This window comes from Cicer arietinum, chromosome 4 (assembly GCF_000331145.2).
Source record: "Cicer arietinum cultivar CDC Frontier isolate Library 1 chromosome 4, Cicar.CDCFrontier_v2.0, whole genome shotgun sequence".
NCBI lineage: Eukaryota > Viridiplantae > Streptophyta > Magnoliopsida > Fabales > Fabaceae > Cicer > Cicer arietinum.
Genome location: NC_021163.2, coordinates 43,880,746 through 43,952,834, shown reverse-complemented (window position 1 = coordinate 43,952,834; position 72,089 = coordinate 43,880,746). Strand labels below are relative to the sequence as shown.

At 29.9% G+C, this 72,089-nt stretch overlaps 5 protein-coding genes across 12 annotated transcripts; 2 read left to right on the top strand and 3 right to left on the bottom strand.

The window, feature by feature from the left end:
- The first annotated feature begins 860 nt into the window (after positions 1–860).
- Positions 861–1,458, top strand: LOC113786252 (uncharacterized). Its single transcript, XM_027333594.1, has 2 exons — positions 861–974; positions 1,162–1,458. Exons 1-2 carry the CDS (start codon positions 861–863, stop codon positions 1,456–1,458), a joined length of 411 nt encoding a protein of 136 aa, XP_027189395.1.
- Positions 1,459–13,322: 11,864 nt separating this feature from the next.
- Positions 13,323–19,803, top strand: LOC101500334 (DNA mismatch repair protein MSH1, mitochondrial-like). Of its 8 annotated transcripts, none has more exons than XM_073366991.1 (6): positions 13,323–13,492; positions 14,440–14,487; positions 14,702–14,765; positions 15,529–15,614; positions 17,335–17,634; positions 18,560–19,803. In XM_073366991.1, the coding sequence occupies exons 5-6, from the start codon at positions 17,365–17,367 to the stop codon at positions 18,923–18,925; spliced, it is 636 nt and encodes a 211-aa protein (XP_073223092.1). In that variant the 5' UTR covers positions 13,323–13,492; positions 14,440–14,487; positions 14,702–14,765; positions 15,529–15,614; positions 17,335–17,364; the 3' UTR covers positions 18,926–19,803. The 8 variants fall into 8 exon arrangements, with proteins under 8 accessions (XP_073223092.1, XP_027189177.1, XP_073223091.1 ...); XM_027333376.2 differs by lacking the exon at positions 13,323–13,492 and adding an exon at positions 13,515–14,139; XM_073366990.1 differs by lacking the exon at positions 13,323–13,492 and adding an exon at positions 13,515–14,144.
- A 23,581-nt stretch (positions 19,804–43,384) lies between these two features.
- On the bottom strand, positions 43,385–46,718 carry LOC101508230 (protein SMAX1-LIKE 3-like). Its single transcript, XM_012715065.3, has 3 exons — positions 45,049–46,718; positions 44,778–44,919; positions 43,385–44,489 (listed from the first exon to the last, which is right to left on the bottom strand). The coding sequence occupies exons 1-3, from the start codon at positions 46,143–46,145 to the stop codon at positions 43,863–43,865; spliced, it is 1,866 nt and encodes a 621-aa protein (XP_012570519.1). The 5' UTR covers positions 46,146–46,718; the 3' UTR covers positions 43,385–43,862.
- A 1,647-nt stretch (positions 46,719–48,365) lies between these two features.
- Positions 48,366–51,571, bottom strand: LOC101508552 (probable L-type lectin-domain containing receptor kinase S.5). Its single transcript, XM_004498021.4, has 3 exons — positions 51,121–51,571; positions 49,915–50,628; positions 48,366–49,407 (listed from the first exon to the last, which is right to left on the bottom strand). The coding sequence occupies exons 1-3, from the start codon at positions 51,569–51,571 to the stop codon at positions 48,563–48,565; spliced, it is 2,010 nt and encodes a 669-aa protein (XP_004498078.2). The 3' UTR covers positions 48,366–48,562.
- A 1,970-nt stretch (positions 51,572–53,541) lies between these two features.
- LOC101500535 (uricase-2 isozyme 1-like) lies at positions 53,542–58,781 on the bottom strand. Its single transcript, NM_001279099.1, is given in 8 exon segments — positions 53,542–53,722; positions 54,333–54,423; positions 54,811–54,984; positions 55,300–55,391; positions 56,490–56,599; positions 57,041–57,116; positions 57,330–57,422; positions 58,570–58,781. Coding segments are annotated over 8 exon segments (927 nt in total). The 5' UTR covers positions 58,777–58,781; the 3' UTR covers positions 53,542–53,638.
- Positions 58,782–72,089: the final 13,308 nt, after the last annotated feature.

The window sequence follows — 72,089 nt, the reverse complement described above, 5'->3', positions numbered from 1 at the left end:
TATGGGAAGTATTTAGAGACCTACACTTGGACGTAGAGTTTGCACCGAGGATTTTGATATTCGGAATGATTAAGATTTTGAGTGGTCTACTTGAAGACATTGAGAATTTTCAAGATGACACATTAATCCAAGAGAAGAGGAACCTAATAGTGCAAGGGAAAACGACTGAGTTTAAGATTGGACTGGATAATTGTTTGAGATGTAATGGGAGGATTTGTGTAGCAGCAGATTCAGATATGAGGAAAACAATTTTAGAAGAGGTTTATAAGAGCAAATTGAGTATCCACCCCAGAGCAACAAAGATGTATCAAGACTTGAGGCATAATTATTGGTGGCCAAGAATGGAGAGAGATGTAGCGGAGTATGTATCAACTTGTTTAACTTGTCAGAAAGCGAAAGTGGAACATCAGCGGCCTGCTGGAATGTTACAACCTTTAGATATACCTGAATGGATGTGGGGCAATATTTCCATGGACTTTATAATTGGGTTGCCAAAAACAAGGAGAAATAATGATTCTATTTGGGTAATAGTGGATCGATTAACTAAATCTGCACACTTTTTACTAGTAAAGACCATTTATAAGGTAAATAAGCTAACAAAGATCTACATTGCTGAGATTGTGAAATTACACGGAGTATCGTTGAGTATTGTATCAGACCGTGACCCGAAATTCACGTCGCACTTTTGGGGAGCGTTGCATGAAGTGTTGGGAACGAAACTAAGATCGAGTTTAACATACCATCTGCAAATGGAAGGACAGAATGAGAGAACAAATTAGTCCTTGGAAGATTTATTGAGAGCATGTGTACTGCCATTGATTGAGTTTACCTACAACAGTAATTTCCATGCAAGTATTGCAATGGAACCATATGAGGCTCTGTATGGACGCAAGTGTCAAACGCCTTTGTGCTTGTATAAGGACGTTGAAAGTATGATTGTAGGACATGAGATGGTGCAACAGGCTACATATAAGGTCAAGAAGATAAAAAGAGAAAATGAAGATCTCACAAGACCGTCATAGGAGTTATGCGGACAAGCGCTGTAGATCTTTAGAATTCAATCAGGGTGACTATGTGTTTCTGAGAGTCACACATACGATTGGAGTTGGCAGAGCCATAAAATCAAGGAAATTAACCTCGAAATTTATTGGATTATACCAGATTACTTCACGAATTGGACCTGTGGCTTATCGAATTGCATTGCCTCCGATATTGTCCTATATTCACAACGTATTTCACATGTCGCAATTAAGGAAATACATTTTAGATCCATCACATGTGATCGAACCAGGCACAGTTCAACTAAAGGATAACTTGTCAGTTGAATTAGTACCTATAAGAATTGAGGACATGAAGATAAAGCGGTTAAGGAACAAAGAAGTTTTGTTGGTCAAAGTGATTTGGAACCTAACTACTGGAGATCCGACTTGGGAACTAGAGGGTAAGATGAGGGAATAACACCCTAATTTTTTTATCGACGTATAGTTTCGAGGACGAACCTAATTTTAGGGGGGTAGTAATGTAAGACTCTGAATTTTCTAAAATCTAATTTATGCAATTTTAGTGTATTTTGGGTTGAATTGCTTAAGCTATTAGCCCAATTTTTATTTTATGAATTAAGTACCAAAAATATATTTTGTTAGAGTTAGTAATATGTTAAAAAATTTAAGATGCCACGTGTTACTGATAAATTCATCTGTCTATTAAGTGGCGACAAAAATATATGGTGTTGTGTTGTTATTGGTGTTTTGAAAGAAACAAAATAATCCTTGTTGTTAATGTTGTTAGTAATGGTTAAAAAAGAAAATGATTTTTGATGTGTTTGAGTTATGTAATGAGTTATTTTCAAATAAATGAGTTTAAACTGAAGTTGAAATTTTACAAGAAAATTTAGAGTTATTAAAGTTGTGAAAAAGTTCAAATTTTAACTAAGTAATGAGTTTGAGCAAATAGTTAGACTGTGAAATTAATATGTTTAGAGTTAAAAATGTTACTCTTTTAATTACTCATGGACTGAGTTTAAAGGAAAAATTTAGAGTACTTTATTAACTCGAAACTTTGTGCTCTAATGGTTGAGTGATATAACTTGAGAGATTAAAGGATTTAATTTTGGAATTATTATGTGGTTTGATAAATTTCGGTGGTGAACAATTTTTTTATAAATATGAATGTTTATGTAGTTAGCTCTTGGAGTCTCGAAAATGAATCGAAACAGTTGGCACCGAGTTAGCAGTAGGGTGAACTCTGAAATATTAATGTTGTTGTGGTGAATAAAGAAAAATGATTTTCTTAGTTTATGGGTTACCAAACAATAGTGGTTATGGTTGATGATCAAGAATGTATACATATGATTAACAAATTTTTGAACTTGTGATTAAAGGAAAATTAGTGAATTGTGGTTTCAAGTCTGTATATGTATACTTTAAGTTTTTAGAAAAGTTTGCATGATTTTAATTAAAGTTTCAAGTTTATTAAGTAAAGGTTAAAGTCTTGAGGTAGAAATTGTTTTTTTTTTAAGATTCCAAATTTCATGAACTAAAATACAAATTTTGTTGAAAAATATATATTTTGAAAAAGTTGAAAATATTTCAAAGAGTTAGAATTTTGAAACTAGAAAAAATATTCCTTGATATTTGTTTTGTGTGATTATGTTTTTATGAGGTAAATACATTGATTGAACTTTAAGTCTTTAAGAAATTTAGTGGATCCAACTTTTAGTTATTTGAGAAAAAAAAAAGAATTATGGCAAATTTGGAAAAATTTGTGGTTGTTTGAAAAATTTTGAGAAAAATAATTTAAGACGTTTCGAATAATTGTTACTGAATTCTCTGAAAAATTAAAGGATGTTGATTTCTAAAAATATTTTTTTATACGCTGAAAGTGGGTATTGTGAATAATAATACTATTAGTCCTTACTCGTTGTAAACTCTTTTAGTGAAATATACTCTAAGGGGGTTAGGAGTAAGAAAGGATTTGTAAGGTAGTTAAAGTTTCAAGGATTAATTCAACTGAGTCAAACATCATTTGATTGAAGGTGTCAGCACGAGCGAGATTTTTCGTTGTGTTTGATTGTGGTGGTGATAGTTGTTGAAAAAGCTATTATTGAGGTAAGGGCTCCTTCCAAATTTTTAGTTTGCACATATGGACCTTATATGTGTAATTGATGGGTGAATATGTGATGGTTAATATTGACATGATTATGCATTCATGATTGATAATATGGGATTGCTACATGTTATGAATTTTATTGATGATAATATGTCTGGAGTATGCTCTGTGAAAAGTATGATAAATTATTATTATGTAATGAGTATTAAAAGGAGTGTATTTTAATAGCTACATTTACATAATAATTGTTGTTAAAGAGTTAGAGTATGCTCATGGATTTCATTATTAGTGATGACTGTGATGGGCCACAGTGTTAGTGCTGACCACGATGGGCCACATGATGGTTTCATTAGTTGATTGGTTCATCTTATCCTTACGAGGATTTTTAGTCGTGTAGTATGCGGATCTGTGATAAGTGGCACCTCAGTAATTAGTATTGGTCTGTTGGTAGGCGGTACATTTATGATTTACACCCCTCGAGGAGGGTGTGGAAATTTTGGAATCATGTGTACTGACATATAAACATTGCATTAGGGTACTTGACACGTGAGTCATGTTTGTTATGATATGTTATATGAATAAACATGCTCTATTGTTGTTTGTTATCATGCCATAACTACTAAGTGTTTATTGTCTGTTTTTATGACATAAATGTTAAATGTTAATTGTTAATTTTTGTTGGCGACCCTTTACATTATTGTGGAAATTGGGCATTGGCCTCAAATGATACCCGAGTTCGTCCTACAGACTGTTACTCTGACGACGGAAACGTCGTTAAACTTGTCTGACCGACATTTTTCGACTTCTTGGGTATACGACCCCATCTCAAGCAAGGCTACATATACGCGGAGAACGGTGAGGACAAGTAGGAAAGCTGAGGTAGTGAACTGTTTTGAGATTCCAGCACCGCCGAAGCAACCTATCTCGTGGGTGGACCTGACTTCTGAGGAGACTGATCCCTCAATGGCAATAACAAAGCAAAAATCGCATGAACAATACATGAAATTGCACCTTAAAAAACATGAGCAGGAAGAACAATAACACACCTTCAGAAATGTGAGGGCGAAGAAGAAAAACATGAGAATTAAAAAGAAAATGCAGCTTCTGAAACAAAATGACAGAGACGGCATAAGTCATACCTTCAAAATCAAAGACCACTATGGAGTCAAAAGGATTTCTATCTTAGACTCGTGATTTATCTTGATGAAATAACACTAGGGTTTATTTTTCCCTAAATTGATCGAAGAACTAAATTGTCCCGATTTATTTTTCTTAAGGACTAAAATGTATTTTTAATTATTTTAGGGACTTAATTGGGTCTTTTAAAATTTCTCAGAGACTAATTTGGTCCGATTTATTTTTCTTAGGGACTAAAAAGTGTTTTTATTTTTCTCAAGAATTAAATTGGGCCTCTCAACATTTCTCAGGGACCAAAATGGGCCTTTACTTTTATTATTTATATTTTTTTTTTAAATACAAGGGATGTCGTGACCCCTATCTGCTCTTGAGAAGGCAGCCACTTATGTATAACATGAAATATGCTCATGTATTACATGAAGACATATGTCTTATGGCCAATAATCAAAGACTATTTCTTTATGTGTTTCATGAAAATGTAGGGCCAAAGAAAAAAAGAAAAATAAAACCTACATACTCTTGTGTTACATGAAACATTCTCTTGTTTACATGAATGATATGAAGGAGAGAAAAAAAAAGAAAAAAAAAACCACAACAAGAGGCATCAGACGTCATAATATTCAATCTTGGAGGAAAATAAAGACGTAAATGAAAAATAAATCACATTAATAAGGTACAAAGAAAATGAAGATGCGGTCTTATTCTAGAAAAATATTTAGTCAAAAAGGAGTATTGAGAATAATAGTTATATTTTTTGATAATATTTTATTTAAACATAGATTTTAAATATATATTCAACATTCTAAATAAGATATTGTTAGAATATATAACGTATATATCTATTTAGAATATGTTTAGATTTGTTTTTTATTATGATATGAGATTTCATACAAAAGAAAATATTTCTCCATACAAAATATATCACATATAATTCTGCTTTCGTAATACAAACAACAAAAACTGCATCATTATCAATGTCAATAAGAGAAAAATTAGGAAAACAAATATGTCCCTCAAAACTTAACTCATCAAACCGATGTCAATTAAGTCATTGTCTAAATTATAAAGACGCAGAGAACCGTTAACTTATACTTCTGAAGAGTGTTATCATTTTTATTTTGAGTGAATTTTAAATTCTGGTCCATAGTGGACTGACTATGAAAATTGTCAACCTTAATATTTGCCATGCTTGTAACATCAAAACACCATCATATGTCCCGAAAATGTAACTCGATTGGTGAGCCAAGGGATGCAAGAGAATTATAAGAATGAGGTTTCAAATTCAAATCCAGAGACAAACCTAACTACTAAAATAGAAGAGAAGAAATGAGAGTTCGATTGCTGAGCCAAGGAATACAAAAGAATTATAAGAATGAGGTTTCAAATTCAACCCAGAGACAAACCTAACTACTATAATAGAAGAGAAGAAAAAAGAGTTTTTAGACTTGGAGAAATATTAAGGCATCTACACAACTAGGGAGATGACAGTTTCAAAAGAAGAATGAATCCAAATATATTGTATTAAAGATTTAGATTAAAATCAATTGATTGAATTCAAGTGATTAATAAGTGTTAAGAACGAATCATTCAGAAAACTCAAATTTAAAATTAACTGAAACAATTTTTTCACCATACTTCACTTATTAAAGTCCAATTCCTTTGAAATTGGAGAATTAAAAAAATTGAGAGAAATTTTCCACACCGCAACATGAATTTAGACTAGATATACATTTAAAATAACCTATCTCAAACTTACTCTTAGAGATCATCACACTATTCTTAATATATATATATATATATATATATATATATATATAAAATGGCTATAAATAATAACCTCAATACTACAAAGAGAACGTGAAATATAATACTTAATTTGAAACATGTATATCTTATTAATTAGATGAATACAATTAAAAGATAATAATTAATTAAAACTGAAAACGAGTCTTGAACTACTTATTTAAATTTAAAAGGCAGGCATTCTTAAAAGCCTTGTGGGTCATGGCTGAAAAGTCTTCAATATAAATACACTCAACTTGAAGCAATTTACTCAAAATTAGAGAGTATTCATACCCAATCCTCTTCTTCATAGAGACTATTTGAAACACATGCAATTTAATTAGGAATGTTTCAATATATTATTACATTATTTGTAGCTATTATCTTCATCATATGCTACTATATTTTGAGACACAATAGAAATGTGCTTATACCAAATTGGACAATTATTGGCATGCTACCAGCAGTTTTACATAATCAATCCAATATTCCTGATTTTGCTACATCAATTATGAAACATCATGGAGGCACTTTTCATTTTAAAAGACCTTGGTTTACAAATACCAACTTTATCCTCACCAGTGATGCCATGAATGTGCACCAGTTCACAAGCAAGAATTTCATCAACTATGGGAAAGAATCTGATTTCCATGAGATTTTTGAGTGGATTTTAAATTCTGGTCCATATGGAGTGACTATGAAAGTTTTCAACTTTATCAAACACATTTCAACCCCTCGTCTCATGTTTGCACTTTCATCACGAGCTAAGGTTTATACTTGAAACTATGAAAAATATGAAGATGTAAAAAAAGAAAAAGGAGAAATTAACCAAAGAGAAACATAATTCAATTTGGTTGATCACCAAAAACCATAACTAATCTTCATGTGTTACATGAGAATAGATAATCTTAACCAATAATTGATTTTCATGTGTTACATGAGGATAGATAACCATACAATATTATGTACAACGGCGGATCTTACACAAAATATTGGGGGAGCGACAAATATTAACTAAAATATTATAATTGAAATTCATAAAAGTCATATAGTTTTATCAAAGATTCAACACAACATCAATACAAAATAAAAATATAATATGTGAAAAGAGACATTTACATCAAATTAAAGTTGTGTCATTTGTTCTCTTAAAGCCTTGAAGTCATCAATAATTGAATCAGAACAACATTTTTAGCTATTTCTTTTTCAATATAAAGCATCATATTGTCAACAAGAAATTCATCCTCCATCTTGTTACATAGTATTTTCCTAATAATCTTCATTGTTGAAAATTATCTTTCTATAGTAGTTGTAGGAATCATAAGAGATAAGATAAGACGAATTAGTCAATCAACCAAATAATATGTATATGTTTTCCCTGTATTTTTTAGAGCATCGCATAATTGAGACGCTATCATAAACCAATACCTTTATATTGATACTACACATTCTTTATATCCATCTCTTACAAAGAATTTTTCAACTTCAAACTTAATTGACTATTCAAGGTCTATGTGCCAAAATTAACCATAAGTCTGTTAGTTTTTTTATGAGTGAAGAAGATACTAATAATGGTGGCACCTATCTTTGACTCTGTGAATAATACACAAGATGAGAAAACAAACAACATTGGACCAAGAATATGAATAACACAGTGTCACATTTAGACGAGATCATAGACAAAACATGAAGAAAAAACGAAATCTAAATATGTGTGGAAACCAATTATTTAAATAAAAAGAGTGAACAAAATGACTTCAAGAGGTGATTCCAAATCAAAAAAGATTGCCCCTCTAATGGGTGAAAAATAAGTGAGTGGACTAATTACTCCATCTTATAAATAAGTGAGTGAACACAATGTCACTTTTTTTTTCTTCTTCTTTTGTCTTTCTTCCAATAGGCAATTACTCCATCTTTGTCCTTTTTTATAAGCATCTAGTGGTTGTTTCACATATATTAAGAAAATTGGTTTTATAATTAATGTGTATATTTTGTGTGTTGCTATTACTAAATTAACTATTATGTATAAATGTATTTAATGCTAATTTTTCACTTTTCAAAATAAATTAGTAGTATTAATATAGGTAGATTTAAAAATAGAATAATAAAAGTATCTAGTAATTTGCATAGAACTTATATTTAGAGACAAATAAAATTTTCAATAAGTGCTTAGGGACAGAGGGACTATGATATAATTCAATCACCTTTATTTTGTTTTATTTATGTGCTTATTAATTTGTTTATAAATAGTTGATATTATTTATTTTACTCCTTCTCCAAGCAATTCGTAAATATTTCTCACTCATTTTGTTTGTCATTATCTATTATTTTTACTTTCTTCAATGCAATTGAAGGTGTAACATAATTGTTCGGAAGAAACTTTTTGCACATCTAATTGACTTCTTTTGGATTTGTTTTTTAAAATAGTCGATATTTGTAATTAGTTGTTAATTTTATAAGAGGGGTATTTGAGCACTTCCTTATCACTCAAACTCTTTCAAACCATCAAACTACTTTATGACTCATATCTTTTGGAATTTCGTCTTTTTGTAATATTTTGCTATTCCTTTTTTAGGTCAAGATATATTCCAAATTATTTTGTTTCTTTCTATTTTTTTCTTTAATAATATTGCATATAATTTTTCAATTTTGATTAATGGTATCAATCTAGTTGAGATGACTAATCTTTTTAAATCCATAAATATCATTTTATAAACAAACAAAATTATCAAAATAAACTCATTTTATTTTTTTAATGTAACATTAAAGTTTAAATTTACCTATGAATTAATATTGTGTCAATCTCTTCTAAATAATTATACCTGAATGTATTTTTTCCAATTCTTAATATCCAAAAAAATTATAAGAACAATTTTGTAAAACAAAAAATTACAAACATTCATTTACTTAGTGCTTTTCTTAATCTACGTAAAATAACCTTAAAAAACTAATTTTGAAACAATCGGGCAACTAGGAGATCTGGTATGGTCATGGACAATACCTACTTTTGCAAAATTATGATAATTATTTTGGTGGCTCACCTTAAAACAATTGAGATATGCATGTTCTATGGAAAAGTTGCTTGAAAGGGAATGGTTTTCAAACTTCACTTTACCTTAAAATTTCGACTTAAAAAAATTTATCTTCTTTCTATTATTAATGTTTTAAAAGGAAAATTTTGAACTACCTTTTTCTATTTTATGAAAATCACTAAGATTATCATCTAACTTCTATTTTTATGTATTATAACAAATAAAAAAAAATTGAATTTTAATTGGACTCAAAGCAAGTAGATAATATTGATGTTTAATATATTATATTTTGAAAATTAGTTATATTATTCAAGTGTGAAACTTACTTATATCATTGAAATTTTGTAACTCTATGACTTTTCTTGTGAAATAAGATTGTAATATTGTGAAAATATGAGGAGTTACATGTATCACAAAAAATATATTCACAAAATTCATGAATCCTTAAGTGCACATTTTCTTTGTTGGGAAACAACAATTTTTATATTTGACGGCAAAAACCGGTGAAATGGACACAAACAAATTTTTATTGCGGTGAATTTACTTTTTCATGACAAAGAGCATTTTCCATAAATAATACAATAAAAATGCAAACTCTCCTTCAAAACAAAAGTCATAGAAAAATAAAATAACATCTCATCCAACTGTACCCACCCAACAAGCATATTTAAGTATGATATGAAAAATGAATGAGGAAAATAAGGTACATAACAACAATTAAGAATATGCTGCATGGAACATCTTAGAAATATCATAACCACTTAAAAATCTCAAAACTCCAAAGTAGCATAATGAAGTTTTTTCCGGTCTCAATTTTCCTCAAACAAAGTTTGGATGATCCTATTGTATAGCAAAATAGAAAACCATCTAAGATAAAATATTGATGACAAAATTTTCAAGCATTACTTGTAGCATCTAAGTAAGATGACAACAAAGCACTTCAGCAAATTGATTCACAAAGTATGTTTGGTTATGCAATAATAAAATTGATTTTTTAAAATTGATTATAATTAATTAAAAGTAATTTAAATAAAAAATATCTATGTTAAAATATATTCACGTAAAAGTAAATTGTGTAATAAATTTGAAGCAAAAAATAAATTATATACGTGATAGTATCAAATTCATGTTAGAATAATTCTAATATAAAATCAATTCTACTCAAACATATCTAAATTTTTTTAAATCAATATAAACCTTTAGAATCAATTTTGGTTAATCCAAAAGTGAAATCTAGCGTACAATAATTTTGCAATAGTAGTATCATAATTATATCAATGCATGTAATTATTGTATTAGGATATGAATGATTAGAATATCAATTTAATAATAATAATAATAATAATAATAATAATAATAATAATAATAATAATAATAATAATAATAATAATACAATAAATTTAGATATATGTTAATAATTTGCACGACTAGCTTATAAAATATGATCATACCTTCAATTGGAAGTTGGGAGAAACACCCTTATTAGTCCTCTTTTGATAACCTTTTTTCTACATGTAAGACATGTACCCCGTGCAGATATAGCACTTTCAATGCATTTCTTGCAAAAATGTGACCACACCTTGTCGACATTTCCTCAACAAAAGGAGCCATACATATTGGACAACTAAAATCAGACTCTTTTGGAGGTTCAATTACTTGACTTTGAGGCATAAAGAAATATTTAAGTTAGCCATTTAAACTCCAACATGTTATTCCATTTGCGTCTTTTTTATTTTAATTATATTATTAATGTGAAGTGTATATAATGGAAAAAATATATTAAAATATGCTTTATTGATTTTGATTTTGCAAAATGACAATTAAATGAGACAATATTTTCCTACAACAACCATCCAAACAGGACAAAAGGAGTATATAGTAACTTCTTTGTATTCACATGTGAACATTTGTAATCAACTTCATATATTGTAACAAAGATAAAATAACCCCTAGAAATAAAACAATGATATAAAAACTAATGATTTAATTTATTACCTCCACAATGGTATTGGCTTCCAAATCTATTATCTATTATATATATTTAAAACAGATTTTCGAATGCCACCTCACTCACGAATGCCACCTCATTCTATTTCATCCACCTATACAAATATTTCTCACGTCAGACAAAAAGGTGATGTGGACCTCTTCTCCTTTCTCCCCTCTCAATCATGTTCTCAATGCCTAATCTCCTTCAATCCTCACTACGCCAAAAATGACATTTAACAGCGCCCATTTTTTAAAAAAGCGTTGTAATAGGCTTTTAAAAGTAAAATAAGGAGGTCTTTTACAGCGCTTTTTAAAAAAAGCGCTGTAATAGGCTTTTAAAAAATAAAATATAACAGTAAATCGCTTCAGTTTCCTCTTTATTACATAAACTTCACTACACTTCAGTGTCCTTCTCCTCTTCATTATCCTTCTCATTGCGAACCCTAATGTCCTACGAACCATATTGTTAACCATCTCCATTGCAAATCATCTCCATATTTGTTACTATCCCTACGAACATTATTACGTACTCTTCTCAATGAGAACCCTACTCTGTCCTACGAACCGTTCGTATTTCTGCGCATTCTCGCTGTTTCTTCTTAAACGAAAACGTAACCCTATGAACTCTACGTATTTCTTCGCACTCTTCAGGTATTGTATTCATTTATTCATTTATTTCTTATATATATATATATAATGTGTCTGTTAATGCTAATAATCACATTTATTTGGTAGTGTTTTACAAGTTTTCCGAGCTCAAATGGGTGCTACAGTGTCGAAGCAAAAATCAAATAAATCACATGGATTCTAATAAAGGTTTGAAATGTATGGCTTTAAAATTTCATTAACAATCAATCCACAAATATTTATTGACTTATATGTTTTATTTTATAGTGCTCTCGTCAAACTAACAACATAGACTGCGGATATTGTATATTACGATTTATGAAGGAGATTGTTGTTATAATCCCAGAAAGAGATCTAATTGAAATAAAGGAATGCATATTACAGCGCTTTTTTTAAAAAGCGCCGTAAAACTAATACAACAAGCAGCGCATTTTTAGAAGAGATTTACAGCGCTTTTTTTATTTTAAAGAGCGCTGTTGTATCTTTTTACAGCGCTGGATACTACAACGCTTAATTTTTTGAAAAAGCGCTGTAAATGGCTTAAAAAAAGCGCTGTAAAATACCATTTTTGGCGTAGTGAGGACAATTAAATGAGACAATATTTTCCTACAACAACCATCCAAACAGGACAAAAGGAGTATACAGTAACTTCATATATTGTAACAAAGATAAAATAACCCCTAGAAATAAAACAATGATATATAAACTAATGATTTAATTTATTACCTCCACAATGGTATTGGCTTCCAAATTTATATAAATATCAACAATTGGTTCCATTGTGTGACGAATCGTGTTGTGCATAAAATAAATTGACATCCTCTGATTTTCTGCAATAACCATGGATGACAAGTCAACCATGTCAAATCACAATAATATTAAAGACCATAACAAAAATAGTCACAAAGAGAAAAAGAATGATAAATGTATTAGTACAATCTATACATAACAAAAATAGTCACAAAGAGAAAAAGAATGATAAATGTATTAGTACAATCTATACTCCATAAGCACGATCTTTGTTTCTATACTTTTGATAAGTTGCATTCAAACAATATAGATATGTACGTAATAGAAGAGTAAAAAACATTGAGTGGAAGTTTCAATCCACTTTTTTTATTTATTTATTTATAAGTGTATAGTTTTATATAGCTGCTTATCAATATAAATTTGTTTCCTTATTTTATTAACCTCAATTCTTCGTATCTTCTCTTAAATATCACATTTCACTTATAATAAAACCTTTTAAAAATTTCTTATACAAGTTGCAATTTGGTATGGAAGAATGAAATTAAACCCCCACACCTACAATTCTAAATGATTCTTTTATACATTTTTTAATGAACACCCTTAGTTAAGGGTCATGAATCTGGCTTCCTTTTTCTTTACACCCACTTGGTTATTCTATGTCCACATTAGATATATATATTTTTTAAAGCAATATGTTTCGACAATTAGGATAACAAGGGGTTATTAGACATATAATTAGAAGGAAAATTCCACTAATAAACAATATTGTCAATCATTCAATACATCATGGTTTTAACTGGTATGCAATTATGACCGCAATATTACAATTTTTGAAGTCTCCACAATGACATTGTAACTGCAATTTAAACCACATAAGTCGTTTTTTCTCGTAGTGTAAAGATTTGCAGTGTAACCGTAATTGTGATTGCAACTACAATTTAGAACTATGTTCAAAGGTTTAGGGCGTGCAAAGAAATACTTTGGGAGAATTTTGTACTAGTGTTTGGTGTATTTTTCCTAGCGTGGGATGAGTGGAACTCTCTTTACTATATGAGATTATTAGAAAGGTACATTCTTGTATTTGAATGGTATATGAGATCAAATTTCACTAGTTGGATAAGTTGTATTTTGAAAGAAAAAAAAAAAGATGAAGGTAACGAAAAGGGGTATCTCCATAAGTGGTAAAAGGAAATCTCAAAGAATATGGATATAAAAATTTAGTTTCATGTGTAGGACATAAAATCAAATGAATTTTAAAGAGAAGACTTTGGTCTATCACTTGAATAAAGAGGGTTTAAAGTTTCGTTGGACAACAAGATCTCTAATTCATTGAGCATTGGATATCAATAGATTGAAGAGGTTTCTTCAGTTTATAGAAAGTTAATAAGATACATTGTAGCTCAATGGGTAGCGAAGTTAAAGAATCTTTGTGCTTAACCTAGATAAAGGTTTGAGGCAAGGTGAGAACGAAATGATTGAATCTTCACCTAGATCTGCTCAGGTTCATGCCCTTTTCTTCATTAAATATTTGTTTGATTTAGAGAATCATCTTCTTAAGAAGATTCAATCATTTGGTCCTCACTTTCCTCAATATGAATGATGGGAAGTTGTTGAAGTTCAAAAGGGCCATCATCCCCTTGTGATGGCATTGTATTTCTTTATCTTAGTCTATAACCAATACGGCAACTCGCAGAAACAGTGGAGTTGAATTGAGGTTAGGTACCATTTAATTTCTTGATTTATCTTCTTAAATTGTTCCATGAGTGGTTATTGATGCTGAACTTTTGTTAATGGTTTGTGACACCTTGATCGATATTCAGAGTGTTCATTATTTTGCTGATGTGAGCTTAATTTTTTCACCTAAACTAAATTTTAAAGGCGTTTTAGTGTTATTTTTTATGTTGCGTGCACCAATAATGATAAATTTGTATGTATTTCAATACAACTCTGGTTCAATTTAGTTGCCGGTTTGTTATACATTTAAGGGTGTCTTTGGTTTATTCTTTGGTCACAGAATCTTCGACAAACTTTGGATGATCTTACACATAATGGTTATTCTGTGGTGAGTGCTGTAATTAAATGGTCGTCCACTTTCCCCTATTTTAATTTCATCATTACATGATTGAGTTTATCCTATCTTCTGTTGCCTTTCAGTATATATCGTCCTTCAAATGAAACCCAAAATTACTACCCCTATTTATGCTGTTTATATGTTGTTGTTAGGATGTTTTCCGTGTTAACGAATACACATTGCTTACAATTTTTTGGCTTGACAGTGCATTGTGGAGGAAATTCGGGCCCAGCTCAAGCTCGATCCAGGAAACGCCGTTTTGTATCTGGGTAAGTACACCATTCTCTATATGCCAGCGGTCTCTGTCCTCCCTCCTTCTCTCTTATGTCAATTGGTGGAGCTTGCTTTGGTGTGATTGAGGAAAAAAACTTGTCTTTTTCACTAATATTTGTTTTATTTGTGATTAGAAAGTTGATGATCCGTGGGTATGTTTCTATGTGCCTTTTCTTTTTGGATAGAAGATAAGTTTCAATAGAAAGAAAGAAAAAAGAGATTGGTTATTTTTGTAGAAAAAGAATAGAAGGGTATGTGGACAGAGGTTAAGGTATCCTCCTTAACAAACAGAGTCCAACTCAAAATTGGAAATAAGCAAGATGTTTGCGGTATATGGTTTATGTTGTCAATTACATTAATATTATAGTAGTAATATTTGTATCTATTTTAAGCTACCTTACACGATGCTACTATTTGTCAATTTTTTCAACTATATAGAAAATTGTCTCTTTTTTCTTACTTGACATTGTCACTTCTTGCAATCTTTATGACTTTAAACTTTTGTCACTGTCTCCTTTTTCTGTTGGTCCTAACCAGCTAAGACAACCTCTATTGGAATGCTGTATGCTTGTGCATGATAGTGTCTGCGAGCTTTTTATAACCATAGATTCATAATTTAAATCACCTTTTGAAGATTTGTTTATTGTAGAGCTCATTGAAATGAATTGTTTTCTTTTCCAGATAACTTATAATATTTTATAAAACAATTTTGGATTTTCTGAGTGTGTTGTGTGACTGACTTAATGTTCAAACTTTCAGGCATGCTCATCCAGGAAATCCCTATGTATATGGACTTGTTGGGGTTGATCACGATCTTGACTTTCCCGAACCTATGCCTGTTGTAGGTATGGGAGTTTTTTTTGCCTAATTATACTACTAATTAGATTATTAGAATTTTAATATTCCAATAGCAACTTATATTAATATAATTTATAACTGGTCACTTCATTTCTCGTTAGCCAATTGCATAGCATTAGTTTTGTCTTACTTTTGCTGCATTTTGATGAGCTTTTTATATTAAATTGGAAAAACCATTAAATGCCAATGTTGCAATTTGAAAGGGTTTCTCATTTGGATAAAGTGGTCCATTGATTATTTATTTTGTTTCTGATCTATTGTTCTGCTTACAGAACTTATTTTTCCTTGCTGGTATTGTTCTGTTATTCATGTCATTTTCCTAAACACTATGTTTTATCATAAAAATATAAACTTATGAATATATGTAAGATGTTCCTAATTTGTGAGAAAATATGTGTCTTTTGTTGGTTATATCATAATTGGAGGGGGACAATTAATTGTTTTAGTGTTTGCTTATGATTATTCACAATTCTCCATTAATAGTAGTACATCTTTGAACTACATTGGAATGATCAATTTCGACGACGCCTCTTTTATGATAAGCATTTCTCATTCGGCAAGGGGCTATTGCATTAATATGGTCCTAGAGACCATGAAATCCTAATAAATCATTAGATTTTTCTAGATCCCTTTATTTTTTTTGACTTGTTTGAAATGGATGCATTGGTGAAATCATGATTCAGGATTGAAACATGTTCATTATACAACATTAGTGTCTGATTTCAGAGAGAAAATAATAGGAAGTGATAGAATATGAGAAAAAGTACTGAGAAATGATAATGGCCTCGCAAAAATTGATATTATAGCTGACTGTGATTCTTGTTTCACATTTAAAGTTGTTAGAGCTAGTTAGAAGTGCGGTCCTTGTTGGCTTAACAAGCTTTAACCAAATGGTAACTGACAAGTACTTAGTAACTCTAACAGAATTGTAATAGTTACAACACGTGCAATCAATGTGTGAAGCACTTGTCTACCATTATGTATTCCACCTTTGAGGAAGCATCGTTTTATATTACTAGTTATCATTTTAAGCATTCTCAAAAGTTCCCTTATATTTGGTTTTGGCAAAAACAAAAACAGCAAATCACAAATTTATCATATTTAACTAGATCAAAAAGTCAGAATTTTTTGTAAGATTAGTTAGCATTCTATTCCTGCGATTTGTGTGAGCTATCCCCTTAGAACCATGCTGCTTACCTGCATCTTCATATGCCTCTAACATGTAAGTAATGATCACAGTCAAAGTGAAGTTATTACTGTATATGTCAATAGTGCTGAATTTGGCTTTGGATGTAGATTGTGATCCCATCAGATTGAGTTCTATATACCAGACAAAGGATGGATAATTTGCACAGTGAAATGAAGTGCAATAACTTTACCATCTGATGAAATAGGGAGATACTAATGTTCTTCATACTTCATAGCAATGGAGCTGAATTAATTAGTTGATATTTGTTAGTGACAAATATGAACTCAAGTACATATAACTCTTTTTGTAAAGAGTTGTAGCCAAGTATTTTCTTCCAAGAGGGCTGACTGACATTATGTGAGGTGGTTGTTTTTAAACTATGTCTTCCAGGGAACATTTATGTTGATGAGTAATATTTAGTGTGTTCTAGCCTATCATCCATTTGCTATCTGTTGTTTATTACTAACTTGTTTGGATTCATAATGCGATGAATGAGATTTGTTGATCTGTTGTTGCAGGATGGGAAGCCGCCGGACAAAAACTGTGAGATGAAGATAGTTGGTTTATTACCATATTGGATCAACATGGCAGAAGGAGGTGCTGTGCATAATACTATTGATATGCAATCATTGTTTCTATTGACAGGAGCAAATGGTGGTGGTAAATCAAGTTTGCTTCGGTCAATTTGTGCTGCTGCACTACTTGGGATATGTGGACTTACGGTTCGTGCTGAATCAGCTCTGATTCCATATTTTGACTCCATCATGCTTCATACGAAGTCATATGATAGTCCAGCTGATCACAAAAGTTCATTTCAGGTTTGCTATTGTTTCATTCTTTTCCCTTAAATCATATCATATAATGTTGCTTGCTTCATTGTGTATAAAATTTTGCATTCGACCAGTCAGGCTGTACCGACGATGCAAAACCAAGTATCCAAAAATGTTCTTTTTGGTAGGGTACTCTCTTTATCATAAAGTGTTCCTGTAGGCACTGACCTTGGAGTACTCTAAACTTAATTTTAGATAATTTGAAGGACACTATATGTTAATTATTCATTAAAATTATCTAAAAGTTTATATATCCAAGGTCCATATATGGACCCAATAAAGCCAAACACCATAAATAAATAATAACAAATCAAACATAATGATAACAAATCCTATTATGAGTTTATGATAATCTAAAAATAGGATAAATTTCCAAAATAACAAGAAAATAATCCCAAACTGAAAATCCTAATTATGACCTCTCCTCGAAAGCGTCAAAAGACAACGAGCAATTTGATGAAGCAAAATCCAGCAAATGAAAAACATCCCCGGGGTCTGACAGCAGTTGAAGTCACATGATTCTTCCATTTCGAAAAGTGGGGGCAGAAAGGAGTTGGAGGAAATTTATGATTATGGTTCTTGTAACATGAATCCTACTCTAGTCTCCGTTGAAACTTGATAAATTTTCAATAACCGCCATCCAGTATCAATCTAACAGAATCTGCAGGGACATCCTTTTCATTCCGCCGTACAGCCTACTGTAAAATTATGTACGTAGAGAAGTGATACGTGTGATATCCAAAACTAGAATCAATAATTATGAAACCTCGGGAGTCAACATAATTTTCGTGAAAGTTAAATAGTTGTCCCATGCCTTATGTATTTTCCTTAAAACTATATTGTTTTCTGTTGCTTTATGGAATTGAAATTTCATAAGTACCTTACTTCCTATTGTTCTTAATATCTGTTACAGGTGGAGATGTCTGAACTTCGATCCATCATTACTAGAACCACCCAAAGGAGCCTTGTGCTTGTTGATGAAATATGTCGAGGAACAGAAGCTGCAAAAGGGACTTGTATTGCAGGCAGCATCATTGAAACTCTTGATAGTATTGGCTGTCTAGGTATTGTATTTACTTACTTGCACGAAATATTTACCTTGCCGCTTAACATCAAGAACACTGTGCACAAAGCAATGGGCACCACTTGCATTGATGGACAAACAAAACCTACTTGGAAGCTGACAGATAGTATTTGTACAGAAAGTATTGCTTTTGAAACTTCCAAGAGGGAAGGAATTGCCGAAGAAATCTACCCAAACTATATTAAACTCTTATAGTTTGAGTTTTACAATAATAATAAGATTGCTCTGTTAGAATCTGAGAAGGTTCAACACTTGTTTGAGTTCTTATTCTTTGACAGAAAAATACACGAGAATGATTCTAGGAATCAAATGGAAAAAATCAGAATTGATTCAATGTATGTGTGTGAGAGAAATTCAAGTATGATTGAAATGAGTAATGAATTTTCTTAGTACTTGAAGCTCTAATTTTTCCTTGAGCTTGACCTTCCTTTTATAGGTTTTTTAGACCATTTAATATTGGTCAAAAGAGCTGTTGGTGGTGCTCTGTCAGATTTGACCAAAACCAATATTTTTGAATAAAAATATTCCAGCCTTTGAACATAATTTGAACTTTGCTGACTGGGTTGGTTTCTTTGTTCTTGATCAGATTTATCTTGTGTTTAATGATCCTTGAAGCTTTATATGTAATTATTGATGTTACAGCTTCGATCTGGAGCCTTGATTCTGCCCAAAACAATTTGGTGAATAATTATGAACTTTTGCAGAAGTAAGGAGATCAATGCTGAAATTTTGCAGAATCGGAGATTGATAATCAATCTGGAGACTGGTTTGATCATTCTGGAGAAAGATGTTTGCTGCTGAAGATCAAGTGTAACAAGCTGGAAAATATTTATCAATCTGGAGACTGATATTACACTACTGTCCAGATTGATCAGAATGTTGTCAAGAATGTTCATATATGTCTGGTTTTGCTAATTTGCTATATGTTTGGTTTTGCTAATGTTGTCAAGAATGTTCATATTTATCAATCTGGTTTTGCTACTTGTTCCTTCCCAAGTAATGATAACATTAGCATGAAATTCAGAGGCAGAATCTTATTTGAACTAATGGAGATTGATTGCTTTTGGACCTGTGATGATCATTCTGAAACTGGAGAACATTCTTCGTTTTCCATATTTTGTTAAGAATGTTCTCAATTCTTGTCTGTTCAGTTTCTTGCCTTTTATGTTTATTTCTTTGTTTTGTTTAAATCCTATCTTTGAATTAATACACTCAAAAGCACAAGTTAAATTAACATAACATTTAGAATCATAATTAACATTCTTAATTAATTTTTTGTTTGTTTTCATCAAAACATTAAATTGAGATTTTGTCTCAACACCTAGTACATATCATTCATACAATAACAATCAACATAAGATTTCATAAAATCAGACAACGTGCAATCTTGATAGGGAATTTCGGTATTTCCGTTTATCCCACGTTATTTTGTACTCATAAAATCGAACATTCTATCACTCCTTACCTTGGTTGAAGATTTTTACCAACGAAGTCGATCTACTGATTTATTGTGTCGTGTCAATGCAACAACCAATTATAAATTAATAACTTGCTCCAATAGATAAATTATTTGGTCTTGTAATATAATTCAAAAATATATTTAATATTATTAAACACACATATTACTATAATCAAATTTTGTTTAAACTAAGCATGATAGAAGAACTAAGTATTATATATATATATATATCACAGTGAATATATCTTCGATTTTTAAATAGACTTTTATATATATCACAGTGAATTTTATTATTAGTTACAACTTATTATTGACTACACTGAATTTTATAAAATAAACTAAACCCTTTAGAACTAACTGCATCTCAATACTGCTAATAACTTATCTGCTAACTTATCTTCTAGAAATTTGTATGACAACAACTCTTATATAGCATAGTCCTTCTTTTATGTATTTGTCCGTATTTATAGTAAACCAGCAAGGTCCTTTAAGTATGCAATTATCTCCAAGAAAATCATTATTTCTTAGCTAAACTACTCATTTATCTAGCCCAATGTCCTTAGTCGACATTATGTCATATGTCAAGGTTATTCTATCCCAATCTGAATCATTTTGGTTAATATTTTCTTATCACGCATTATCTAACTATCATAAAAAAAAATAAAAACAAAACATTCAGTATCATATCATAATAAGCATTTATCTCCCCTACATTCTATTATTGATATTGTTCTAAATGGTTGGCTTAAATATTCATGAATCACTAAAATATTTCCTACAAATCTAACATAAGTATGTATATATAAATTTTTTTCAATTACCAGCCCTCTTGATAGTACATATTAATCTACATTTACTACCTCAGGAGAATGTTGTTAATCAATTTTCAAATTCAATGCCTACGATGAGTTCTGTATTCGTGTTCTAGCAACAACCACAAATTCACTATCCTAGAATTCACCAAATGGTGAGTTAATTACAGATTGCTTGTATAATAATAGTGAAAATATTAAACGTCTAAAATAATTCTCATTTTTCCACCAGAAATCCTGAAAAGGATAACTCAAATTGATAATCATGATAATCAAGTTCAATGGTAAGTTCCTGATTGCGATTCTTTGTGTGCGAATTTCAATTGTATGATTGATCTTTCTATTTTTCTATCAAAATCTGTGTATTTGTCAAAATCTAATTGATGAAATTAACGCATACCTAATTGCAATTGGATATTAAGAAGCGGCTATCGGCAAAAGCGCTAATCCCTTATTTTTTCTCTTCTGGTCTTTTATCAGTACAAAGCCATCACGAATATATATATATATATATATATATATATATTTCAATTGTTGTTGTTTTTGTTGTTGCAGTTGTTGTTCTTGTTGTTCTTACTATTATTACTATTATTATTATTATTATTATTATTATTATTATTATTATTATTATTATTATTATTATTATTATTATTATTATTATTATTATTATTATTATTATTATTATTATTTGTGATGTAAGACCATGATAAACATAAATATACAACAATGAAATAAAGTAAAATATAATAAGTAGACTTTTACATGAAAATAATAATAAATCGTCTAATTTAGTTGTTAATAAGAAACCAGTTTGAAAAACTAATTGAAAGTAACAAGAATTCATAAAGTTGTTCATGATTAAAACTTACAATTCTTTCAGAGAATGAGGGAATTGCAAGAGAACGATTGACAAACTTTTTTATTTTTGTTTTTCGAATGCCTTACATAATGAAGGACCACTTCCTTTTATAATGGAAGGATAGGTCTTAGATTACAATAATGTCCTTGCACTAATTTACATTGATGCCCTTACATAATTCAAATAGCATTAATAATTCAACTAACTTTATTAAAGAGAATAGTAAAAAGCTTAATAATACATTGCAAAAGTCAAAAGTAAACATAATGTTGTCTGCCTTCGTAATGACATCAAGATAATGGGTTATCTTTTGTCAAAAGTAGCCACCATGCTTTGTCTGAGAATCTTTAATGACTTGGGTCTCGTGTATGGTCACATTTTTCCTTCAATAATTCTATTAATCTTTAATAATTTAGATGTCACTTTTTGCCTTCAATAATTTCGAAATTCTTTAATAATTTAGATTTCTTCTATTCCATAGCAATCATCTTCATTTTGTCGAGTAAAGCTTTGAGATGATCCTTCCGAGTCTTCATTATTGTTATTTTCAGACTCAGATATTGCTGCCTGTAATTTCTTCAAAAATTCTTTTTTATTAGAAGATGATGATAATTCTGCCATGATCTTTGATTTTTCAGCCAAGAACTGTCCTTCTTTAATGTTTTCTTTTGGCTTAATAAGAAATTTAGGATATCTTTTAAATCATTCTAACAGTGTGGATTCTTTTAATAATTATGGATTAAATTTGTTCCACCATTTAATTTTAATAACTCTGAATACCCAATTAATATTAGAATCAGGAATTGATAATTCTTTTCTATACGTCCACGAAGTAATCCATGAAATACCAAAGCTTGCGTGAAACATTAATATCTTCATGTGATCCGGAAAATTGGTTTCTTTAATAAATTCTTGGAATGCTGATTCAGCAAATTCTGGGTAAATTTCGGGCTCAGGTCCCCATTCATTGAACCATTTAATAAACCATAATGGGAATTGTAACGAGATGTCTTTTTTAAACCAAATGAACCAAGAATGTTCAAAGGGTTCTTGTAATAGCATGTTTGTCCATGCTTCCATATAATCATAATAAGAATATTCCTGAGGACTAAATTTTCTGGAAAATTTCTTTAATGCTGAAGGGTGATCTTTCCAATCTGTTGGTGATAATACCTTTAATATTTTAAATTTTGAAAAAATAATTTTCTGTTTATCGACCTTGTCGTATGTATGAGTTATTTCAATTGAATCAGTATCAACTAAAACAAACTCATAGAATAATCTTGTTTTTTCTGGGGTGGCTGGTAGATAATGAAATCCATGAGGGTAATAATGAGAAACAATCTGAAGTAATGATTTATTTAATGAATATTCGGGTTCTACAAGAAAAAATATTTTCTTGTAATCTTTTTCTATAAATGGACAATTTAGGTTACTAGGGGGCGTGTAATAGGGTAATTTTTCTGGTTTTTGTGTTGTAGTATTTAATTGGGACGACATGTTTAAGGCAAATTGTAAGGGTGAGATTAATTGGGATTGGATTGCGGGTCTTATGGTTTTTGGTTGTATGGAGGTTGTTGGGTAAAAAGATGGTAATGCTAATGGGGTTAATGGGGTAAACATGTTTTGGTTTGGTAATTGGGAGGAAGAAGAGGGAGTTTGTAATACCTGTTTCATTGTGGGTGTTTTTGTAATTTTTTCTTCGGTAATTGGGGGTCCATACTTATCTTTATGACTCATTGTGCTTTCCCTGTAAAAATTCTCTTGTAAGAAAATCTGGTAATGAGTTTTTCTCTCCTTTAATATGTTCTATTTCGAAATCAAAACAAGAAAGTAAAGATTGCCATCTGGCAAAAATATGTTTAGAAACCAGGTTTTTAACATCCTTTTGTAAAACATCTTTTGCTGCTTTGCAATCAGTTTTTAATAAAAATTTCTTTGAAAATAAGTCATCTTGGAATTTTGTAATGCATAAAACAATTGCCAAAATTTCTTTTTTAACAGTACTATATTTTAGTTGGGCTGTGTTCCAGATTCTAGAGTAATATCTCACTACTTGCTCTTTTGGGTTTCCTGGTAATTTTTGTTTTAACACTCCTCCATATCCTAACTCTGATGAGTCAGTCTCTACTATTAGTAGTGCTTGAGGGTCAGGAATTCCTAAGCAAGGTAATTTTTTAATTATTTGTTTTAAGGTTTTGACACTAACGGTCATAGTCTCATCCCATTTGGGTGGATTTTTTCTTAGTCTTTTAAATAAAGGTGAACATATAATCCTAAGGTTGGGAATAAAATCTGCTACATAATTTACACATCCTAAGAATCTTTGTAATTGAGTTTTGTCTTTTAATTCATTAGGAAATTTTTCTCCAAATTCTATTGACCTACTAATTGGTGTTATTGTTCCTTGATAAATATTGAATCCTAAAAATCTAATATTATCCTGAAATAATTTCATTTTCTTGGTTGACACCACTAATCCATTTTCTTTAATAATATTAAAGAGTTTTTCTAGATGTTCAAAATATTGATTAATACCTTTTGAAAATACTAATACGTCGTCTAAGTATACAATAGTAAAATGTTGGTAATTATTAAAAATATTATTCATAATATTTTGGAATTCACTAGGTGCATTCTTTAATCCGAACGGCATAACATTCCATTCGTAATGTCCAAAGGGTACTACAAAGGCTGTTTTATATTTATCTTCTTCTTTTATTTGTATTTGGTAATATCCTGATTTCATATCAAATTTAGAGAATACCGATGAACTATGTAATCTACTTACTAAATCTTTTTTATTGGGTATTGGATATCTAATCCATTGTAATACTTTATTTAATGGTTTATAATTTATAACTAATCTGGGTGCTCCTCTTTCTAATTCTATTGAGTTCATTACATAGAATCCTGCACAACTCCAGAGAGACTTATTAGGTCTTATTAATCCTTTATCTAAGTATTCTTGTATTTCTTTTTTACAATATTCTAGGTATTGTTGATTCATTTGTATTGGTCTTGCCTTAGTGGGAATGTTTCTTTCATTAAAACCGGGTTCATACGGAAGTGAGACCACGTGCTTTTTTCTAGTCCAGAAAGCATTGGGATGATCTGCACAAATTTCTTTTTCAAATTTATCTTGTAATTCTTTTATTTTATTTTGTATAATTTTATTTTGTAATTGTTCTTCTATTCTTTTATAATGAGTCTCTTTGCTTATCATTCCTATTTGTTTCTTCTTTTGAGAGATTAAATTAAGGCTTGATGTTGATGCTTCTTGTAACATATTTAATTCTTTAATTTTGGATTTTTGAACAAATTCAAATTTTATTGTTTTTCCTAATGCGTTTGTAGTAAGACCTTCATGTGATACTGTTAATGGGTATATTAATGCTAAAAAAGGGTTTCCTATAATTACACTTTCTCTAATATCTTTTACTAATAAAAATGAAGTATGATAGCAAATTCCATTTTTACATACCTTTGCATCAGGTAATTTATAAGTAACACCTAATCTAGAACCATTGGCTCCACTTAATCTTTCTAGGGTTTTTTTCGTAATATTTAGTGGGTATTAACCCTTCTTGGATACAATTAGAGTCTGCGCCCGAATTGAATAATGCAATAAACTCAAAATTTTGATTTTTAATAATTATAGTTATTGGATAGTACCATTTGTGTACAATTAATTTATTTAACAAAAATAAATAAGGCTCTTTTTCTTTTATATCATTATTATTACTTTCTAACTTTTGTTGTTCTAATATACTTTTTCCTTTTAATTCTAAATACTTAACATCTAATTCTAAATCCTTTTGCTTTAATAATTGAATTTCTTGATTTATAGAAGTAATTTCATTCTGCAAGTCTTTGATAGTAATTGGTTGGGTAATAGTTGGTTTAAACCTATTCATTATTTCTTTAAATTCTACTTTATGAACTATTTCCTTTTCTATTTGTTCTTTTACAATTTTTTGCATAATGACCTAGTCTTCCACATTTAAAACATTTAATTTCTTGTTTATTAAAGACTTTTTTATTAGTTCTTTTAATTTTTTGTGTTTTCTTTATTGGTTCTTTTGGGGTGTAATTATTATTATAATTTTTCTTTTTTCTTATAATGTCTAAATGTTTGTTTTGGATATATTTTCTACATGTTTTTACTGGGAGCTCTAATTGTCTCTATTCCGAATTGTTCACAAAATGATCCTAATTCTTTTCTACTTTGCACTGCTTCTGATCTAATCTTATTATGTATTTTGAAATCTGTGCATATTCCTATTCCGGTTTCTACTACGTAATTTGATATTTGTCCTAAGGGTAATGTTCCATAAGGAATTACTCCATTAAATTTTGATTTAATATTCATTTTAACTTTCTCACTAAATAATTTAGGTAATCCCGCTAAAAATCTCTCTTTCCAATAATCCGCGTTTCCATCTGGTCTCATATATAATTTCGACATAAACATGTCTTTGTACCATCTATAATCAGACATGGATGGGCAATGAAGATTAATTAATTGTTCAGCAGCCCTTTCTTGTAATTGTAATAGGTCTCCTACAAAGGCTTTTGTGATAGCATATAAAAGGGTATTTACTGAATCTTCTTCTATTGGTATTCCATTATTATCTACTTTAACTACTGTTAATATCATAGTTTTTTCTTCTTCAGTAACTATATTATCCCACCATCCTTTTAGTTGACCAGTGAATCCAGTGATTAATAATAAGGCTGCCTTTTTATCAGTATTTTTCCCTGATGTTTTAAAGGCAGTGGCTGCCATAGTCATGGCCTGAATAATGTTTAATATGTTTTGTTCACTATGTCCGTCTATGTTCCACTCAATATTAGAATCTCCACTATATGCTGCGGAGGTCATATAGTGACTTTCTTCAAATTGTAGATCTGGATAGCTAGGTCTAGGATAATAATTTCTATATTATTATTATTATTATTATTATTATTATTATTATTATTATTATTATTATTATTATTATTATTATTATTATTATTATTGTTATTATTATTACTATTATTATTATTATTATTATCATTATTCTTATTATTCTTATTATTATTCTTATTATTGTTATTGAGCAAGAATAAATCAGCATGAAAAGCAAAATCTAAATAGATAAGAGAACATTCTGGACAAAATCTGTAAAAACAAAAATTGTTCTTTAGGACCAAGACTGATCATCACAACCCCAAGATCAATCAATCTCCACTAGTTAAAAGAAGTTTTAACCTCTGGATTTTACATCTAGATCATTGGTACTTGGCAAGGAACAAATTGAGATGATAAGATTTAAAGAAACCATATGAATCACAAAGAGAAAAGATCACGAATCAAACAATTTCAAACAATATTATGCTTCTAGGACTTTAGGTTCTGCATAGGCTAATTATACTACCATTTAAAAGGAACTTTTAGCTATTTTTTTTTGCACTTGATAAGTTTAGATCATATTTTCTAGGTTTGAAGGTAGTTGTTTTTATTGACCATCTTTGAAGTTCTTGCTGAAGAAAACATAAGCAAAACCAAGATTGATCCGGTGGATGTTGTTACTCCTAGAATTTGATTTAGAGATTAAAGACAAGAGTGAAGCTGAAAATTTGGTGGCAGATCATTTGAACATAATAGAAATGGATGAGGACACCATCCCTATTCAAGTTGACTTCCCTAATGAGAAACTGCTACAATTGCATGAGGTAACTCCTTGGTTTGTCGATTTAGTTAATTATCTAGTTGCTGGAGTCCTTCCTGCAAATGCATCCAGAACACAAATACACAAACTTAAAAGTGATGTTAAATACTATGTGTGGGATGATCCATATATGTGGAAATTCTGTAGTGACCATGTGATTAGGCGATGTGTTTCCCACCATGAGGATCAATCTATTCTTCATTCTTGTCATGCCTCTCAAGCTGGGGGACATTTTGGTCTTCAAGGGACATAAAAAAAAAAGTCTTATACTCGTTTTCTTTTGGCCCACTTTGTATAAAGATGCTTTTGAGACTTATAAAACTTGTGAACAATGCCAAATAGTAGGAACAACAATCACTTGTAGGAGTGAGAAGCCTCAACAACTTATGCTTTTCTGTGAAACATTTGATGTGTGAGGCATTGACTTTATGGGCCCTTTTCCTGTATCTTTTTGTTTTGTCTATATTTTACTAGTTGTTGATTATGTTTCGAAGTGGGTGGAAGCAATACCCACTAGGACTAATGACTCTAAAATTGTTTCAGGTTTTATCAGATCAAATTTTTTTTGCAGGTTTGGAATACCTCAAGCCATCATAAGTGATCAAGGCACTCATTTTTGCAACTGCACCGTGGACGCTTTGCTTCGGAAGTATGGAGTTGTGCACAGAGTTTGTACACCTTATCATCCCTAGACTAATGGGCAAGCTGAAATCTTAAATAGGGAAATCAAATAGATCTTAGAAAAGATGGTGCCGCCAAACAGGAAAGACTGGAGCCACCGACATGAAGAAGCTCTTTGGACTCATAGAATAACCTACAAAATACCAATAGGGATGTCCCCTTATCAACTTGTGTTTGGTAAGGCATGCCACCTCCTTGTGAAAATATAGCACCATACTTATTGAACGATCAAGAGTTGTAACCTTGAGATGGAGAAAACAGGTCTGGAGAGAAAGCTTAAATTGCAACAACTTGAAGAGCTTAGACTTGAAGCTTATGAGAACTCTCATATCTGTAAGGAGAAAACTAAGTACTTTTATAATAAGATGATTTCTAGGAAGGAATTTCCCATTGGCCAAAAAGTTTTATTGTTCAACTCTCGTCTGAAAATTATGGTTGGGAAACTTCGATCCAAGTGGATTGGCCCTTTTGTTGTTACTAACATTTTTTCTCATGTTGCAGTGGAAATAAAAAGTGAAAACACCGATAAAATGTTCAAAGTAAACGGACAATGCTTCAAGCTATTCCATGAGAACTTTGTGTTTGAAGATGCTACCATAGAAGAACTCTCTTTGGAAAAATAGAACTGTCCTTGGAAAAGCCCACCTACACTGAAGTTTGAATAGGGAGCTCATCTTCCTTACTCTTATTTTATACTTGTTACTTTAATTGAGGATAATCTGTAATTTAAGTGTAGGTATATTATTTAGGATTTTATTTGTTATATTAAAAAAAATAATAAAATAATAAAAAAAAAAATGGACATTGCACTACATGCTTTTGAATTAGATTTTGTGGCTGTAAATGTTGTGAGTTTGTTTGGACTATCATGATTGAATAGTATCTTTGCATTCTTGTTAAATAAATTGGATTAAAATGTTAAATTGTGTATCATTTGTGATAGGTCATTAACCTTTCTAAAATTTTGGAGCCTTATTATGAATGGAATACATTTTTCCATCTTTTTTCTTGTATGTTATCTCACTCAAGATTGCTAGTTACGCTAGAACTTGACTTGACTCTTAGTTCGCATGCATATATTGAAATGATCTAGGCATTTGTTTCTTGTAAAGCTACTAGCCAAATAAGCTTACCCTATAATTATCCATTTGTTTAAGCCGATTTGAGCCTAATTATCCCATTCTTTGTTATATAGCTCATTACAAGCCTAAAAGTGCAAAACAATGAATTGACCCAATCTTGGGGGATAAAGGAGTCTTTCCTTAAATAAGTGTGGGAGTGCTCAACTTTTTGTTTAAATTTGTGGGTTATCAAAAAAAATATATGAGAAATAAAATGAGGAAAATGGTTGTGTTTTGAGCAAAGAGTGTGAGAATAAAAGTTAATGATATTTTGTTGAGTTACTTCTTAATGTTGTTTTTCTCTCTTAATCCTTACTCCTTTATCCTCTTTGATTTTTAGCCCTAGTCTCCTTAGGATTATCTCACCCTTACCTTGGCCACGTTACAACCTAAATAAAGATCTTTTTATCATTATGTGCATGTGTTTCAAATATAGATGTTAGAGGCTTGTCAAGCCTATGGTAGTACTAGCTTTCATGATGTGTTTTTAGTGTAAACAGTAGTCCAAACACTTTGAGTGGTTGAGAGAATTTTATATCTTGGGAGGACTCTATCATTTATGATGCATTCTTTAGTTAACTTGTCCTCTTATTTGCCTTGGTAGTGATAAAAAAAACTATTCATGATTGTCTTAAGCTAGAAATATTTTTTTTTTCTCTCACCACTTTGCATTAATCAGAATGTTTGGAATCGCATGCATTGTTTTGCTCAAAGTGCAAAAGCTTAAGTGTGGGGGAACTTGATCATAGCATTTGAGCACATGTTTTTAACTTTTTAGTTTGGTACTTTTAAAGCTCTTTATAGCTTAGAATAGTTTTTTAGCTTGTTTCTAAACTTTGGATCGAATTTGAATTATAATTTTATTATTTGCCTTTTGACCCCTTGCTCTTTATGTAGGCCATAACTTGAGCTCTAGATATCGGATTGACGCATACGAGAAGGCGTTGTAAAGCTAAAAATCAGAGCTAAAACTTTTGTGTTGGAATAAAAGCCTAATGTCAAACTTTACTTGGCCTAAATTGCAGATTTTGTAATCTAGACTTTTGTAATAATTATAAATAGCAGACCACTTGTTTTTAAATCCTAAACCCTAAAGCCTAAAACCGAGTACTATATATTGGGAGTTTTCTTTCTTTTCTAGACATGAAATTTTAGGATTTAAATTGATACAAGAAATAAATACTTTTTATTTTAATTTCATGGAAAGCTAATTCTATATGATTAATCCATGAGTTCAGAATTTCATCAACACCTTGAGATTTAGGTTACAGTGTCAATTTTGCTTCATGATTCTATTTATGCTTATTTCATTATATTGATATTGTGATTGCTTAAATTGAGTTTTAATAGGATCAATTAAATTCATTTTACAGAATTTGGTTTCGGTTTCTAATTTAGTTGAATTATAATTTTGCGACGCTTGATCGTTAATTGTAATAGTTTGATGATTGTGATGTTTAATCCAATCAAAGAAACTGAATTCACAAAGGATTGATTACCCTTGTTTGAACAATTATATAGTCAAATAAGAACATAATCACAAATTAGAAATTAAACTCATTGATAGAATCTGTGACAGGTCTGAAACTCGAATTAGTGAATTAATCGTTTTGCTCATCTGTTAAAACAAAAATATAAATAAAAAAAACCTTTCTAATTTCAACCTTCAATTTGGTTGATATTATTATATTAGAATTCATTGCGAAACGACTCGAGTTATTACCTTTATTTATATTTTATCAATTGTATTTGACCCGTGTGTGACAACGGATCATCATGCTTGGTTTAATCGATGTGCATGTACATCTTGATGAACCTGGAAGAACTAATTGTGAGGAGGCATCAATAATAATTGGTGGTCATTTAGAAGAAGCACATATTCACATTGTCCTCTTGTTAAATTCAAGTGCATCTTTGAATCTTATATCAAAGTATATCCCGATCATAATTACTTTTTAATTCTTTCGTGGAACTCAAATCCTTATCATTAATTCTTATCATAATTTCAAAATATCATGTTAAAAGAATTAACATCGTTTTCTACAAATTCTCCTCTTTATATCCTTAAAATCATTTTTTACTTGAACAAATCTCTTTGATTACTTTTTGATAAATACAAACTTTTTTAGCATAATAGTGTTTTGTAAAGAAAGAAATTATATTTGACATGTTGTCACATTTATCTTATTTTGCTTCCATGTACGCGCTTTTTCTCTCTTGTTTTAAAAATAAAAAAATGAATCTATTTACACTAGTAAACATGATTTTGTTCATTTTAAAAAGAAACTATTCGAATCACAAAGAGAAAAGGTCATGAATCAAGCAATTTCAAACAAGTCTGAAACTTCTCCAGCTTGACTGCCAAATAATGTTGAACGATCTTGAGATATACAAAACATCCAGATTGATCAGGAAAAAATCCAGAATGATAAAAAACTAAACCTCCATATTGATTATCAATCTTCAAGATGTTCAAGACTAAGTCTCTAGATTGATCATCAATCTCTTAAATTTTCAATAAACATTATGCAGTAGTTCATCATCATTCTCCAAGTTGTTTTGACAGAATCAGTACTCCAGATCAAATCAATGGCATCAACAAATATATCTTAAGTATAAAGGATCATTAAACACAAGAGAAATTTGATCAAGAACGAAGAACTCAGTCCAGTCACTTACACGTTAATCAGATGTCACTTAACCTTAGTAATAGTTGCAACACATAAATAATAATATATACTAAGTTAAACTAAATTGTACATATATTTAATCACGCTTTATATATCTTTTTAATACATACTATACAAGACACGTTAAAATATATATACATGATGCTTCATAGTAAAACTTGATGGAAAAACTGTAACATAAAATTCATAGTATGTTCTTAATAGATAAGTCTAGCTTGTAATATAATTTATTATAAAATGTAAAACATATAAAAGAATTTGAAACTTAAATATGCCAAAATATATCATTGTTATAAGAAATAGTTTCTATTAATTCATCTAAGCTCTAAAAAATCTATTTCTTCTAGTTTGTAACCAAAATAAATAATTCAAAATATAGTTTATAAAATTAAGAATGTTAAAATCGTAAACAAGGTTAGACCTATTAAGGTACAAAAATCAAAAATGGAATAACAAAATCTTAGTTTAGATGATATCTATCAAGTTATGAAAATTGGAGTGTTACATTTACTAGCTACTTACTGAAATCATAATTTTGATTGTCATTTTGGCGGAACCTAAATTAAAGTACAAATGAAGAACTATGACATTTTTTATTTTTGGGTTTTGAATGATAAAACCATCGAATGGATTTTAATTTGGGATTTTTGCGTTTACAGTTTAGGGATTTTTAGATTTTAGTGATCATGATATCGATTATTGGAAATGAGATTAGTAGATTGAATTTTTTGAGTTGAAGATGAAGAGAGAAAAGGAAGATAATGAAGATATTCATATGAATACTAGGTTTCTTTATTTTTAATAAAAAAATATATTAAAAATAGTTATTAATAATAATACTAATGTAACTTGCCATTTAAACATTTTTTTAAATAAAAAATGTAAAGAAGATAAAAAGACCTCTATAAAAAGAAAAAGATAAAAAATTTAAATGTTAAAACTATAAATAAAATAAAAGACTAAAATTGTAATTTTACCTTGAAAGCTAATTTGGTAATTAGTTTTATGTATTTGATGTGTTGTCTTGTTAAGAATCCTATGAAAATAAATTAAAGTAATTAGAAAAAAAATTAGCTTTATTATATGCTTATACCGTTTTATGTAAAAACACTTGCACTACTTCATTATGTATCACTATCTATTATCTATTATATATATTTAAAACAGACTCTTATGTCAACTCTAATGCCACCTCATAGTATTTCTTCCACATGTGCAAACATATCCCACCTCAACAAAAAAGTTTATGTGTACGCCTTAGAGAGTTCTCTTGTGTTTTTATGTTTCACCTCATTTTTTCTAATTAGTTTCTAAATAGTTTTTTTTTCTCTTTTAATCCCTCTAATCCCTAATTTTTTTAATGACTTCCTCCAACAATAGGTATAGGTTGGTTCGTTGCAACAACAAAAATTCTTCTCTTTTTCTATTTCTAATTTTGGTGTCATGTTCACCTCATTTTTTTCTACTTAGTTTCTAAATAATTTTTTCATCTTTTAATTCCTATAATCCCTAATTTTTTTAATGACTTCCCAGTCATTCGCCATCCTCGCAAAATCATCTTCTTCTTCGAAATTGCCGACTCTACTCCAAAGATACACTGAAAGAGGTATAGGTTGGTTCGTTGCAACAAAAAAAATTCTTCTCTTTGTCTATTTCTAATTTTGGTGCCATGTTCACCTCATTTTTTTTCTTCTCTTTGTCTATTATATATATTTAAAACAGACTCCCATGTCAACTCTCATGCAACCTCATAGTATTTCTTCCACATGTGCAAACATATCCCACCTCAACAAAAAAGCTTATGTGTACGCCTTAGACAGTTCTCTTGTGTTTTTATGTTTCACCTCATTTTTTCTAATTAGTTTCTAAATAGTTTTTTTTCCTCTTTTAATCCCTCTAATCCCTAATTTTTTTAATGACTTCCTCCAACAATTTTTTCTTCCCTCTACTGCAAAGGTACACTGAAAGAGGTATAGGTTGGTTCGTTGCAACAACAAAAATTCTTCTCTTTGTGTATTTCTAATTTTGGTGCCATGTTCACCTCATTTTTTTCTACTTAGTTTCTAAATAATTTTTTCCTCTTTTAATTCCTCTAATCCCTAATTTTTTTAATGACTTCCTCCAACAATTTTTTCTTCCCTCTACTGCAAAGGTACACTGAAAGAGGTATAGGTTGGTCAAAGATACACTGAAAGAGGTATATGTTGGTTCATTGCAACAAAAAAAATTCTTCTCTTTGTCTATTTCTAATTTTGGTGCCATGTTCACCTCATTTTTTTCTATTTAGTTTCTAAATAATTTTTTCATCTTTTAATTCCTATAATCCCTAATTTTTTTAATGACTTCCCAGTCATTCGCCATCCTCGCAAAATCATCTTCTTCTTCGAAATTGCCGACTCTACTCCAAAGATACACTGAAAGAGGTATAGGTTGGCCAAAGATACACTGAAAGAGGTATAGGTTGGTTCGTTGCAACAAAAAAAATTCTTCTCTTTGTCTATTTCTAATTTTGGTGCCATGTTCACCTCTTTTTTTTTCTACTTAGTTTCTAAATAATTTTTTTCCATTTTAATTCCTCTAATCCCTAATTTTTTTAATGACTTCCCACTCATTCGCCATCCTCACAAAATCATCTTATTCTTCGAAATTGCCGACTCTACTCCAAAGATACACTGAAAGAGGTATAGGTTGGTTCGTTGCAACAAAAAAAATTATTCTCTTTGTCTTTTTCTAATTTTGCTGTCATAAATTCAATTATATTCTATACAATCTTTGAAATCAATCTGGCTCATAGTGACTTAATGCTATGTATAGTTTCTTACATGAAATTCTATCACTGCGACTATCCAGGAAATCCAAGTTGGGATGGGACCAGCCGGCAAATTTCGCTACCCATCATACCCAGAGCAAAATGGTACATGAAAAATTCAAGGAATTAGTGTTTTTCAATGTTATGACAAGGTATATTTATACATCAATATTTTTTCCATCTCTCTTCTAAACTCTTTTCCTTCTTTAGTTGTTTTTAAGTGTCACTTTGCTTTGTGTGTCTCATATTCTTAGTTTTACTTCAATGTAGTATATGTTTTACAAATTGCAGTTGAAAATTTTTGACTCAAATAATTTTAAGCATGTTTAAAAGATGTCTGACATTGAATTGAGTAACTTGATATGAAATTAAAGTAATTCATTTACAATTATTTGTATTTGATGTATACTTGTAATTGTTTAACAATTTAATAGTTTGTAACTGAATTGTTATAAATTTTAGATTTCGGTTTTGAAACCAAAATGTTAATGATTATGATTACTCAATTAATATTAATTTAAGAAATAATGTTTGTCAAAGTCATAAATTTTAGATTTCAGTTTAGAAATCAAAATATTAATGATTATGATTACTCAATTAATATTAAAAATAGTTTGAATGTTTGTAAATTATTAAAATTCTAATATATCCGATTTAAAGTAAAAAAATTCACAATTACCACAAATATCGATAAGTGAAATGATCGAGTGAGAGAACAAACAATATTTGTATTTAATTTTCTACTTTGAATATTGGTAAATATATATAGTATATATAAATATTTAGAAATGATGGACAAAGTCATGTCTCTTTTAATTTTAGTCAGTTTTATTTTACTGAAACTAATTAAATTTAATTTGTTGTTTTATAATGTTAATTGACATAAAATTAAAGTAATTTATTTGCAATTATTTGTATTTGATGTATACTTATAATTGTTTGACAATTAATATTTTGTAACCGAATTGTTATAAATTTTGAATTTTGGTTTTGAAACCAAAATATTAATCATTATGATTACTTTATTTAATATTAATAATAGTTTGAATTTTTGTAAATTAAAATTTGTTGTATAATTGTTAAAGTAATTTGTTATATTTGTTGTAATTTGTTGAAAAATTTGTTAAAGTAATTTATTTTGCAATTTTTTATATTTGTTGTATAATTTTTTGACAATTAATATTTTGTAATTAGTTTTTAAATTAAAATGATCGAGTGAGAGAACAAAAAAAAATTTATATTTGATTTTCATTTTTGAATATTGGTAAATATATATAGCATATAAATAATTAAAAATATTTATTTTACTGAAATTATTTAAATTAAATTTATTGTTTTATAGTGTTAATTGGTATGAAATTAAAGTAATTCATTTGCAATTATTTATATTTAATATGTATTTATAATTGTTTGAGGATTAATATTTTGTAATTGTTATAAATTTTGCATTTCGATTTTGAAACCAAAATGTTAATCATTATGATTACTCTATTAATGTTAATAACAATTTGAATGTTTGTAAATTAAAATTCTAATATATCCGATTTAAAATAAAAAGTTTCACAATTACCATAAAGATATATGATTAAAATGATCGAATGAGACAACAAAAAAGTAATAAAGTAAAATACAAGATGAATGTATTTCCAAGTATTTTACTTTAATCATTTTTAGTTTCAACAATAAAGTAATATATTTTGTAACTCAATTGTATATCTTAATTTCAATTATCAAATATATTACTTCAATATTTAACATATCCAACGATCTCAATATTAATACGGTACTTTATTTATTCAAGTCATTCGTCTAAATTGGTACTTCTCTTCTATTAATTATATTGGTAATTTGTATATATATTATTGATATAAATACTTAATTAAGACATAAAACTTCATATTTTTTTTCATCTAAATCCACTTAAATTTAATAAATAAAAATATACCCGCGCAATACGCGGGTTAGCATCTAGTTCACCATAATAACGGGAGCTAAGGTTGTCAAATGCGAATTTTGAAGTAAATTTGTTTTGCTTATGTGAATTCGATAAATAAATTCGTTAAATTTATATTATATTAAATAAATATTAAAATAAATATATAAATAATATATATTTTTATAATATTATAAATTAATTAATAATTCAAACTTTTAACTTAATTATAAATAAAAAATATACAAATCTTTAATATAAAATATACAAATCTTTAATATAAAAAAATACAAAACTATAGTAAAGTTTCATATTCATAAACTAGTATTAAATTAAACTAAGTAAATTATACTATCATTCGAGACTCTTTAGTATTATACTATCATGTTGGAGAAGAGTGCAAAATAGAGGATTTTTCTTTTGAATTAGACTTAAAAAATTATCCACTTTTAAAATTAGAATAAAATAATTGTATTCGCGGAATTCACCTGAATTTACTATAAAATCGCGAATTCACCTGTGTTAATTTGATCTTTAGAATGATTTTACCAATTTTTGAATCTACCAACGAGTTAATACGTTTTTTCACTTGAATATGTAAATTCTTATGAATTTACATACTAATGCGATTTTGATAACTTTGAATGGAACTTTCCTTAGTTTGGGTCTAGTTTAATGGATGAAATTGAATCTTTATTTCCAATTTATAAGCCCAAATGAAGGGAAGGGGTCTATTATTTTTTAGAAAGTTGGATTTTGTACCCCAATTAGACTTACACAAATCTTAAAAACTCATATTTGTCCCTTTAATTTTCATTAAATTAATGATAAAATAAAGTTACTCTAAAATCTCACACCTCACCAAATTTTCCGATAAGTAATCTTTTTTCCTCAAATTTCATCTTTACAATTTCTGGTGGTTTTATTTGTTTATCGGAAATTTCAAAGCACAAAATTTCCAAAGTATAAATTATTTACTGGAAATTCGCCAACAAAATTTCCGATACATCATTTATACTACTAGAAATTTTGTGCCTTGAAATTTTCGGTAATTAATTTTACTCTTTTGAAAATTTGTGTCTTGAAACTTCTGGTAGTTAATTTTTACTCTACCAAAAATTTCAAATTTTGATTTTGAAATTTCCGATACGCATTATTATTATTTTTCACCTTTTTTTTTTGGATTTTTTTTAATCTTTTTTTTTGGATTTTTTTTAATTTTATCTTTTTTGAAGTAGGGATGGAAAAAAAACACCATTGTGTATAGATTTGACTGAAGCATTCACAATTGATCAAAATTTTGAGTCACGAGAAGCTATCTTATCATGGACAAGAGAAGTTGGCCGACAAAATCGAGTAGTTGTTATCATTACTCGCTCTAACATAGACCAAAAAGAGAGGAAAGAAGTCAAAATTAATTCTTGGTTGGGATAGAGGTGGAAAATATAAGTCAAATAAAAGTAACTCAGGGACTTCAACTAAAAGGTGTGGTTGCCCGTTTAAATTTAGATTGAGAACATTGAAAAATGATGAAGGACAGATTATTAGTTTAATGCGTGGACTTCACAACCTTGAGTTAATGGCTACTTTTGAGAATAATGCATTTGTGAGACACTTAAAAGAAGGAAGATAAGAAACATGTTGACGAGCAGACAAAGTATCACGTTGCACCAAGACACATCTTATCATCTTTGAGAGATCGAGATAAGGAGAATGTGACTAATATTTCTCAAATTTATAAGCAACGAAGCACATACAAGAAGAATTTGAAAGGACCTAAAACTGATTTGCACATTTGTTGAAGTTACTTGAAGTTGAGAAGTATGCTTGTTGGAGTAGGACTCATAAAGACTCCAATGTTGTGGAGACATATTTTGGACGCACCCATATTCTATAACTTTGTTGAACATGTTCTCTCTTGTACTGATCATGGATAACACCTAAAAAAAAAACAAGTATAATTATCATTGTTTGAAATTGTTGGTGTAACAACTGGGTTGACATTCAACATTGTATTTGTTTATATGAATTGTGAGCGTCAAGAAAACTTTTGTTGGGCATTGGAGAAGTTTAAAGTTTTCTTTGTTTCAAATACCTCATTACCTCATGTAATCGTGAGTGAAAAGAGAACTTGCTTTAATGAATGCAATTGAAGTTGTATTTTCATCTTCAACAAATTTACTTCGTCAACTTCATATCAACAAAAATGTTGGAGGCAAATGCAAACAATATATTAAAGAAAGATATACATGAACCCATTAAAGAAATATAAGAGTAGGAGCACGAGGAAATTTTGCAAATATTTGAGCAAACCTTTGTCGATAATGTTATTTTCTGTAACTACGTAAGAGACACATGGTTGACTCCTCACAAGAAAAGATTTGTTGAAGCATGGACCAATCAAATGTTGCATCTAGGATATACTACGACTAATAGGTACGTCATTAAAACTTTGTATTTTGTTTTATATTTATATTCATATAGAACTAAACATGCATGATAGAATTTTTATTGAAATAATATTAAATTTATTTTTATGTTAGAATATTAGGGTTGAATCTGCTCATTGTTCATTGAAGAGATTTTTAGAACACAATAAAGAAGATTTCTATAAGACATGGAATGGTATGAATGACATATGAAGTTTCAAATTATTAAGATAAAAGGTTCATTTGAGATAAGTAAGGGTCTCAAAGAGCATATACACAACAATCCATTCTATGAGAATTTGACTTGGGTTGTAACCAAGAAAGCTTTAGCTGATATTGTTCATGAATACAAAACAGTTAGCTATGTCGATAACGACAAAGTTGCGTGTTGTTGTATACTTAGAAACACTCATGGATTACCTTGTGCATGTGATTGGACACAATACAAGTTGGAAGGTGTTCCAATCCCATTGGATATTGTTCATATACATTGGAGGAATTTAACCATGAATAGTGGTCCAAAGGAAGAAAAGTTGGAAATTACATCAGAGATCAATATAATTTGGAAAACACTTAATGTTGCTGGAAGGAGGGCATTGAAGAGCAAATTGCGTGAAATAGCATATTCAAAGACAACTTCAATGTGTGCACCACCAGATAAGATCAAAACAAAGGGTGGTGTGAAAAGGAAAAAAGGCAAAAAGCCGAAGGGATTTGACGTATATTGCGATCCTTTATTTTTTGACCATGTTGATGCATTTGATTTTGATAATGCAAATACTCAAGTCTCTCAACAAGGATCCATGAAAGCATCAACAAGCCTCCCAGCAAGCACCCAAACCAGTCTCTCAGCAAACATCCAAACAAGCATCTCAACAAGTACCTATGACGAGTGAAGTTAGAAAATAGTTGGACGAGTTCCCTCCTCTAATTCATCCATATATTGAAGATATAGTTAATGCTAAAGCGCATGGAAACTGTGGATATCATGCTATTGCTGCTTTACTTGACCATAGTGAATAATATTATAGCATTGTGTGTTGACAATTGTATACATAAATTAAGTGCAAACATAATTTATATGTTGCATTATTCAAGGAACACTTGCAAGAAGTGACAAACTCTTTCCTTGTAACTGATTTGGGAAACCAACCCAACGAGAAGTAGATGAGCATTCCAGATAGGAATTATGTGATAACAACAAAATATAATCTCGTTCTTGTGACATTGGGAAAAATGTTTTCTTTGACTTTTTCCCATTGAGGGGTGCACACAATGGAGACCTATCACGTGGTCATATTATCAACGTTGGTTTTGTTAATGAAACTCATTTGGTTCAAGTTAAATTGAAATCAACATTTGCGTTGCCTCCACTTGCATGGCATTGGCAGAAACACCGCAGTGATGAGTCTGCATCATGGGCTATAGCTTATGGAAGACGTCTGCAACATTTGGGTTCATTAGATTTAGAACATTCATCAGATTATATGTCTTTGACAGATGATTGACACTTTTGATTTAAAAATTTATTTCTTATATATGTAGTTTTCAATTACTTTGTTTCCTCTACAGTTCACATTCCTTATTGTAACAAAGTTCATTAACATAAAGCAAAGTCAACTTTTAAAAAATTAAGTCTAAAGCAATAAAGTAAATAAATAAGTCTTTTAACAAATAATAAAGTCTGAATAATAAGTCAATCGAGATAAGTCTAAATAAATAAGATTAGAAAAAAAGTCTGAATAATAAATTAAGAAAATAAAAATACAACTGTAGTACTATTGATAATCCCCTCCTCTAGATATGTGTAAATTTCTCTCTCACCAGACATGCATCTCATCTTCAGGATCTAGCCTATGTAAATCTAAAATTTGTTGTATAAGACCGCCCATTAACTGACACCGTGTATACCATTCAACATCATGACTAGGCCCAAAAGCAACATCATAACTAGGACCTGCACCAACATCATAACTAAGACATGCACCAGCATCATGACTCAGAACATCAAAGCATGGAGGTTCTGCAGCAACGTAAGGGATCATTCTTTGATAAATCTAAACTATGTTGTATAAGACCGCCCATTAGCTGACACCGTTTATACCATTCACCATGAGTAGTATTGGGGTCAGCATCATGACTAGAACCAACATCATGACTAGGACCAGAACCAACATCATAACTAGGGCCAGCACCAACATCAGCATCATGACTCGGAACATCAAAGCATGGAGGTTCTGTAGCAACTTAAGGGATCATTTGAGGATGAGATATCCTATAGTACCACTTCATGTACCCCTCAACAAACTCATGTGAATATGCAGCTGGATGCAATTTAGTACGAAGGGATCGTACAATGTTCCTGTACATACTTCATTCAACATCAACATCACGTACAGTTAGCATCGATGGTCTAGGAGAGATGTATTGAGTATACCCAAACTGTCGTATGCACATCTCTGGTAAATATCATACCATCATGGAACACCAACGAATATACCCTGTAAACATCGACACAAACTGAAATTCTATCGTGGAGTGCTCATCGTAATTTGGCGTGCAAATAATATCAGTATCTCCCACAACATCCAATTTTGCTTTGTAGTATGCAACATCCTCGGATGTTTGTTTTGTAGTCTATTGAAACATCCCTGGCATATAATATATAGATTCAGTCTTACCCCGCTTACGAATGTCAAGAAAATGTTCATATATCCATGTTCGTAAATAATAAAAAAGTACGGATAATAAAATAAGCATCTTATAAAATAACAATATAATAAGTATAAAAAATAATATAATAGTACAAGGAATAAAGATAAATATCCTCTGTTGAAAATAAATTTATATTTTTTACATGTCATGTAAATATGGATAATATCTCCCATATTTATTTTTGTATTTATTGTCTTGAGCCTATATAAAACAGACTCCGTTGTGTAGTTCAGACACACGATTTCACCATATGTCTCTCATTTTCTCTTATTCAACATGGTATCTAAAGCCTATTAAGAGAGACAACTCTATACCGTGATTACCCCAAGACCCACTGTCCTTTGGTGAGATTTTTTTTCCCGTTCAATCGTATCCCAATTCCGGTAAACCCCTTCTTTGTCGCTTTTTGTTTATTTTTCAGTAAATCAGCTGCAATACTGTTCATCATGTGGCATTGTTCATCGCGTCGACACTATTCATCGCGCGCAGTACTGTTCATCGATTTTTTTTGTTGTTGTTGCATCTTCCGCCACTATTTCGCTACTGGTTTTGGGTAATTGCTTATTGATTATGGCTACTTATGATGATTTTCTTCAATGGGTAGAGTATTGTCAGAACTAAAGTTCCACTATTCCGGTCGCACAAAGTGGTAATTCACCTGTTTGCATCTCACCTTCTCATAGCCCATTGATTCTCAATTCTGGTGCATTTGACCACATTACTGGTAATAAGACTCGTTTCTCCTCTCTCACAACTTTTGGTTATTTACCTAGGATAGTCTCATCCAAACGGTTCCCAAACATAGTTTCAAGGGATTGACACTGTCCAAATCCTCCCTACTCTATTAGTTACATACGTTATTTATGTGTCTGGATGTCTATTTAATTTAATTTCTTCAGTCGATTGACTCGTTCTCATGACTGTGTTGTCACATTTACTAATTGCAATATTAATTTGCAAGATCGAATATCAGGACGAAAAATTGGTGTAGGGTATGAGTCTAATGGCCTTTATTATCTCTCAAACCCATCGACGACATGCCCTACCACATATTCTCCTCTTACTATACATGCTCAATTAGGTCATCAGAGTCTTCCCAAACATCAACAGTTAGTACCAAACAAACCAAATTATGTAGCTTAATTTGTGAGTCATGTTAGTTAGGGAAACACACTCGTAGTCATTTTCCTGATCGAGCTAATAAACGAGCTTCATCCCCGTTTGCTTTAGTTCACTCAGATGTTTAAGGTCCTTCTCGTACTATTTCCACTCTTGAGTCTATATATTTTGTTACCTTTATCGTTGATTTTTCCCATTATATGTGGTTATTTTTAATGAAAAATAGGTCTAAATTATTTTATATTTTTGAACAATTTTATAAGGAAATTAAAACTCAATTTGGTATATCCATTCGCACTTTGCGCAGTGATAATGCCCGTGAATATTTGTCCATCAATTTCAAAATTTTATGACCTCTAAAGGCATTCTTCATCAAATATCTTGTGCTCATACACGTCAACAAAATGGGGTAGCCGAACGCAAAAATCGGCATATTTTTGAAACCACTCATACTCTCCTTCTTCATTGTAATGTACCATCTCTCTTTTGGCGCGACACTATTCTAACGGCGTGCTATCTTATAAATCACATGTCTTCGTCTGTTCTTGATAACAAAGTCCCTCACTCGACCCTCTTCCCTCGTACCTCTCTTCACTCACTTTCTCCTCGTGTCTTCAGGTCTATATGTTTTGTCCACAATCTCACTCATGTCTTGACAAACTTTTAGCTCGATCACTAAAATATGTCTTTCTTGGTTATCATAGGTCCCAAAAAGGTTATCGTTGTTATTCTCCAACTCTTTGATGATATCTTATATCAGTTGATATCATAGTTTTAGAGTTTGTTACATACTATGAGTCAAAGTTTTTGTAAGATCCAAAAATAACTTTAGCTAACTCTTTTGAGATAAATTCTTTTGCTTCAAAATCCACACCAATAAATAACATCCATGTTTCTTGTTTACCATCTGTTTTCAATAAGTAGTTTTTTTCTCTTCCTTTTCTCATTCCTGACCTGCAAAGAAGGACAGTGCTTGCAATCTCCTTAGCTATTTCCTTTTGTTGTGGAAACTTTTTCTCCATTACATCACAAAGAACCTTCATATTCTCATCATTGAGTTCCTTGAACATTTGAGTGCTATCTAAACCTTCCAATTCCTCACTTGAAGAAGCTGAGTTTGGACTAGAGTTTGGATTTGACAAAAGATCTTGCTTAGGAACATTTTGTGGCATGAAAATTATTAAGTTTCCTTTATAGCTATCACCATTGAAACATTCTTTTGGTAGCTCTTTATGTTCACAAATTATTGGCCAGCTTAGGCTGTGGCTCAGATGCAAGCTAGAAGACTTTCTATGTGAGGAGATAGAAGTAGGTGATGAAGGAAATGATGAAACATGCAAAAATGGTTTCTCAAGATTAGTACAAGGACTGCAAAATGAGTTCCATTTCTTACATATATCCCATTGCTTTGCATTTTTCTGATTCACAAGACAAAAATGTACAGCTAGAAACATTAGTTTCAAGATTTTTGTAAATTGCTTATAAATACAATATTACTATTTTGTACTGACATGTCATTTATAAGCATTTTAACCACTTTTTATGTATTAAGAAAAATAGATACATAGGATATTTAATGAGTATATTTTATATATGAATGTTTTTAAAATATCTTTTTTATATAAATGCGTTTAATTTTGATGCCTTTTCATTTTCAAATACACTTAGTAGTAACTATTAAGAATATATTTAGAAAAAATAATAACCTGATTGTCCATTGTGTGAACTTTCTCATCCTTGCAATTTTGGAGCCATGTTGGCAAAATTACATGCTGACTCACTTCCACTCCATCTTCAAAAGATTCATCTTTGAATTTCATCTTGCTTCTCTCCTTTGCTTGAAAATTACTGAAACAATGTAAAACATTTAATAGAGATAACAACATTACTAATTTTCAAGCATTCAACTATAACAATACAAAAATAATAATAATAATAATACAAAAATCAAAAGCAAAAAATAAAAATAAAAACTACCTATCAAGACTTAAAGTAAGGCTCAAGCTACCAACACAAGTTGTTGTAAAGGGGTGAAGCTCCCAAATAGTTTCAAGAGAACGATCACACAGTTTACATTTCATGTATGTTTCAAAAGTTGCAATTCCCATAAGCAACAATTTACCATTCTCCCCATTTCCACTAATCAATTTTTTAATCTCCATGACAATATGCTCCACAGAACAATAGTAGCTTTTTCTTTGTTCACAAGAACTTGACCAAAACTCAAACAACCATTTCAAATCACCTAAGTATAAAATAAACCCTCTTCCATCATAGCTTCTTATTACCCTCCTAAGCTCCACAATCTTCCTTTCAACTTCCTCTTTGCTAATAATATTATTAAATGAAACAATAGGAAAACTCACAAATTGAAGAACATTATCTCTCTTCAAACTTTTCATCACTCCTCTAGCTACTTCCTCAACATTTTCAATATTCTCACCAACAATAACTGTGTTTCTTCTCTTTCTCACAAGTTCACTCAAAACACTACTTACATCATCAGCATCATTATTAACATGAAATTGAGGTTGTTGTGAACAAACATGATCAATTGAAACAATTTGTTCAACATTGGTTTTAACAAGTTCACTAGAGAAACCAGCTTCTCTCATAACTCTACTAACACTAGGGTCATCAAGAATAGAGATTATCAACTGTTCAACTTCAATTTTCAATGCTAAAATAGATTGTTGTTTCTGGTTCTCAATAAGAGAACCACGACGGTGGTGACCCTGAGCACGTTTGAAAGCAGCAACCAAAGAATTGGAAAGTGAAAGAATTGTTGAATATTGATAACCTCCTAAAAATGAACTTGATGTGGATGATGGCAAACGGTTAAGGGAAACTTTGAAACAAAGCTCTAGTGCTTTGTATTGAAATGGATGAGAATGGCATTGAAGACAAGCTTTGTGAAGAAGGTTTGTTGAAGTTGAGAGCATGATAGTAGCTACATGAAGAGGTGTCACTTGTGAATGACCTCTTCTTGTTGCTAGATTAACAGCTTGTTTAACAAGTGTTGCTGCTTCTTGTGTCAGTGCCTGCAACTGTATGCTGCAAATTCCTGATCTCATCTTTCCACAATAATTCCTAACAGCTGAAAAAGCACAAAAGTTACACCAAACTTAATTATAGAGTTTTGGTTTTGGTTCAATGAAGTTTATTTGGAATAAAATTTGAAGGTAGCTAACATAGGCTATAATATTTTAGGATACTAGTTATAGCTTGAGGAAGATACATGTATATAGATATTTGAAGAGACTACTAAGGCCTAAACCGTGGTTTTAAATTGTGGTCTGCAACCGTAATTACTGCTATAATATTGTATTTTTAAATTTCTGCAACATCATTGCAACTACAATTTAGGTCACATTTTTCTACATTTACAATAATATAAATGTTTGCAGCTAACCGCAAATTAAAATCATGGCCTAAAAATATGATTTGAGTTTTGTGCCTTTCTTGTGATTAGGGAAATTTTGGCTTTGCATGTGATGCCACTTTTGCTTTCTCTCTTTCTATGATATATAAAATATGTAAAGTTATCTGGTTGTGTTGAATCTTGTTGAAGCATAAAAAATGATGGAAAGCAACACAGTTTGAAACACAAGGAATGGAATAATTGTTTTTGGGATGAATAAGCTCAAAACTTGATTATGGAAAGACAAAAGAAAAAAAAAGAGAGTGATGAGAGAAAAAGAGAAAGGTAAGCTACCAATAACGAGGTAATGAGAATAAAGAGATGAGGAAGGGTTGTCTGTTTGAATGAACAGTGGCTAAATGCCTTTTCTTTATGTCTAATCTCGAGAGGAGGGGGGAGTAATCTTTGAATGATTGATTGAATAACGATCCACTAAATCAAATAAAAAAGGAGGTTGATATGAAACCAATGTTTCTTGAAATATGTCTCTCTTCTAATTCATTCCAAAAGTTGGCTTTATTCAATATTTTACTATATCTATATCATAGTTTTCTATTGTATGATATGCATCTAACATATGATGACAAAATAAAAGAATAATATGAAAAGTTACAAGATTGATAACATTCACGTTCAAATCTCACATGATAAAATGATCACCCACATGTTTATCTCATTAGGATATGATTGGCAATTCCTCAACTCTCTCAAGAATGAGGATTTTTCAACTCTTCTCATTCTCATTATCACTTAATGTCGAGATATTTCATCTCTTCATTAATCTCTCTATCTATCAAAAAGAAAAGTGGCTTCCATGTATGAGTATTAGGACATTTTTAAATGATTTCTCAATATATCCTTCTAAATTAAAATTTCCATATCCATACTTTTGTATGTTTTTTACATGTAAATATTCATATGTTAGTTAATTAGTATAATTCACTATTCACTAACCATTGTGGTACTTTTGTGTAACTAAAAACAAAATGGAATGTGAAACTTTCTTACAATTTGAGTTATGAGAAGTGTTTTTGTCAAAGAATTGTGATACTGCTCAATTTGAAATGACAATTTGATTGATTTTTAGATCAAGTACTTTCTCAAACTCAAAACTCATAGATAGCTGCACAAAAGTTACTACTGAAGCAGATAATAATTTATACATATAACAAATATATCTTCCCATAAAATTTTAATGGCTTAAATATACGATTCCTTCTAAGTTAGCATTTTTTTTTCAACATTAATCTTGTAAGTTCAATTTTGTTTTAAAATTGTCTCGGCTGCTATTGACTATTAAAAAAATTTATGAAATATGAGGAGAAACGGAAAGAAAAAAAAAACTTACAAGGACGAAAATGAAAAAAGAGACAACTTACATGGACCAAACATATATGCTTTCATTTGATTTTTGTCCCTCTAAATTCGCTTTTTTAATTTTTTATTTTCGTTCCTTCTCCGTTTGCCACCTCAGTTTTTTTTTTTTTTTTATGTTATTAACAGAAAAGACGATTTTAAAACAAATTTAAACTTACGATTAGAGTTGAAACAAAAAAATTACAAGGATGAAAATTAAAAAAAAAAAAAAAAAAAAAAAAACATTAACTTATAAGGACCAACCATATGTTTAAACCAATCTTAATTCAATCCAAATAATCTTTTGTTTTCTCTTCCAAAAAGTAACTAGTAAAGATCTTGTTATGTTTAGGTGGAGTTTTATTAAGTTAGTTGCATTAAAAATACTATAAAAATGGATGATACTCTAACTGTATAATAATTCTTCATATTATCATTTCAAATTTTATTTATCTTTTTATTGTGTTTAATCATAATTCTCAATTCCGTGGAAAATTTAAAATAAAATATAAGTCTCTTCAAAGAATCTTGTTTTCTCTTATAGATAATAATAACTAGTAAAGATCTTGTACAAAATTGAACGGAAAGAAATGACTGCGATAAATTTGTGACTGGTAATTATTATCTTATGCCTATTTAATCCTTTAGTGGTAAGTAATGATAAAAAATAACCATTGTTATGTAGCTGCAAAAGCAATGATTACTGATCCTACTTCATACTGTACAATTAGAAATTTTTTCCATTGATGATGTTGTGGATGAATGAAGCTCTAACTCAGTTCTTGAAACAAACTCTGTGATTGATGTACAGGAAACTGACACATAAACTCCAGTTGGTCTCATTTCAGGTAATTCCATCAAAGACTCATTTGCATTCAAAAAAATTTGCACAACTTTCCTCATCTTTGGCCTAAACGATGAATCTGGATGCAAACAAGCCAATCCAACCATCAAACACCTTTTAGCTTCTTCCACATCAAATTGATTTTTCAATTGTTTATCAACACACGCAAGAATTTGATTTTGAGCATGAAAATTCCAAACATAGTCCACCAAACTATTATCTTCCATTACCCTTTTTGATCTTTTACCACATATTAATTCAAGTACAACCATACCAAAGCTATAAACATCTGATTCTGGTGTTGCTTTACCTGTGAACCCTATTTCAGGGGCTAAATAGCCTGGTGTTCCTGCTAAATTTGTAGTTACTGAGTCCTCATTTTTTAGTAATCTTGCTAGACCAAAATCTCCTAAATGAGGATTGTAATTAGAATCTAGCATTATGTTGTTAGGTTTGACATCTCTATGAACTACAGGATTTCCACATTCTTCATGAAGGTAAAGTAATGATGATGCTAATCCTGTTAATATCTTGTGCCTTGTTTGCCAATCTAGAATCTCATTGTTGCCTATGAAGTGATCAAGGCTTCCATTTTGCATGTAATCATAAACCAAGAGAAGATTCTTGCCTTCATTGCACCATCCTTGGAGTTGTACTAAGTTTTTGTGTCGAAGACGTCCTATGGTACATATTTCAGCTAAGAACTCTCTTTCACCTGTTTATATAACCAAAGAAACAAGGGAGAACAAAATGGTCAAAAATTGTCACAAATAAGGAGCATGTGATTGAGTATGTTTAAGAGCAAAAACAATGAAAGAATGGACAAATTCTTTCAACACAAGTTTCAATTAAGCATGATTAGCTTCATTGCAAATTTAGAGACTTCATCATCTATATCTTGTATCCATATAGCAATGTTTGGTAGATAGTGATAAATAGAATATTACAAAACAATTATCTGTTTGTTTGGTGCATAAAAAAAATACAACAAAACAAGGCTGATCTAAGATAAATTCTTATACCATCTTAGATTTTGAATCTGATTTAACCACACAAAACCAATTCGTAAGGTGTGCATTTTCAAAATTTAAAAGTTCTGTTTAGGCCATATTTCTGGATGAGGTAGGACTTGGGATTTTTCCCAATACACGCTGTTTCATGCTATTCAAGTTCCAAACATTTTAATGTCATAGTTTATAACCAGTTACAACAACATATTTACCTTGCTTAGAGGTAGCTGAGATTTTCTTTACTGCTATACTTTTTCCACACTCCAATAAGACACCTTTATAAACACTTCCAAATCCACCTCTTCCCACAAGATTTTCTTTTCTAAAATTGCACGTCGCTTTCGACAGTTGCTTGTAACTGAACATCTTAGGCGCATCCGCAGCTGTCATCGATAGCCTTTCTATGTCCTCTTTCCGGTCACCCTTCTCACATCTTTTCTTCCAAGCTTCCCAAATAAGAGGAAGTAAACTCATTGACACAAGAACTGGTATAAAAATTATCAATAGCATGATCTTGATTTTTCCAAGTTCACTATGTTTCAAAGAAAGAACAGGCAATGGAACTGATGTGAAGACCCAATTGAGCACTTGATGAGTTTCAGGAAAAGTTTTTCCAGTTGAGGCTGTGAAACCAACATAAACTGAGCTTGGTATTATATCAGGTAATGTAATTGAATGATTGAGAACACTCTTTATTTGACTATTTGAGTATCCTATTGACACAAATATCATTCTAGTCCATCCATTATAGTCAACTTTAACAACAATGTCTCTTCCACTTTTGAGATCAACAAAAGTGCTGTTGAGACTATGAAAAGCAACTGCATTTGTTATGCTTGTTGTGATTATGCCAATGTGGTTTCCATCTGGATCAAATTCATTCATGTATGTGTCTAACTCCACACCTATTTGTTGAAAATTCCCACCTGCACAACATTTTTAGTTTAGACTATACTTTTTTCCCTGAAAACTTAGTAAATTTATGTTTGGATAAACAGTTTAATTAAGTACTTATAGCACAAGCGCCTTTCATATAAGTTCTTATGAGCCTTTTTGTTAAGATTATAGGAAAAAAAGTGACTTTGACATTCGATATTTATTAAAAAAATTTGAAAAAAGCAGAAGTTATTTTGTGTTTGTCCTCTATAATGAAAATCACTTTATTTTAAAAATCAATTATAAAAAATGACTTTTATGAGAAATTACTCAAAATAGCTTCTCATTTGAAAGAGTTTTTAGGTTATGTTTCAAATTCTTATTTTTTTCAAAAATTGTAGCAAACGGATGAAAACTTTAAAAAGTGATTATTTTGAAAAATAATATTTAACAAACGAGCTCTATTTATAAACAATTTCTATATCAAAAGATAAAATAAAGTAAAACTCTTATAAACTTTTAAATTGTTTTCATAAGTTTACCTTGTGTAGACCTATCAAACATGCCAAGATAAGAACCATAACTATCATTTGGTGAAGGCCTATTATCTTGTGCAAATACTAATGCCATTCCATCACCCGAACCGGTCGAGTTTTTCGCAAACGGAGTAATCCTAAGAGTGAATGTGGTAGTGATAATTGCTGGCCAAACATGAACTGGATGAGGATACAAAACCCTTCCTACTTTGTTGGCTATGCTACTAGATTCATCAAAGAGAGAATTTGAATTGTTGCTTTGTTGTGTCTCTGACTCTGGTGTGAGACTTATATATCCATTTTCTGTAGTGGCTGAACCCATACAAAGTAATTCACCATTTGTGCAACTTTCGTGGCTAAAAGAAATAAAGGAGAATGTTGTTGGACTAACCACAGTGTTTGTTGTAGCTGTTAGAGTTTTGAGTAGTAAGGTAAAGAGAACTAAAAACATAAACATGGTTGTAGTAGTTTTAATTTTTCTATTTTAGTGTGCATAGATATTTATATAGTGGTGATTAGTAGTTTGTGTGTTTTGAATGTTATGTTGTCGTTGTTAAGGAGGTAAGTATTTTTTGAATGAGTAGAAGCTAGAGTAGTATATTTGATAAAACAAAGGTTATGTTGATAAATGAAAAAAGAATCTAGAGTAGTATTTTGAGTTTTAAGTTTGATGTTTATTTTAATTTGAGGATCAAATATATACAAGTTGTTGGTTTATTAGATAGGTAGGTATATAATATTCCATATAGGACAACTTTGAAAGCAAGTTTGAGAATGGACAAAGAGCATGGGTGATCCTTTGGAATATGCACCAATTTGTCTTTTAGTGAATTGGTTTACCCTCAACTATTTTCTAAAAATTCTAGGAACACACACAAACAACATTAAATTGGTATATACGTTTCTTAAAAGGATTTATATAGTATCAATCAATTATAATAGTAGAATAAAAAAATAATTGATTTTAAAATCAAACTATCTTAAAAGTGTTTTTTTTACTAAAAATATGATATTTATTTATTTAAATTAATAGAATATATCAACATCAAACTATCTTAAAATTTTTTTTACTAAAAATATAATATTTATTCATTTAAATTAATAGAAATTATCAACAATGATATAATTTTAAAATAGAGAAAAATAAATCTAGGAATAAATATTGGCTAATAGAAATCTGGTTGTTTTCTATAAATTTTTTATTCTTTTTTTTTTCTGTGGGCTTGACCCCTTCATTTTCAACAAAAATATATGATTAATTTTAATTAGTTGATAATTAATCAAAATTAAATTCAAATTGTTAATATTTACAACAACAAAAAAGTAGACAAATTTTATATGACCTTGACTTGTATCAGAAAATTCATGTGTTACCTCTTAATATTTTGGATTGATTTGTCCAAAGGTTCTTGAGTTATTGAAAATTTATAAATACGTCATTGAACTTCAATAAAAAATAAATAAATAAAAAATAAAAAAGAAGAAAACGTTCTTGAGCTGTAATATTTATAATTGAATCTCTTCAAACTTGTTCACAATTTATAATTAAGTTTCTAAACTATATTTTTAATAGCATCCTTTAACTTTTAAATGATTTATAATTAAATGTCTCCTAAACTTTAAAATGATTTATAATTAAGTTACTAATTTTTAATTAATTTGTAATTAAATCTCTAATTTTAATTAATGAGCTAATTATAAATTGCTCAAAAGTTCAAAAACAAAAATTAAAAACTTGTTATTTCAATACAAAGACTTAATAATTATTCACACAGATTAACAAAAATATGATAAAGATAGTATCGATAGAAGGAAAAAAAGATGCTTGATGATTTTGAAAGATTATTGTACAATCCTCATTTATAGAATTCAATTTATGCAATTCACCAATGGTTCTGCTCATCCCAACACAATTTTAGGATTGCATTACTCCTATGAATAATATGTGCTAATTCTCTTCCCATTTGACACTTTCATCTGCTAAGATCTTTAAACTATGCCCAATCATGCTTGCAAGCATAGGTATGTAAATGATACTTTATTTTAATGTTGACATTCATTTTCAGCTTCAGACCTTTCAGCAGATTTTAGTGTCTAAAACATAGAATTCATCTACTCCTTCAAAGAAAGATCAGATTATGATTTGCTAGGGTATTGGGTTTGGCCAAACCCAACCCATGTACAGATCTATGCAGAAGCATATGCATGGGTCAGAAACGAGAGAAAGGAAAAAACAGGACAAGAATTCATGATGGAAATATTATTAAAAGACTTTATTGGAATTTTCAGACATCCGAACAAGTTATAACCCCAACAAGAGTTTTGATCTACATTGGTGCAACCTGCATGATATGGATCATGCAAGTTTTCCATGAAACAAGAGGCACAGAAAACAAACCAACATTAAGATTAATATCTCTTGCCAGGTTTACTTGTTACGTGCTCTTAAATTAAGACAAAAACCACTGTATAAGCAGCAGCACCAATTGACCAGTAGGGATGAGCTGAGATGTTAAAGTAGTTTCTACATCTTTGACCGAGTGCGGCTCAAGCTAGCTTCAATTGAACCGTGTGGCTCGTCCGTTGGTAAATAAACATCGTCGTCAAACTGCATAAACATCAGTATCATTTAACAGTTGTACTGATGTCATAGTAGAATGGAAAAACCTAGAGCTCCTTTACATTGTGAAAATATTTTATATTTTTCATTTTCTAAAATTTGTGTTCTTTTTATCTTGTGAGAAAGAGAGAGAATTTTGAAGTGAACTATTTTTATGAAGAGAATATGAAATGCTAGTTAAAAAAAATGCATTTCTAAAAATAATAAACAAATTTTTTACATTTTCATTTTTTTCAGAAATACATGCAATTGTTCACTTTAAAAGTCTCTTATCTACTAGTTAACAAGGAAAATTAACGAAAAAAAATTGAAAAAATGAAAATAAAAAATGTTCACACAAAGTAAGTGGCCCCTATATTTTCACATTAACTGTTAAATTATTACAAACTCGAATCAGGTGTGTCATGGCAATATTTCATAGCTGCAATTAAGGTCATGACTGAAATGTAAATCCAAATGTTGTATGTCTATATTCATTAAAGACCAAATTCCAGTTTTATCTCCTAAAGGAGGAAGATATCAACGGTAATGAAATCAAATTAAGAATTTTAATGGGTTCTATCAACTTCTGCAAGCTTTTCAGGAAAAGAATCAATACCTTTACAATGTGTCCATCCTTGTTTGAGAGATTGACTGGTAGGAAATGAATATTTGGCATCTTTAGTTGAATAGAAGCTATGTCAGGAAACCTGATGCATAACATTTAATTGTTAGTCGCCATTTAGCATAAGCATTCAATTTGTGGCCCTTAGAGAAAAACATGATGCGGCGGTGAGACACCGAAAGAAGTCTTGTCTAGATAAACACCTTAATTAAGTATTTATAGCATAAACGCTTATCATATATAAGTGTTTATATAACAAGAGATAAAATAAAGTCAAATTATTTTCATACAAGCTATAAGTTGTTTTTTTAAGCTATCATGGAGAACATATACAAATAAGCTGAAAATAGCTTATGCATGTGTCATAAACTGTTTTTATAAACTCTCTCAAAGAGTCTCTTAAGTGTTTACGTCGGAAGATAAGTTTGATAGATTTACATAGACACACTGAGAGGGTAGGACAGAGAGAAACCTGTTTAGTGTGGCCTTTCCCATCTGGTAGAGAGTACTTTGAACAGATGGACTATAGACTCCTTCCTTTGGAGAGCCAAAAAATGTGTCAACAAGAACTCTTTTTACATCCAGATACTTGTCTGTAAAATAAAGCGGCTTCTGAGGGATGCTATAGAATGATTCATACGTGTACCTACAACCACATTCAATTTAGAGGCATGAATTCTGTATTTTCCAAGTTAAAGAGAACACAAGTACAATGGTTTCCTTGGCTGGAGGATGTGGTACAAACTTCCATCTTATGATTAACGAATGATACGACAAGTTTTAGAAATTGTTATGAAATTCATCAATAATTGAGCCTGCAGAATCAGCTTCTGAAAGATTGAAGAGTCTGTTTTAAATCTTATGAGTTATGACTCTTCTACATAGCTTACAGGAAGACAACTTTGTTATTACTTCTTGTTTGTTAAAATTCGCCAAGATGAAGTACCAAAAAAGGAATTACCTCCATAGAGCAGTTACTTCTGTTGCAAGCATCCTTTCACGTGTTTCGGGAAGTGCTGTAAACTTGTCTCTTATGAAACCCTCAAAACCAGACTGCTCACAAGTCACACCAAAAATCAAATTCAAAAGAAAATCAGCTTGAATTTTCTTATCATGCAGCAAATTCTTGGAAACTGTTTATAGTTAGTTACATACTGTGAGAAATAATTTTATCAAGAAGTAATTCAAATCAGTATTGCGGATGGCGGGTAGCAGAATATTGTTGAAGGCAAAAAAATCCACCATATAAACACGCCATGGAGGGCATTGCTTCACAAATTGCCTATGGCGATTGTCCAAAAAACCGCAACGCCATGGCCGCCATTTAACTATACTGATTCAGATTTCTTCATGGGAGAAGATGGGGAGCAAAATAAGACAAATGGAGTACTCTTATAGTGGTGTAACACATCCTTTAAACAAAAACTGAGTAACATTTGGAAGAAGCTTCTAGAAACAGGATCTCTAATAGATGTCCGGTAAAAATCTATATGCCCATGAATAATTGAACAAGACCCAATGCTGAAACAGTTTTCTTCATCTATCATTTGAATAAGTTCACATCAACCATGAAGACATGAAACTTCTTCTGTAACCTATTTAAGGAATTGTTATCCTTAACCTTTTACTTATAGAATAAAACCAACTAGTATTGTTACTGAAAATGGGAAAAAAGTCCCTGGTTACAATATGAATCTTCGACACTGACATGTAGACGCCAGTAATAATTTAAAAAATGAAAGTAATTGAATGTTACTACATGTGTCGGTGTCAGACACAGGATACACTTTCAATCGAAGTGTCTCGATGTCGGTGGTACATATCTTTTACCTCTCATCCTCAATGCCAAAGGCCCTACTACTCTGACATGACAAGAAACCTCACTCTCTAAATCTCATTGGTTATTTACAGGAAACATACCTTATTTTTCCTTCCAACAAACGCACTAATTAACCCACTAACTAATTAACTCATTTACTAAGGTACTGAATATACGAATATTAATGTGTGATTATCATTTACAACCAAGAAAGAAATTTTAAACACCAAAAATATAAAATAAATAAAATAAAAAAAGGACATATGGAAGCACAATTGGAAAAACTACATGACAATTAAAGCACAAGTTCCTATGCTATATTGCAAGCTTACCTTGGTTGTCTTCAAAAGTGATAATCCTTCAATGCCAGAAGTCAATTGTAGTGCACCAGACTTTTTTACTATTGCCTCTGTTGTATGCTTCTCGGATCCAAGTTTGAAACCTTACAAAAATAAAATCAAAGGACTTGAGGACGGAAAAGAAACAACCAGCGGTTTATAACTGAAAATTTGGAGGACTATCATATTTTATATAGCTACACCAAAGTCGAATCAAGTATTGTTGCAGAAAAAAAGGATGAAGGTGGGAATAACAGCATTAACAACCAGATCACAAGAACTATCACATCCACTAAATCCAAACCTCATACATATTGTTTTTCTACATAATGATACTTAAATGAAGAATACTGAAAATTAGTTAACTCAATAAATGATGCCAATATTATATACAAGTTTGGACAAAACATTTCAGATTTTATAACTAAAAAAAGAAACATTAGCTGTAACAAAAATTAAATACAAAAGCTAACAAATAACAGAATGATCACATACACCTTTTAAAACAAGCAATATTATTTGTAGTGTATAATAGTGTGACTGACCATGTTCATGAGGTTGACCATCCACACTAACACGCTCCCACGGTTTCTCCACAATATTTACAATAGCAGTGGTAACCTGCAAAAAAACCGAGTAGGAATTTCCTTGTGTTCTACTAAATAAAGATTGTAAAAGAAAATTAAAAGGACAACAGTACGTTGAAAAAGATAGACTGATCAAAATATAAAACTTTAAAAATAAGAAAAGAAAAAGCACAGAGCAAGATAACAAGAAAAAAAGTATGAAATTATGAATAATCTCTATATTGGTATTAAATTTTCAGTCACCAACCTGCCTGTAAAATGATGTAAAATGTTTGGCAAGTAGAATAGCAAAGTCCTCCGCAGAAAGTATTTCTGAACACTCCTTTGCTTTTGCATAAACCTAATTAATTCAAAACTGATGTGAACATATATAATGGAGAATGAAAACTAGATGCAACAGGTAACATATTGCCTTGACATACAGTATTTCTAAACACATGCAAACATTTTCTGTTCTGTATAAATTCATTTTAACATAAACATGTCCTAGAACAAGAAATTGTGATTCAGTCTTGCGTGTATGATTTAACCTTAGGAAGGTGTACTGAATTGGGGGCTATTTTCTCTTAAAAAAGATTTTGTGCATTTTAAAATACTGTAAAAATATAATGACTTATAAATTAATAATATTTATATTGTTTAAAAAGCCACAACTTATTTTCAAATAGATAAAGTTAAGACTTATTGAAAAACTTATTTCACTAAACAAGTCAAGAATCTAAAAAATCTTTTAGGTCTAACAAACCAACATATTTAAATAAATATCATATTATTTATTTTTTTTTGGTGATCATATCATCTGTATTGTTTCCACTATAAAAAAAATTATAATGTGTTAAAATTTTATTTAAAAATTTGAGCATATTTACCCACATAAAATATTTGAATAAACAAGACAGTCTCAATCTTTGAAAACTCATCCTAGCCTATTTTCCTCATAGTCTTATTAGTTATTATCATGCTCACTCGTAGTAGTGGTTTGGTTTTTTCACAATTTACAGTTTATCAAGCATAAAATTCCTACTAATTATTTAACCTATATTTAGACATAAGTCATATTAAAAACATTTAAATAGGCTAATATGTCATAAGACTTTCAAACAAGTACTAATAGGAGAGACTCAAGTCTTGAATTTTTTAAGTGACTAGACTCGATCTTGCAAAAGCAAAACCTATTTTGACTCAGCCAGCTTCAACGGGGAATCATAATATAAAAAAAATAATAGATTCGTAAAACAACCACAAATTTAGTCACTTTAATAAAAAGATCGAAAAAAATCAAATCTACAAACTTGACAAACCCAAATCCCTGATTTTATTTTCACAACATTAAGCTCAGAGAATCAGATTTTGAGTATCAAATCAGAAAAATCCGTCGCATAAGAACGCAACAAACAGAGCTTAAACAAGCAAAAGCTACGGAATCAAACACCAAATAATAATATTAATAATAATAATGAAAATGAGAAAGAAGGTGAGTTAATTACAGTGTTCTTCATGGTATCAGTAGCAACGATATCAGAATTGTCATCACGAATATATGAGTTGACACAATCGGAGAGGAGATTGATGCTGACACGCCACTCAACAACAAAGTGTCGTTTACCATCTTTGCTTTTCCACACGCGAGCAACTCTCACTCTCTCTTTCCCGTGTCTCTGTTCGAATTCGAACCCTTCCACGTTCTTCGCCATCGATCTTATTTTTCTTCTTTTTCTTTCTGTTTTCTACGCTAGTTTAGTGTCTCAGCTCCATCGATATCGTTCTATTTATACACGTAAGAATCTTGATTTGACTCCTCTAAGAAAAAATAACTATTTTTAGAGAACAAATAATATAACTATAATTTTGTTTATTTTAATAATTTTTTTATTTTAGAAGAGCTAAATTTATTATATTGTATCTATGTCTTTCAGTTTTGTCCTTCCGGATTAGGACAATCGCCTTATTGCCGGTTTTACTGTCATTTCAGTGTGCGCCTTGCGTCATCGTCCCTACAAATTGAGTCACTCCTGATTATAATATACTCCCCCGTCCAATGCGAATGCTGATTGCCTGCATTCAACAGAAACTCACAGTCATGCAGTCCTGACGAGGTGGACCGTCTGTTTTGGATCATACGTTCCATATTATCTGATTATGTGAATGTGAGTTTTTCTTAGGGAATCAAGATCGTTTTACAGGGATTCAGCAAAATAAATAAATTAAAATAAAAAATAATAATTTTATTAAAGTAGTTTTATAAAATATTTGATGTATTTATTATTATTACTATTAATGTAAAGTAAAAGATGGTAAACTGAAAAGAGATCTATGTAATATTAAAAAATTAATATAAGATAGCCTTGCGAGTTGGAAAAAGAAAATTAAAAAATTAATATATTTTATTTAAAAAATTATTAAGTATATCGACTTTACAATTATATTTTTTATTTTATTTTATTGTAAGGATAATTTTATTTAGTAAATTCAACTTGTGAAAAAAATAGACATCAAAGCTAATTGATTAAATATTGTTGTCAACAAGCGTCTAATTGTGATGTTAAATGGTGAATATTTTCATAGCATAATTATACACAAATTTGTAGGAAAAATGTATTAAGAAATAAAAGATGGTTAAATAGTGTAAAGATATTTTTTGACTCAATAAATATTTGTAAAGATAAAAGATTAATTTAATGAAAGAAATAAAAAATTTATTTAAAATTTTAAATTAAATTAAAGGATCTCTAACATGATTTTTTTTTTAAATTGATTCTTGTTCGTTCAAGTTAAAATGTATGTTTAGTTTTACCTTTATAAAAATTGATTTAAAGTGATATCACAAGAGGCAACGGTAGAGGCTAAAGAAACAGGATGTGTGAAAATGATATGAACTCATATGAGCGATGATGATTTATATGTTTTATTTAAAATTTCTATTTTAAAGTTATCAACAGAAAGCTGTGAATAATTCAAAACGTAAAATTAAGTGAGAGTAGAAGATATCTTTTAAAATTTATCCATGATTTTTGTTAGGTAAATTTTACTTATTCACATAGAAGATTTCATAGGTAAAAGTATGTGAATAAATTGAAATTTTCTTGTAATCGATTAACTTTTTTGTTTGATAAAAATAATTTTTAATAAAAATAATAAAATATATAGTAAAGTGATATATATTGTATAAAACATTTATTATAAAATTAATTATTTTCACCAAATCACTTGAAAGAATTTAGGTAATAAGTCAATTTATAATTGTTTGATAATCTTGAGAGAGAAACATCTACATTTAATGTTTCCACACTTCCAATAATATTGTCTAAAATAAAACAAACTAATGAGGGGAAAAAAAGAGTATGATCTTTTATGCTTAGTTGATTATTAATAAAACGATGACATGATTTTTTCATTTAAAAAAAAAGCTTTCTTTTCCAAAAAAAGTAAAACAATTTTCCTCATTTATTCATAAAAAAAAAAAAAAAGCTTCTTTTTTTTTTTGATTTTTTTGTATTGATACTAATAATATCTAACCAATCAAATTGAGCATACCCACACTTATTTTAAAAAAAGACTTTTTTATCTTCCAAGATTGGAACAATTCATTATTTTTCACTTTTAGACTTGTAATGAGTTATATAACAAAGAATGAAATAAATAGACTCAAAGAGGCTTAATAAAAGGATCATTGCATGGTAGACTTATTTGGTCAATAGCTTAACAAGAAACAAATGTCTAAATCATTTCAATTTATGCATCCAGACATGAGTCAAATCAAGTTATAGTGTAACTAGCAATCATGAGTGAGATCACATACAAGAAAAATAAAAAAATAAAATGTGTTTCATCCACAATAAGGCTCGAGATCTCACCTAGGTTAATGATCTATCACAGATGATACAAAATTTAGCATTCAAATCCAACTTAGTATACTAAGAATGTAGAGATACTATCCAAATCATGCTACAAACCTCCAATGAAATAACTCACAACATTTGCAACCCCAAAATGTGATAAAAACAAAATACAAATAAAATAAAATAAGCATGCAAAGCAAACACATTTTTGTTTGTTTTTTTTTTTTTTTTTTTGAAATGAAATCCTAAAACAAATAAAATAAAAATTAAATCCTAAAACAAACAATTAAAATCCTAAATCATACCCCACATTTAAATTACACATTATCATCAATAAAAATAACAAGTATAAAATCAGAATAAGGAAAGGGAATTCCTTGTTCAAACTGCTTGGAACTTTGACATTAGTAAGTTTAAACAATTTAGATTTGATTAGACATCAATGACACTATCAACCAAAAGCCAAACTTGTATTTTCTAGATCTAGTTGTTGATTTTACTTCAACTTTAACATAATTTACATTCATATAAAGAACAATAATAGTTGTATTCAAAGTATGTGTGATCGAATGCTATTGATAGAGGGGGGAAGGAGATTTATGGACGATAAACTTTGATTTTAGTTTGTAACAATTCAGTGCAGTTCGGTTCTAGTTTTTAAAAATTAGTTCGGTTAATAAATTGTTTTAAAATATATTTTGGTTTTCAATTTTTATTAGTTAGTTCAGTTAAAAAACAATTTGATTCAAATCAGTTATTCAGATTGGTTGAACACCCAAAATAACATCTCCCAAATTGTAAATTCTTTATCTTAAGTTTGAAGATCCTAAATTCTTTCATTATGCTTCATTCATCCCCCTCTAGAAGATTTCACTCCTTAGTTCTTTTTGTTGTTGTCAAAAGGGGATATTTGTTTAGAATTAAAGATTAACTTTAGATTTAAGTTTAGGACCTAAGAAAATCAAGTAATAAATGTGTTGGAACATAGAGTATAATAGTGCGTGTGAATTCAAAAAACTAGAGTGCCACATTTGATAAATTACACATGATATTAGTATATATAAAGTGGAGCTGGAATAAATGTGGCATGTCCCAAGGGATACAAAGTTTTGTGATGGGGGATGACGTATATCACTTGACCAACAGACATTCGCGTCGTCGTCGTCTTCCCAGCCTGACCTGGGGTTGGGTGGTGTACTAATTTTTAGAAACAAAAATGAAAATATCATTTTATTTGAAGAAAAAAAAATGCTCTTCACATTCTAGTGTTAGCCTCCAACAAGTTTAATTTGGTCGTTCGTTTTTCAATGGTCACTTGATTTGAACTTTCCATGTGTTGACCGTTTTTCTTCTCCAACACTATAAATAGACTACTCATCCATTTGGAAAAATACAGCAAAATTAGATGTACTTTTTAGCTTTCTCTTCTCCCTCCTTTTGCTCGACACACTTTCTAGCCATTTTTCCCTTTTCTTTAGGTCCCTATGATATTTTAGAGTGGTCCTAATACCATTGTCACTTCGATTTCAAAGTAGTCTTTGAGATTACCCAAGTCTTAATTAACAAAACCAAAAATATCTTCGTACCGAAAACACTACCTTATTAAAAATTAAAATTAAAATAATAATAAGAAACATAACAATAGGCACATAACAAATAGGGAAGCATGGATATTCCACATTTGTGTATATGAACATAAGGAACAAGGCCAAATTTGTCTTGTGGGCCTCAATAGGCTCCACATAAGTACAAAACATATAATACATCAAGAAAGCCATCTACATAGACATCATAATATCAGACGATGTGAATGATTACAACATATCAAAATAAAAGGGACTCTATACTTGACAAAAGTGCAAAAAGAGACAGATCCATATGTCTGTCTAACCAAACTTGCTTAGTGGTCATTGTCTATGCCCGATCACCTATACTTATAAGTCATGTTCCCCACATAAATGGTTATCTCTCCAAATGTATATGACACCTTAAACCTCAAAATAATATCTATAATCATTTATACCATGTTTTTATAAAAATTTGCAGCGGATAAATAAAAACTCTTTCAAAGGAAAAATAAAATTTTATGAGTTACTTAGGATATGACATTTCTCAAAATACAAAGGGAACACTTTAAAAAATTTCTTCCTATAAAACTGTGCAATATAAATAAACTGGATTTAACTATAATTTCTTAATTTAATTTCAAAAATTTACTAGTACTTATAAGGTTTTCATTCAAAAATTCGTTTCTTATTAAATAAGTAAAATACAACTATTGACTCTTATTTTTTATATCACCTGTAATAACTGCAATTTCGCAAACACAGATCAAACCACTCAAACACAAACAACGAATGAGGTGATTTTCAAAATCATATTGGTAGTGTAATATAAATAAGAAGAATATGCAAATAAATTATAATAGACCGTATCATAAAACATCTTGATATATCAAAATATTTATGGAAATAACACCATATTATAACATCAAAATTACTCAAGTAAAATCATTGGCTCATTATAAAATGCATTGAATCATCTAACAGAAACTATTATCACTTTTGAAACACATTAATGACAACAAAACGATCACACAAAAATGCATGGTCTTAGACTCTACTTCTTCACAATTTGGTACCATTCTAACTCTGAAGTATTTGTTTAAGAGAGTTGATAATATGTCACCACACAAGTGGACAGACAATTCAAATTGGCCTTGTCTTCATATATCCACTTAACTCAACCCGAGACACATATATGTGACAATCGAGGTAAGTGTGTGTTGCATGGTAGCTTCCGAAATTTGGAGGGCTACCTCCAAGTCACCTAAGAATTCTCCACATGAATTCCTCCAATGTCTAACAATCTTTCCTTAAGGTTCAACAATAGACCACCACAATTAGGCTCATTCAGTTCTATTTCCCCAACATCACCAGACTTGTCAAGCCCTACCTATATGATGCCAAAATAATCTCCACTTCAAAAATTCCTAACATTTATTTTCTTCCCTCGTTGGCCTAAGATACTCCATTAAGACCATCATGTCAAGCACAAGTTGGAATCACCACTGTTGTATCAACTATGGGGTTACTTCAATATTCTCATCACAAATTATCAATCATACATGATTATCATCAACACATAAACTCATCACAAATTTATAACATCATTATCATCATCATCACATAAACTTATCACAAATTTATATCATTACTATCATCAATCGTCACATAAACTTATCACAATGCATTCATCTTTTACTATCACATCACATAAACTTTTATCATAGATACATCTATTTTTTATTATCACATCACATAAACATGTCTAATCAAACATGCACAAAATTCATTCGACACTCAATATCACAATAATATCAAATATCACACATTTAACAAAATTAAATCAATCAACATCTTTTATAAATGTTTTTATTCCATTTTAATCTCACAATTTCCATATTTACATATTAGTTAATTTATCCCTCAAATGGTCACCCCTGTACGTAGCGAGCTCTGAATGAATCATTGAGAAATACGACTTTCCCATTCATTTCATAATATATTATACTCATGAATTCAAATGGTCTCTCACCCATTACCTTATTTCGACGCTTTCACAAGCGAATACAGGTCTACAAGCAAAAAGCCTTTGCTCTTTGTCCTTCAATAGATCTAATTCAACACTTTATAGGTAAACGTCAAAAACAAATTATGAGAACACACTCTAAAAGGGTCAATTTCTAAATTGAGTCAAATAAACTTACCCTAATTTGGAAAATAATCAGTGAATAAAAATTCATTGTTCACACGACCGTATTGGTGTTGATTTCACTCAAATGGGACTTATGGTGTAGAAGAACGGTGCAAAATAACGAATTTCATAAACGGAGAAATCGCATATTTTATAGAGAAGTTGGTATGGTTAAAAATATGAGAAATTATGTTTAACTGACTAACTAAATGAGTGAATCAACATAATTAAATTTGAATAAAAATAAAGAAAGTTTTCTAGAATAGTTATGGATCATCGATGTCGATCTATAGTCTAGTTATTGTGTTTCCACTTCCTTTCACCACGGCTACAAGACAACTCCCTTTTTTTATTTTATTAATACGATTTAAATATGTCCCACACATGGACCAAATCCATTGTTCACCTCATTAATTTTATATTTTACTATTACTATTATTATTTTTATTTTGCTAAAATAAAATTAATAATTATTTAATCTCATTTTTAATACTCCTCTAAAAACCATCTAATTTTCAAAAAATTACTAATATTTTAGAACTAATATATTATAAATTATATTAATTAAAATATTAACTTTAAAAAAAATACATATTACTAATAACTGAAACTCTCATATTTAAAATAATCACTATAATTATAGTTATAATTTTTAAAATACTCACATTAAAATACTACCATCATTAGAGAATAGTCAAAATTATAAAATTAATAATAATAATAATAATAATAATAATAATAATAATAATAATAATAATAATAAATATACCTAAAATCACCATATCATCATAAGTATATAAAAATAAAGGAAATCAAACACAATATTACTACTATCTCAAGACAATTATTTATAAAATAAATAACTAAAAATAAAAAACAGATAGAAATAATTGAAATACAATTATGTGCATACTTAACATTAGTCATACGCACTTCACAATAATTGTGTATGCGCATCGTAAAATCGTCTAAAATCTTATTCTTTAAAATATTACACTAAAAATACTATTATATTTAGAAAAATATATATAATAATAAATATAATATTTGTTATTTATATAACTTATTTAGTCAAATATGTACAAGATTATCAATCATAGAAAACACACATATAAAGAAAGTTAATCAACATATATTCTAAAACAATTTTAACACTAAATTAATTATTTAAAATCTTATTTTATTAATAAAATAATTTAGGCTAAATAGTACTCACAGTCCTTTAACTTAATTTCAGTTAACGTTTTAGTCCTTTATCTTTTTTTTTCCTGAGTTGGTCCTTTATTTTAATTTTAAGTGACAATTTGATCTTTTATGTTTTAAAATGTCAACAATGTAATCCTTTTTTTAAAAAAAATTAAAAAATTAAAAAATTAAAAAAATTCATCAAAATTTTCAAACAAAATCCATAAAATTAATTATCATCTTCAATATAATGCAAATTTCATCAAATTCATAACTTAAACCTTTAAATAAACTCATATTTTAATTATTTATTTGATGAATTTGATGTTGTTAGAGATGAAAATATGAGTTTATTTGAATATTTGAGTTATGCATTTGATGAAATTTACATTATATTGAAGATGATAATTAATTTTATGGGTTTTGTTTGAAAATTTTGATGAATTTTTTTAATCTTTATAAAAAAAAAGGATAACATTGTTGACATTTTAAAACATAAAAGATCAAATTGTCACTTAAAATTAACATAAATGACTAAAATGTTAACTGAAATTAAGTTAAAGGACCGTCAGTGTTATTTAACCAATAATTTATTATAAAATTTTGGATGTTACAATATGTCCGTCTACCAGCCATCCTCCTGCTCATACTGCATCATTAAGTCACTCCAGATCGGGAATCCCATACTTGTCACCAAGTGTGTCATAACCTTTTCAGACATCTTCTTATGCGAGTCTACAAAATAAAGTACATAGAACACAACAACAAACAAAATGGCTAAGATTTACATGTAACCATAAAAATGAGAATATGAAATAGTAAAATATACGTTAGCTGTACAAACAACAAATACAACAACAAACACACAAACATCCTTTATATATTTGTCTCTCAAATAAGGTCATAACTACTCATGAATGCATATCAATGCATACTCGAGTCATTGACGTTGCTAAGGACATCATCCAATATTATGATAATATAATCACATGAGATATGTGCGGTTGTGCCACAAACATTCTCCCAATTACCAAGAGCAATGCTGCCTGAATTCACGTGGAGTCTAGATGTTATAAGTCAATCACAATCTAAACCAGGCCAAGGTACCCTACCTTGTAGTGATATTCAACCTTGTGCACAATATTTAATTGTACTCATTGGGATCCAAACGAACATTCAAACTCGTGCATCCATACACACAACGATGTACTTAACCATAACAACGTAATGCAAATGAATGAGTCTCTTATTCCTTAATTATCCCATGAGTTATGACACTTTTTGCTTCATTTACAACTTCTTCGATTAGTTTACAAAATTATTGTTTTAAAAAAATAGTGATTGTGTGTCGCACCACTCACGAGTCGTGACTTCAAAAACTATTGATACGACCTCATTGTTTAATATTTTCAAAATAATCAAACAGAACCACAACACAATTACCATACCCTCATTTCATGATTAATTAAACATTATCTCACAAGTGCACTCTCCGACACCTGATCTTTGCTTGTCCTCAAGCAAAGTTTGGCTCTATGACAAAGTTAAAGAATAAAGAGCACCATGATTGAATTTTTCAATTTGAGCAAGAATCCTTCTGAATTGTTTAGACTAAATCAGACACCTTCTATATTATGTCAACCAAGTAAGATTAATTCCCGATTCAAAGCGTGTGTGTAGTTAACCTCATTGGTTCTAAGTATTCAATTCCTTGAGATTTTCTTCAACCAATTCATTTAATTCTTCTCGTTCATAAAATTCCATCGCTATTATAGAAAACAATGGTTTATTTTTCATAAGTAATTGGGACATTTTTATTTTATTTAAATAGACAGCTCAACCCTTTTATTCATGCCATTTTTTTCTTTTTAATTTAATACTATTCAACCTTTGACTTGACTATTAGTGCTAGTAATCTCTCTCGAGAAGATTCCACTCCTTATTCCATTTTGTTGTTGTCAAGGGGATAATGGTTTAGGATTAAGGATTAAGTCTAGGTTTATGTTTAGGACTCAAGTAAATCAAGTAATAAGGTCAGTTCATTGAAAAAACTAGAGTCTCACATGTGATAGATTACACACAATACTAGTGTATATAAGATGGAGGGAGAACAATTGTGACATGCCCTAAGTGGTAAAAAGTTTTATTATGGGGAAGGGCACATATCATTCGACTAACAGATACGCGTAATGTTATCGTCGTCTAGCTGACTCGACCTGGGGTTGGGATACAATTGGGTGTTGTACTAATTGTTTAGAAATCAAAATGAAAATATTATTTAATTTGGAAAAAATATTTGGTAACAGTTTATGTCAACATGTGTACGACATATGCGACATATGCATGTTTGCACCCTTCACAATCTAGCGTCAACGTCCAATGAGCTCAATTTGGTCGTTTGTTTTTGAATTCTCGCTTGATCTAAGTCTTCAATTTTTTTGGCTTTTTTTTCTTTTCAAACACTATAAATAGATTGCTCAACCATTTGGAAAAGTACAACAAATTTTGATGCATTCTCCAACTTTCTCTCGTCTCGCTTCTTCTGTCCAACACACTTTCGAGCCACTTTCCCCCTTTCTTTATGTCGCTTTTATATTTTAGAGTTGTCCTAAGACCACTATCTCTTTGGTTTCATAGTAGTCTTTGAAACGATCCAAATCTCAATCAATAAAACCAAAAATATCTTTGTGTCGAAAAAACTTACATATTAAAAAAAAATAAGAAACATATAAATTGACACATAACATATATGGAAACATGGATATCATACATAAATTGGTATGAACAAAAGGCATCAGGCCAAATTTGTCTTGTGGGTTTCACCAAGGTTCCACATAAGTACAAAACATTTAATGCATCGAGAAAGTCATCTACATAGGCATCATAATATAAAATGAGGCGAATGACTCCAATATAGCAAAATAAAATGGACTCTACACTAGCCAAAAGTCCTATGTTCCATTAGGGTGAATGAACTTTTGACTTAACTCCTAGGTCTCAGGTTCGATTTCCAAAGAAAGAAAAACCTTGCTAATTTCTAACGATGAGGGGACGTGATAAGATCATGAGTACAATTCTGATTAGAGAGGTTGGGCTGTTAAAGACAATGGCTAAAGAATCTTGCTAACTCTACAAATTTCGCCAATTACTCAGCCGCAAACTTGTTACATTATTGTAGGTGAATGTATTCCAATTCTTTTTGCTTCCTAATGCTCTTGGGGTTGTACTTGTCAAAAGTACTGGCTGGAAGTGTTCCTTCTCCAAAGGTATCCTTATACTAGTCATATGCGACTTTGCACCTTCCACCAATGTTCTGTTTCACCCTTCAGAAAATGAGTGGAAAAGGTTACCTTTTGTTTGTGCATTGAATAACTGCAAAAGCCTTGTCCATTTTTTCCAACAAATATTGTGACTTATTTGGATTGTGTCTTCTAGAGAAAGTAGGAGGTTTCGTCTTAATAAAATCATAGAAAATATGATTGGTGACTTCAAGTGGGGGTGATTGAGCATGTCCAACATTTTGAGCAAGGTGGTTCACTAGATTTGCAGTAACTGTAACTTGTTATTGCATCAAGTTCATCATTTGATCCCAACGGTCTCCTTGATCCGTCGGTGGAGGGTTGTTTCCCAGCATACCTACCACACCTTCTATGATTCATTGTCATAACTCTGCATATTATACACGAATATTAAGCTATTTAGACTCAATATTTAGTGAAATGATATTTAGAATTATTACAAATAAAATAAAGTTGACGAGTTAAGCTAACAACCCACAGTACAAAGGTTTGATCAACTCTAATATCCTATACTATTAATCTAGAATATAATATTAGACACTATAATTTTAATAATTTAAGCAGTCATGACATTCATAATGAAGTCTTTCTCATAACATAAAATTACAACTCATAATGTTGTAACAAAACACCACAAGTTATCTTGTTAAAGTTTAAAGTATAATCACCCCAAAACATATGTTTAAAGGTTTACATCTACAAAATATCATCTTAAAATAAAGTTTTCAGAACTGCTACAACTGCCAATGTCTTACTTTTTATATGTGAAAACATGAAATAAGGGGGCGCGACAAAACTTCAATTAGTTCCAAAAACTGGAAAGGGAAAGTTTTAAAAAGGTTTTTCAAAAGTTTCGAAAATAATACAATATATAATAAGCATTCATTGTATGAGACTTATCATTCTTTAAAAAAAAAAAATCGTGAAGTAGTTTATCCTGACTGAGAATAAGAACCACTTTAGTGTGAGTTACTAATGTAATTTAAATCTGTGAGTGAAGTAGGTCGTTGACCATGGCCGTCATTAGCGTCCTAAGAAATGTTCTCTCACTTAGTGTTTCAATTCGAAACCCATTATATATCTCACCATAATATGTTATTGGTATTATTTACGCAAGGTATAAATTCATAAATCACAAGTATTATTAGTAAAATATGAATTTAAAATCATTATGTCAATAAAAATCGAACACAAAGCAAAATAAGAATTAAAAAAAAAAACTGTATTTTAAAGTTATCAACAGAAAGCTGTGAATAATTCAAAACGTAAAATTAAGTGCGAGTAGAAGATATTTTCTAAAATTTATCCATGATTTTTTTAGGTAAATTTTACTTATTCACATATAAGATTTCATAGGTAAAAATATATAAATTAAAATTTTCTTGTAGTCGATTAACTTTTTTGTTTGATAAAAATAATTTTTAATAAAAATAATAAAATATATAGTAAAGTGATATATATTGTATAAAATATTTATTATAAAATTAATTATTTTCACCAAATCATTTGAAAGAATTTAGGTACTAAGTCAATATATAATTGTTTTATAATCTTTAAAGAGAAACATCTACATTTAATGTTTCCCACACTTCAAATAATAGTATCTAAAATAAAACAAACTAATGAGGAAAAAAAAAGAGTATGATCTTTTATGCTTAGTTGATTATTAATAAAACGATGACATGATTTTTTCATTTTAAAAAAAAAAAAAGTAGGATCATTTCTTTTCCAAAAAAAGTAAAACAATTTTCTTCATTTATTCATCAAAAAAATTCTTCTTCTTTTTTTTTTTTGATTTTTTTGTATTGATACTAATAATATCTAATCAACCAAGTTGAGCATCCCTACACTTATTTTAAAAAAGACTCTTTTATCTCTCATTGGAACAGTTTATTGTTTTTCACTTTTAGACTTGTAATGAGTTATATAACAAAGAATGAAATAAATAGACTCAAAGAGACTTAATAAAAGGATCATTGCAGGGTAGACTTATTTGGTCAATAGCTTAACAAGAAACAAATGTCTAAATCATTTCAATTTATGCATGTAGACATGAGTCAAGTCAATTTATAGTGTAACTAGCAATCATGAGTGAGATCACATACAAGAAAAATAAAAAATAAATTGTGTTTCATCCATAATAAGGCTCGAGATCTCACCTAGGTTAATGATCTATCACAGATGATACAAAATTTAGCATTTAAATCCAGCTTATTATACCAAGAATACAGAGATACTATCCAAATAATTCTACAAACCTCCAATGAAATAACTCACAACATTTGAAATCCCAAAATGTGATAAAAACAAAACAAAAATAATATAAAATAAGCATGCAAAGCAAACACATTTTTGTTTTTTGTTTTTTGAAATAAAATCCTAAAACAAATAAAATAAAAATTAAATCCTAAAAGAGACAATTAAAATCCTAAATCATACCCCACATTTAAATTACACATTATCCTCAATAAAAATAACAACTATAAAATCAGAATAAGGAAAGAGAATTCCCTGTTCAAACTGCTTGGAACTTTGACATTAGTAAGTTTAAACAATTTAGATTTGATTAGACATCAATGACACTACCAACCAAAAGCCAAATCTATTTGTTGATTTTACTTCAACTTTAACATAATTTACATTCATATAAAGAACATTAATAGTTGTATTCAAAGTATGCGTGATCGAATGCTATTGATAAAGGGGGGAAGGAGATTTATGGACGATATACTTTGATTTTAGTTTGTAACAATTCAGTGCAGTTCGGTTTTAGTTTTTAAAAATTATTTTGGGTAATAAATTGTTTTAAAATATATTTTGGTTTTCAATTTTTATTAGTTAGTTCAGTTAAAAAACAATTTGATTCAAATCAGTTATGCAGATTGGTTGAACACCCAAAATTATAGCTCCCAAACTGTAAATTCTTTA

Coding starts and splice junctions, on each gene's coding strand:
- LOC113786252 (XM_027333594.1), top strand. CDS start 861: ATGGAACCATATGAGGCTCTGTATGGACGCAAGTGTCAAACGCCTTTG. Junction 975..1,161: donor TGCAACAGGCTACATATAAG/GTCAAGAAGATA, acceptor GGATTATACCAG/ATTACTTCACGAATTGGACC.
- LOC101500334 (XM_073366991.1), top strand. CDS start 17,365: ATGAAGATAGTTGGTTTATTACCATATTGGATCAACATGGCAGAAGGA. Junction 17,635..18,559: donor ATCACAAAAGTTCATTTCAG/GTTTGCTATTGT, acceptor TATCTGTTACAG/GTGGAGATGTCTGAACTTCG.
- LOC101508230 (XM_012715065.3), bottom strand. CDS start 46,145: ATGAGATCAGGAATTTGCAGCATACAGTTGCAGGCACTGACACAAGAA. Junction 44,920..45,048: donor CTTACTTTAAGTCTTGATAG/GTAGTTTTTATT, acceptor ACATTGTTTCAG/TAATTTTCAAGCAAAGGAGA. Junction 44,490..44,777: donor TTCACACAATGGACAATCAG/GTTATTATTTTT, acceptor CTTGTGAATCAG/AAAAATGCAAAGCAATGGGA.
- LOC101508552 (XM_004498021.4), bottom strand. CDS start 51,571: ATGTTTATGTTTTTAGTTCTCTTTACCTTACTACTCAAAACTCTAACA. Junction 50,629..51,120: donor GTTTGATAGGTCTACACAAG/GTAAACTTATGA, acceptor AATGTTGTGCAG/GTGGGAATTTTCAACAAATA. Junction 49,408..49,914: donor CTCAGCTACCTCTAAGCAAG/GTAAATATGTTG, acceptor TTATATAAACAG/GTGAAAGAGAGTTCTTAGCT.